Below are 72,089 nucleotides of genomic sequence, written 5' to 3'. Positions count from 1 at the left end.
TAGAATGGAATAGTATGCACAGTGATTTTAGCGCACTCGAGTTGTCTGATTACAATGATAAAACTATAGAAGTAACAAATACATTACATGAATCATACAGAAGGCAACTTGTGCACATAATCCCTCTATGCTTTGTATGGCTAAATGATAGCGAGTAAAAGGCCATAGAGCAGTCTTTTACAGTAGATGTATAGTTGCCTCATGCCTGTCACCACAACATCTGGCTCGATGGCTGTATACTGAACTCATCGAATGGTCAACAAAATGATACATCCCATACAAAATTGGCAAACAACCAAACATACAATCAAATATTGGGACAGCCTAATCATGGAACAGAAGTGCGGGGAAATATTTACTTATGCATTGATGCTATTTACAAATGCTCTTAGTCTCAGGTTTATTTGCAGCCAAACTCCAAACCATTCATCAGATTGGATACTGAAAATTTATCAAGTGAACTTGGCCATGAGTTGAAAGGTAAGATATACATAAATGTAGTAAATCGTGTATATATGTAATAAAGGTAAATACTAAATACTAAAAAAGTTTTAGTAATCTATACATCATCTGAAGTGGGTTACAGCAACCGGCGACAAACCAACATGTTCAGTACTGTATTAACTAGCAGTTTAAACATATATTGGCTATTGTCTTGCGCTACACCAAACAAAGCCCTCCTTGAACCTATTTGTCCATAGACTCTATACACCATAGCATTGGTTGCTAGATCAACAAGCAAAGAGCAATAACCTAACATACTTTATACTGAACCAGCAAATGAGCATGCCATTATTGGCTTCTGCCTACATGTCTGAACCAGCAAGTCAGCACACCATTTATTGACCATGCAACATTGGTTCAGTTCAAAGTATGTTAGGTTATTGCTCTTTGATTGCAGCAGTATATAAGGTCAGGTCATGGCTCAAAAGTGTTAATGTTATAATTAAACCATAAGTTCTTAATGAAGTACATGCATTTCACAATCAGACAATCTATTCACACATAAAGAGGGAAAAGTCAAAGACCAGATGTCATCTTATAGCTATAGGGATTAAAGCCCTTGGTTTGTGTGGCTACTCTAGCAGACTATCTAATACCCATCTCTAGTATAGAAAAATAGAAATCCAGGAGCAACATTTTAATTAGTTCTCCACTCAGCTACTGCCCTGCTGTGTCCTTATGGTGAATGATTGATGGTGTATGTTTTCCTGATAGTTCTCTGTATGCCAACGTCTGGATTTTATCATTTTGCATTTCTCCAAACCTTTCATCCTCACTGCGATCCCTGAGACGCACTGTCCATAGACAATGTACTTTCTAATAAAACATGACGGTGAACTTGAAAAGAGTAATTTACCTAGCTACAACAACCTATTGTTTATGTTCCTTGCTTTTGCAAATAGTAGTTTATGGTTGACACTTTAGTCTATATCTGTCATGCACCCATCTGGACTATAAATACAGCAATAGACACCATGGATCTACTACTGCGCCTCTCCCTTGACTATGCTCTAGCTATCACAGTGGTTTACAAATTCCAGATTCGTATTCAAACAAATGAACTATATAATGAGTCATGATAGGTGGGTGAGCCTTGCTACTGTTCGGTTGTAATGAGTCATGAACAGTGAAACAAAGAATTCTTGTCGCATAAACATCTAAATAGAACACACCAAACCATTTTTTTAAAGATGGATCAGCTTCATGCACAAAGTATTCACAGTGCAGCATCAACTGAACTAAAATCTTTTACCCATCTATTTTTTAAAGGAGGAAAAAACTCATCGCTATGTAACATCTTCCATGATAGCAGAACTGGAAAAAGATTTGAGAGATAAGAGCGGAGTTGGGGATGGATGTAGTTCATGGGTGGGGTCAGGAGGCAATGCAAGGAATCTGTATACCTTTGGATAGGAGAAAGACGGCAAGGTCGCCGACGCCGACAGCCTCTTCTGGCTCCATGAGCCCCGCAGCTGTAAGCATCGATGATCTACTCCTTCAATAGAATGTTGATCAGGTCATTAGTTTTCTATTTACCGCTAGAGATGCTTATTAAACAAATAGTGTAGTAAAACAGATGGCCAAGCCCGAAACGGTATGCCAACATATTAGCGCATATTTAGACCTTGGTAAAACAGAAAAGCGGTTGTCAGGTAATAGAAGTTATGGATTGCAATGGTTAGCATGGATAGGAAGACAAAATTCAGCAAACAAAGCTTCTAAATATTGCCTTGGCTAGCTTACTTCTCACAGCGTTCGCGCTTCTTAGAAACTTCTTTTACCGGCCTTTAAGGTACTGTGCTGTCATCAATCGCCTGAACATTTTAATTGGCTGTGTATCAAAGCGCCTGTAGAAAATGGCACATAATCAAGTGCACAATAGGGGCTCAATATTGGTTCTACAACTGGATCTGCTCGAGATAGAGAGGAAGAATTTTCGTAGATATTGTGATTCTTTGGTCGCTTGGAACTGTCATTAGATGTGATTGTAAAACAGTGCGGAACACCATTTGCGTACAGAGTGTCCCTTTTATCTGCTAAGTCTGAATACCTAGACAGCTTCCCAATGGTCTGGAAAAGAAGAAATAACTTTTCTTTCTTCACTGGTCATGTGGATGACTGGTCTAATTTTAGTGTCAAGCAAGTATTTGATTTATACCAACGAGAATAGGCTCGGCTGGTTGCCTGCCAAATGGAGGAAGGGACTCAGTGGTAAATGGATAGTGCCACATGGCACAAATCCTTGTGTGCAGCTGTACACTCATGAACACCTCTTTAAAAGGCTGATTGCTGAAGGCATGTGCCTGCATGTTTTACCTTTGATTTTTCCTACCTTATTTCTGAAACTTGTGGGTCTTCTTTATTAGAAGCTCAGAACCTTGTATGTGCGGCTCTTCTTGTGGATGGCTACGGCCGACTGGATGACGAACAGCGAATGCGACGGATGCGCTCAGATCCCGAACCAACTGCAATACAGCAAGTTCGGTCCAGTCTCAGCTATAGCAAGTTCAAAACGCAGTACATAATATAAAAAAAACATCATATATTAGTATATGGAATGAACATGAACAATTATGGAATCCTATCTTAAAGGCCCTATATGAAAATGAAAATAATACTTCTTGAAAGGAAAGCAGGAGGAAGCAAAACACATATAATAGTAATGGCTCAGTACAAAACCAGCCCCATAAGAGCACATAATCACACCAAATGGCAAGGTAAGTATTCCCTGGCAAGTACTGCACCGGAAAACTCTGACTGGAGCTGCATGATATTAGAGCTACTCTGACCGAAAATTCACTTAGTAGCAGTACATCACGTGGGTCCATCATAACATCAAAGATCATTCTGCCTGGGATTCACAGTCTACTGTGTGATGCAATTACATGATTTTCTGGTTTACCTGAACAGCTAAACACTGTTTTTTGTTGCTAGATGGCACATGTCCCGATGAGCAATGGTCAAGGATCTCGGCCGTGTCCATGGAGGCTGAGAAATTAAGATGTTTCTTGATCTAGCAAAAGGGAACCGGGTTATTCAAAAGAAGGAAGCATTTATATATTCAAATATTCTTCAGCATACCTGCCATCAAATTAAGATGTTTCTTGACTAAGTAAGGAAACACACAATTGAGAAACAGGGGATGGACATGCATCCATTGGAAAAAGGCAGAGATAAATTGCAATACCGTCGATTCATCTTTAGAAAAGATTCAGAGTTTCAAGTCAAAGATAAATTCGTATTGGTAATGTAACTACTACTGTACTTGTCGGCCTTTAATGTACTTTGCTGCTTCTTGTACCTGATCCTTCGTTAGAAGAGTAGGACAAGACTTCATACTGATGCACACTCTTCTCTAAGTACCTTCTGGCCATGTACATATATGATTATAATCGGCACACCAATCAGCAGGAACAAAAGGGCCCATAAATCAAACCTCAGAAGTGCACACTTCAGCCTTGACATGCTCAGAACAGCCTTTGAACCATGTTGCAAATGAATAGAGAAACCATGTGAGAAATCACTCAGGCAATAGAAGTCACAAGAAGCAAGAAATTGAGCTAAAAATAATAATACGCAAGTACACCCATCTTCTTCACACAACTATTTGAACAACAAAAGAATGTACAAACTGCATGGGGTATACAACAACACTGATTTACCTAACTTAGGGAACCAGTTCTACTGCAAATCAAATAGTAAAGGTTATGGTGTATTGCATAACTGATTTTTTGGCTAAAAAGAGTTACTAATTTGTTCAACGTAAACTGGATGGCTGTCGATGAAAACAGGGAAAACTTTAAAACTCACTCAACATGGGAAGCCCAAAATAATGTTATGTTACTACTCATGGAAGCTCTCCATGTTATGTCATTACTTATGAAGATCAACCATGGCAACAACAAGTAGTCAGGTCGATATGTGTTTATTTTGTTATACAAAGAAAAACAGTGACACCCTAATTTAGATCGACCGATTAGAGCAAGCTGCATACTATCTCCTTATGGATTCCTCTGTAGTCTATTTTCGTAGCATGAATCCTCAGCTTGCACAAGAATCAACGTGCAGCTTTTTTACTAAAAGGTCGATGTTTTCATTGCCGCACCTCAACCAGGAAAGAAAAAATTCAAGGATTAAGCGGAACCTAAATCCGTCTAGCTCATGAGATTCCACCAGAACAAGAAGCATCAAAACTTTGAATCCTCCTAATACCCCCATGTGTAGGACCAGAACAGAGCAGAGACTCTTCTTCTAAAGCAACTAAGCAAGCATCTTGGACCCGGACTCGGCAAATCTCATTGATACTTAATCCAAAACCAAAACTATCCTCAAAAACCCATCTCACTCATATTAAAAGTGCAGAAATCATGCTGCACTGTCCTCAAAAAACCATTTTGGTCATATGCAGAATACTATTGGAAATTATAGCTTAGCATACTGGAGAGGGAAATTTCGGTAATAATCGGAGTACTGACCACAGCATGAGCGAGAGGGAGAGAGAAGGGGGGAGGGGCAGTAGTATCGGGAGTGGGCTACTGCTGGGTGTCATCGGGGATGAAGGCGCTGCCGTGGAGAAGGGGGTCGGCGTCATCAATTTTCGGACGCTGCTTCTCCCGCTGAGCAGCAGCAGCGTCAACGCCTCATGCTTCTCCCGCTGGGCACCGAGGAAGAGAGGGAGACGAGTGATGTCTACTATGCAACCTTCTTCTTGTAGACGTTGTTGGGCCTCCAAGTGCAGAGGTTTGTAGGACAGTAGCAAATTTCCCTCAAATGGATGACCTAAGGTTTATCAATCCGTGGGAGGCGTAGGATGAAGATGGTCTCACTCAAACAACCCTGCAACCAAATAACAAAGAGTCTCTTGTGTCCCCAACACACCCAATACAATGGTAAATTGTATAGGTGCACTAGTTCGGCGAAGAGATGGTGATACAAGTGCAATATGGATGGTAGATATAAGTTTTTGTAATCTGAAAATATAAAAACAGCAAGGTAACTAATGATAAAAGTGAGCACAAACGGTATTGCAATGCTAGGAAACAAGGCCTCGGGTTCATACTTTCACTAGTGCAAGTTCTCTCAACAATAATAACATAATTGGATCATATAACTATCCCTCGACATGCAACAAAGAGTCACTCCAAAGTCACTAATAGCGGAGAACAAACGAAGAGATTATGGTAGGGTACGAAACCACCTCAAAGTTATTCTTTCGGATCGATCTATTCAAGAGTTCGTACTAGAATAAAACCTTAAGATACAAATCAACCAAAACCCTAATGTCACCTAGATACTCCAATGTCACCTCAAGTATCCGTGGGTATGATTATACGATATGCATCACACAATCTCAGATTCATCTATTCAACCAACACATAGAACCTCAAAGAGTGCCCCAAAGTTTTTACCGGAGAGTCAAGACGAAAACGTGTGCCAACCCCTATGCATAGGTTCATGGGCGGAACCCGCAAGTTGATCACCAAAACATACATCAAGTGAATCAATAGAATAACCCATTGTCACCACGGTTATCCCACGCAAGACATATATCAAGTGTTCTCAAATCATTAAAGACTCAATCCGATAAGATAAGTTCAAAGGGAAAACTCAATCCATTACAAGAGAGTAGAGGGGGAGAAACATCATAAGATCCAACTATAATAGCAAAGCTCGCGATACATCAAGATCGTGCCAAATCAAGAACACGAGAGAGAGAGAGAGAGAGAGATCAAACACATAGCTACTGGTACATACCCTCAGCCTCAAGGGTGAACTACTCCCTCCTCGTCATGGAGAGCGCCGGGATGATGAAGATGGCCACCGGTGAGGGATCCCCCCCTCCGGTAGGGTGCCGGAACAGGGTCCCGATTGGTTTTTGGTGGCTACGGAGGCTTGCGGCGGCGGAACTCCCGATCTCTTCTGTTCCCCGATGGTTTTAGGGTATATTGGTATATATAGGAGGAAGAAATACGTCAGGGGAGCCACGAGGGGCCCACCAGGGTGGAGGGCGCGCCCAGGGGGTGGGTGCGCCCCCCTGCCTCGTGCCTTCCTCGTTGCTTCCCTTACGTATACTCCAAGTCTTCTGGATTGCTCCCGTTCCAAAAATAACTTTCCCGAAGGTTTCATTCCGTTTGGACTCCGTTTGATATTCCTTTTCTGCGAAACAATGAAACAAGGGAAAAAACAGGAACTGGCACTGGGCTCTGGGTTAATAGGTTAGTACCAAAAATAATATAAAAGTGTTTAATAAAGCCCATAAACATCCAAAACAGATAATATAATAGCATGGAACAATCAAAAATTATAGATACGTTGGAGACGTATCAGCATCCCCAAGCTTAATTCCTGCTCGTCCTCGAGTAGGTAAATGATAAAAATAGAATTTTTGATGTGGAATGCTACCTAACATATTTATCCATGTAATTCTCTTTATTGTGGCAAGAATATTCAGATCCATAAGATTCAAGACAAAAGTTTAATATTGACATGAAAACAATAATACTTCAAGCATACTAATAAAGCAATCATGTCTTCTCAAAATAACATGGCCAAAGAAAGTTATCCCTACAAAATCATATAGTCTGGCTATGCTCTATCTTCATCACACAAAATATTTAAATCATGCACAACCCCGATGACAAGCCAAGCAATTGTTTTATACTTTTGGTGTTCTCAAACTTTTTCAATCTTCACGCAATACATGAGCGTGAGCCATGGACATAGCACTATAGGTGGAATAGAATGGTGGTTGTGGAGAAGAAAAAAAAAGGAGAAGATAGTCTCACATCAACTAGGCGTATCAACGGGCTATGGAGATGCCCACTAATTGATATCAATGTGAGTGAGTAGGGATTGCCATGCAACGGATGCACTAAGAGCTATAAGTATATGAAAGCTCAACAAAAGGAACTAAGTGGGTATGCATCCAACTCGCTTGCTCACGAAGACCTAGGGCATTTTAAGGAAGCCTATCATTGGAATATACAAGCCAAGTTCTATAATGAAAAATTTCCCACTAGTATATGAAAGTGATATCATAGGAGACTTTCTATCATGAAGATCATGGTGCTATTTTGAAGCACAAGTGTGGTAAAAGGATAGTAGCATTGTCCCTTCTCTCTTTTTCTCTCTTTTTTTTATTTTTTTTATTTGGGCCTTTTCTCCTTTTTTATGGCCTCTTTTTTTTTATTTGGGCTTCTTTGGCCTCTTTTATTTATTTATTTCGTCCGGAGTCTCATCCCGATTTGTGGGGGAATCATAGTCTCCATCATCCTTTCCTCATTGGGACAATGCTCTAATAATGATGATCATCACACTTTTATTTACTTACAACTCAAGAATTACAACTCGATTCTTAGAACAAAATATGACTCTATATGAATCCCTCTGGCGGTGTACCGGGATGTGCAATGACTCATGAGTGACATGTATGAAAGAATTATGAATGGTGGCTTTGCCACAAATACGATGTCAACTACATGATCATGCAAAGCAATATGACAATGATGGAGCGTGTCATAATAAACGGAACGGTGGGAAGTTGCATGGCAATATATCTCGGAATGGCTATGGAAATGCCATAATAGGTAGGTATGGTGGCTGTTTTGAGGAAGGTATATGGTGGGTTTATGATACCGGGGAAAGGTGCGCGGTATTAGAGAGGCTAGCAATGGTGGAAGGGTGAGAGTGCGTATAATCCATGGACTCAACATTAGTCATAAATAACTCACATACTTATTGCAAAAATCTATTAGTTATCGAAATGAAGTACTACGCGCATGCTCCTAGGGGGATAGATTGGTAGGAAAAGCCATCGCTCGCCCCCGACAGCCACTCATAAGGAGGACAATCAATAAATAAATCATGCTCCGACTTCATCACATAACGGTTCACCATACGCGCATACTACGGGAATCACAAACTTTAACACAAGTATCTCTCAAATTCACAACTACTCAACTAGCATGACTCTAATATCACCATCTTCATATCTCAAAACAATCATAAGGAATCAAACTTCTCATAGTATTCGATGCACTTTATATGAAAGTTTTTATTATATCCCTCTTGGATGCCTATCATATTAGGACTAATTTCATAACCAAAGCAAATTACCATGCTGTTCAAAAGACTCTCAAAATAATATAAGTTAAGCATGAGAGTTCATATATTTCTTCAAAATAAATCCACCGCCGTGCTCTAAAAGATATAAGTGAAGCACTAGAGCAAACAACAAACTACTCCGAAAGATATAAGTGAAGATCAATGAGTAGTCGAATAATTATGCAACTATGTGAAGACTCTCTAACATTTAAGAATTTCAGATCTTGGTATTTTATTCAAACAGCAAGCAAAACAAAAGAAAATAAAATGACGCTCCAAGCAAAACACATATCATGTGGTGAATAAAAATATAGCTCCAAGTAAAGTTACCGATGAACGCAGACAAAAGAGGGGATGCCATCCGGGGCATCCCCAAGCTTAGGCTCTTGGTTGTCCTTGAATATTACCTTGGGGTTGCTTGGGCATCCCCAAGCTTAGGCTCTTGTCACTCCTTATTCCATAGTCCATCGAATCTTTACCCAAAACTTGAAAACTTCACAACACAAAACTCAACAGAAAACTCGTGAGCTCCGTTAGCGAAAGAAAAGAAAACACCACTTCAAGCTACTGTAATGAACTCATTATTTATTTATATTGGTGTTAAACCTACTGTATTCCAACTTCTCTATGGTTTATAAACTATTTTACTGGCCATAGAGTCATCAAAATAAGCAAACAACACACGAAAAACAGAATCTGTCAAAAACAGAACAGTCTGTAGTAATCTGTAACTAACGCAAACTTCTGGAACTCAAAAAATTCTGAAATAAAATTTTGGACCTGAGGAATTTGTCTAGTGATCATCTGCAAAAAGAATCAACTAAATATCACTCTCCAGTAAAATGTTTTAGCTAATCTCGTGAGCGCTAAAGTTTCTGTTTTTTTACAGCATGATCATAAAGACTTCACCCAAGTCTTCCCAAAGGTTCTACTTGGCACAAACACTAATTAAAACATAAAACCACATCTAACCAGAGGCTAGATGAAATATTTATTAATAAACAGAACCAAAAAGCAAGAAACTAAAATAAAATTGCGTTGCCTCCCAACAAGCGCTAACGTTTAACTCCCCTAGCTAGGCATGATGATTTCAATGATGCTCACATAAAAGATAAGTATTGAAACATAAAGAGAGCATCATAAAGAATATGACTAGCACATTTAAGTCTAACCCACTTCCTATGCATACGGATTTTGTAAGCAAACAATTTATGGGAACAAGAATCAATTTGCATAGGAAGGTAAAACAAGCATAACTTCAAAACGTTAAGCACATAGAGAGGAAACTTGATATTATTGCAATTCCTACAAGCATATATTCCTCCCTCATAATTATTTTCAGTAGCATCATGAATGAATTCAACAATATAACTATCACATAAAGCATTCTTTTCATGATCCACAAGCATAGAAATTTTATTACTCTCCACATAAGCAAATTTATTCTCATCAATAGTAGTGGGAGCAAACTCAACAAAATAACTATCATGTGAAGCATAATCCAATTGAAAATTAAAATCATGATGACAAGTTTCATGGTTATCTTTATTCTTTATAGCATACGTGTCATCACAATAATCATCATAAATAGGAGGCATGCTTTCATCATAATAAATTGCTCATCAAAACTTGGGGGACTAAACATATCATCTTCATCAAACATAGCATCCCCAAGCTTGTGGCTTTGCATATCATTAGCATCATGGGTATTCAAAGAATTCATACTAACAACATTGCGATCATGCTCATCATTCACATAACTTATGCCAAGCATTCTATGTAATTCTTCTTCTAGTACTTGGGCACAATTTTCCTTCCCATCATTTTCACGAAAGACATTAAAAAGATGAAGCATATGAGGCACCCTTAATTCCATTTTTTGTAGTTTTCTTTTATAACTAAACTAGTGCTAAAACAAGAAACAAAAAGATTTGATTGCAAGATCTAAAGATATACCTTCAAGCACTCACGTCCCCGGCAATGGCGCCAGAAACTGCTTGATGTCTACTACGCAACCTTCTTCTTGTAGACGTTGTTGGGCCTCCAAGTGCAGAGGTTTGTAGGACAGTAGCAAATTTCCCTCAAGTGGATGACCTAAGGTTTATCAATCCGTGGGAGGCGTAGGATGAAGATGGTCTCACTCAAACAACCCTGCAACCAAATAACAAAGAGTTTCTTGTGTCCCCAACACACCCAATACAATGATAAATTGTATAGGTGCACTAGTTCGGCGAAGAGATGGTGATACAAGTGCAATATGGATGGTAGATATAAGTTTTTGTAATCTGAAAATATAAAAACAGCAAGGTAACTAATGATAAAAGTGAGCACAAACGGTATTGCAATGCTAGGAAACAAGGCCTAGGGTTCATACTTTCACTAGTGCAAGTTCTCTCAACAATAATAACATAATTGGATCATATAACTATCCCTCAACATGCAACAAAGAGTCACTCCAAAGTCAGTAATAGCGGAGAACAAACGAAGAGATTATGGTAGGGTACGAAACCACCTCAAAGTTATTCTTTTGGATCGATCTATTCAAGAGTTCATACTAGAATAACACCTTAAGATACAAATCAACCAAAACCCTAATGTCACCTCAAGTATCCGTGGGCATGATTATACGATATGCATCACATAATCTCAGATTCATCTATTCAACCAACACATAAAACCTCAAAGAGTGCCCCAAAGTTTCTACCGGAGAGTCAAGACAAAAACGTGTGCCAACCCCTATGCATAGGTTCATGGGCGGAACCCGCAAGTTGATCACCAAAACATACATCAAGTGAATCAATAGAATAACCCATTGTCACCATGGTTATCCCACGCAAGACATATATCAAGTGTTCTCAAATCATTAAAGACTCAATCCGATAAGATAAGTTCAAAGGGAAAACTCAATCCATTACAAGAGAGTAGAGGGGGAGAAACATCATAAGATCCAACTATAATAGCAAAGCTCGCGATACATCAAGATCGTGCCAAATCAAGAACACGAGAGAGAGAGAGAGAGAGAGATCAAACACATAGCTACTGGTACATACCCTCAGCCTCAAGGGTGAACTACTCCCTCCTCGTCATGGAGAGCGCCGGGATGATGAAGATGGCCACCGGTGAGGGATCCCCCCCTCCGGTAGGGTGCCGGAACAGGGTCCCGATTGGTTTTTGGTGGCTACGGAGGCTTGCGGCGGCGGAACTCCCGATCTCTTCTGTTCCCCGATGGTTTTAGGGTATATTGGTATATATAGAAGGAAGAAATACGTAGGGGGAGCCACGAGGGGCCCACGAGGATGGAGGGCGCACCCCCTGCCTCGTGCCTTCCTCGTTGCTTCCCTTACGTATACTCCAAGTCTTCTGGATTGCTCCCGTTTCAAAAATAACTTTCCCGAAGGTTTCATTCCGTTTGGACTCCGTTTGATATTCCTTTTCTGCGAAACACTGAAACAAGGGGGAAAACAGGAACTGGCACTGGGCTCTGGGTTAATAGGTTAGTCCCAAAAATAATACAAAAGTGTTTAATAAAGCCCATAAACATCCAAAACAGATAATATAATAGCATGGAACAATCAAAAATTATAGATACGTTGGAGACGTATCAACGAGCGCGCCGAGGGCGACGCAGGTGAGGACGACGAGCAGGACCTGGTAGGACGCCGGGGCCGAGGGCGACCGGGGGTCCTCGAGCGGAGGAGGACAGGGCGGGGAGGAGCACCTCTGGTGGAGTGGAGGGGGCGGGCGCAGCGCGCCGTCCTTTCTGTCGTCGCCGCGTGGGGACGAGAGGAAGGAAGAGGACGCGGCGGTGTGGGGCTGGCCCTGGACGGCAGCGGGGCAGGGAGGCGCGGGCGGGAGGAAGAGGAGAGGGGGCAACGGCGGCGACGCGAGTGTGGGATGGGTGCCTGGGCGAGCGACGGCGGCGGCGGCGGCCGGCGGCGGGGCAGAGAGGCGGGTTAGGGTTAGGATGTGGAGGGAGAGAGAGAGGCAGGAGGGAGGAAGAGCGAGTGCGGGAGGAGGTCGTGCAACAGGGGCGGGCCCGTTTTATACCATAGGACCCAAAATGACGAAAATGCCCTCAGCGGGGCGCTGGAATTACGCGCGGTGGCAGGAACGAGAGGTAACTATTCATTGCAATAGTGTCATCGGTTCGATCCAGCGGCTGAGATCAATCCGGGGCAAGATCGGACGGTCCAAATCGCATCAAGCACTTCGATCCAACGGCCAGGAAGCCCAAATCGCTGAGGAGCTGTGAGGATGCCCGTCATCCTTATTTCTCGATATGGAAAAGGCAATTGGTCCCTTCGCACACACTTCCAAAAAGGAATCATCCTGTCCCCTGCCACAACCTCCCCTTGTCCATCTGATCCTGCCTAGATTTTGTCCCCATGTTCATTTATTTGGGGTTTCAAAAATTCTTAAAAGCCATAACTTTTTATTCAAGCGTCGAAATCCAGTTTCGTTTTCACCATTGGGTTTCTCACGATGAGTTCTTCAAAACTAGATCTCATATGAGTATGTTTTGTCGAAAAAAATTTGAGGGCAACTTTGGATGCGACAGAGGCAACTATAGTGCTAAAGGGAAGCAACTTCTACTATTTATCCTAGTAGGACTGCCTATGAGGTTGGTTTGCGTAAAACAAGAAAAATCATACAAAACATATAACCCTTTGGTGTTACATACAAAGCAACTTCGCTGCACTATGTGTACCTATGAATTTTGCTAACATTATTCTAACTTGCCTATCATGGTTGCTCACTAGCTTATTATTTCATGGTTAGTTATCTACTCTTGATGTTCAGTTGCCTATAAATACTATAAATCGTCTACCACTGATGGTCAGTTGCTTGCTATTGGTAATTAGTTGCCTATCATTGCTGCTTAATTGCCTAACTTTGCAAGAATAGTTGCCTACAATATTGTGAAGTGGTTTATCATTGTTTATCAAAGTTGCCTACAAACACTTTGAAGTTGCCTATATTAACCACCAAGTTGCCTACCATAATTAGCACTAGCAGGCACAATAATATCAACGGTAGGCGATTTCTTAGTATTATAGGCAATTTATAAACAACGACATACGAGTATGAATAAAAGGCAACTTGAAGTACATGTGAGAAAGTTAGGAGAATGTTAGACACAATAAATCAGGACACAAAATGTAGTGAAGTTGTCTATTTTTAGCACTAAAGTTGCCTCTAGTAGAAAGAAAGTTGCTTATGAAGGTGATGTGATGTTTTTTTGCGAGAAAACTTCCAATCTATTTATCAACTGTCAAAGTAGTACAAAGAATACCAAAAGTAAAAGTTATATCCAGGTTCTTGGACCATCTAACGACGACTACAAGTACTAGAACGAGCCGAAAGCGCGCCGTCATCATCGCCCTCCATGATTAGAGCCAGGAACACCTTATAGTAGATAGTCGGAAATTCGTCGTGCTAAGGCCCCAGAGGACCAGCGTACCAAAACAGCAATCACAACCGATGAAGAGAAGCATAGATCGAAAGGAGCCAACCTGTAAGCACACGAACGTAGACGAACGAAGACCAGACCCAAGCACATCCACTGAAGATAAACACCGACCTAATCCCACGAGATTCACCGGAGACAAGTATCCACCATCTTTAGGTGATGTGATGTTATCTACCTCTATTTCAAAGTTGTTCTCTATTATTAATTAGTTGCTTATTGTTGGTAATTAATTATTTTAAATTAAGTGAAGTTGCTTCTGTTTAGCACTAAAGTTGCCTCATCTAGCATCGAAGTTGCTTTTTGAAAGAAAGAAACAATGAAACATATCCATGTGGCGTTTAGTTTTGAAGAGGTTGTCGCTACCTGGCTAGCCAACACCCACGAGAGCAGTAGCTTTGGCAGGCAATAGAAAATTGAAATCATGATAGACGACTTAGATCACACAAAAACTTTTCGACATTGTAGGCAACTTTGTTCCCTTAATGGACAACTTCCATAGTATTGTAGGCAATTGAGGATCACTCGTAGGCAACTTCGTATCGACGTAGGCAACTTGGTTTCTAGGGTAGACAACTTAGAAGTCATGTTAGACAAGTTTTCACTCTATGGTAAGCAAGTTTTACACATGTTAGGCAACTAAATAATTTAGAACCTAGTTTTTTATGTATGCAACTTATAAACCATGGTAACTACCTATTACGCTGCTGCGCACAACTAATTAGAAGACTATTAGATGAATTCACTTATACAAACGATGCAATTCATCAAGCAACGAAGTTGCTCATGTTTAGCACTAAAGTTGCCTCATCTAGCATCAAAGTTGCTTTTGAAAAAAAGTCTCCAAAACATATCCATATGGGATCTAGTTTTGAAGAGCTCGTCACGAGGAACCCAACGATGAAAACGGTCCTTCGTTCTAACACTCGGTTTAAAAGTTGTAGCTTTTTAAAAAAATGAAATTGAATAAATAGGTGACGTCAACACATGCATGCGCACATGCGATGGCTATCCACATGCACGTGGCGCGGTCCCAGACACAGCCACCATATGTTGTGTTAAATACTCATATGCATCAGCACATGCACGCATCGAACGGCTCAGGTACGTGCGCTCGCCTTCACCAAATCGTGCAACTGCACGATGTAGAATTTTGGAATAAATAAATTTGATGAACTTTTTTATGAAAACTGGTGAACTTTTTGGACAGGTCTATGCAGCGGCTGGCTGCTCCCTGGCTGTTCGGAGCGGCCGGCCTAAAAAGAAAAAATTTGGTCCTCTAATCTAATTTGATCCCCTAATTAATACTCCTATATAGCAAAATTTTCATTTCATATTAAAAAAGAACCACGTAAACAGGAAAAAGGAAAGTGAATTATAAAACCATCCGTGTGAACGCATTAATTCAAATTTCTAAATTTATGAAAAGCCATAACTTTTAAATCGCGTCGGAATTAAAATCTGTTTTCACTGTTGGAACTCTCGCGGCGTGCTCTTCGAAACTAGATCCCACATGAGTATGTTTTGATGAATTTTTTTTGTGCAATTTTGATCTCGTTTTGTGCAACTGACTAGCCATTGATGTGCAACTACCTGACAGGGATGTGCAACTTTTTCTCGTACACCGTACACGTGCAGTTTTCCTTTATGATACCTCCACCCCAAACTGCCTCCTTCCAGTGAGATGTGCAACTTCATTTGTTGCCTAGGCCATGCAGTTTTCACTAGTGACACCACCCCAACTACTCTCTAACAGTGAAATATGCAATTTCGTCTGCTGCCCCGGTGCCCTGGCCAACTGCATGCCTGGTAGTCGTCGCGCATATGCACCCCCCACAACCGCGTTTGAGTGTTTTCACTGTTTGCTGCATCAACCAACTATCTACCAGTGGATGTGCAACTTAGGATACTGTCACGGCCAATTGTCTAACGGTGATGTGCAACTTTTTCTTGTATCCCACGGATGTGTAGTTTTCCTGCTAGCACCTAGGCCAAACCACCCCTGCTAGTGAGATGTACAACTTTAGCGTCCTGTCTATATGCAACTTTTCACTATCCTCATGAATGTGGAGATTTCACCATCAAACTATCCTGCCTGTGAGATGTGCAACTTCGTATGTTGGCCCGGCCAACTGCGTGGCGGACTTGTGCAACTCCGTATATTGCCTCCGCCAACTGAAACTACATATCCACAACAAGGGAGGGGAAGGAGTTGCACATCGACTAATAAACTGTTGGCGTGAACAACAGACTAAGTTGCACATAGCACTGGTAGGGGGTGGGCAGGGTGTGCAAAGCATGAAAAACTACACATCCAGGAGTAAGGATGAGGGTTGCAATCGACTACTAGGTTGTTGGTCGGGACAGTAGACTAGTTGCACATTATGTTCTCATAGTTAGGTTGCAACCTCATAGAAAATTGGATCATGCAGCTACAAAAGCTAAGTTTGTAAAAAAGTTGCACCATTCAGTACTAAAGTTGCATAATGCAGTACTAAAGTTGCACCATATAGCACCAAAGTTGGCATCAAATTTTTTTCGTCAAAACATACTCATGGGGGATCTAGTTTAAAGATCTCGCCGCGAGGAATCCAAGGGTGAAGACGGATCTGAATTTGGATGCACGGTTTGAAAGATATGACTTTTCAAAAATTTAAAAACCCAAAATAAGCGCACATGCACACCCATCAGACAAGGTATCTCTTGCTCACGTGAATATGTCATTACTATCTGTCACGTCATGCATAAAGACCAAAATTTAGACCACAACACTGCATGCGTGCATGTGTGAGAGCCCGGCCGCTCAGTTTCGCCAATTAGTGCGTATGCACTTTTTAGAATTCAGGGAACTTTTTTCAACTCCATCAACTTTTTTTCAAAATCGGATGAACTTTCTTTATATCTGTGAACTTTTTTTCAAAATTTGGTTAACTTTTTTTCAAAACCTAGTGAACTTTTTCCAAACCCGTGTTTTTTTAGAAAATTTGGTGAACTTTTTCCATATTCGTGAACTTTTTCCAAAATTGATGAACTTTTTTCGATTTTTCTAAAAAACATTAACAACCGATGAATTTTTAAAAATTCTGAAAATGTTTTCTAGAATAATTCTTCTTTTTACCAAGAATTTATAATAGGAGTAATACAAGGGTCAAATAGCGTGTTTTCGGTTATCACCCAGCAAAGTGATCGTGTTGCAGTGGTAAGGCGCTAATTATGTTGACGATAGCATGTCAGTTCGAATCCCAGTACCCGCAGACAAAATTGTCGCCCCACGACCACCTGGTCATTCTGTAAACATTTTGTCTGATTAACAAAGCCCGGCCGAATTTCCACAAAAACAAAACCTGGGTTCTCTAAATTTTCTAAAAAATCTGGGTATTTTAATAAAAACGCATCCTGGATTAGTTACCATTTGGAGCGTCAGGCCCTCTTTGATTTTGCAGGATTTTCAAAACATGGGAATAGGAAAAATGCAGGATTTGAGTGGCATGTCCACTTGAATCCTATAGAATTAGCATAGAGTGTTTGATGCTACAGGAAAACCAAAGGAATTAAAAAAAAGGTTGAAGGGATGCTAGATTTCCAATTAAATGTGGTACACTTGATTCCATAAGAAAAAATCCTATAGGATTCAATCCTGTGAGTCAAACGACAAATGTAGGAAAAAATTCTAAGGATTCTAACCCTCTAAAAGTCTCATGGAATTCCTTTGAATCAAAGGAGTCAGTTTTTCTAAAGAGAACAAAATATGTAGCTCGTGTCTCTCCAAAACATTACCTCCAGTAGCATCTTTTACGAAATCATATTGTTTTTTCTTATAAGGAATTCTCTGATAACTTCTACGAAAAAAAATACACCCATTTTTGGTACAAATACAATGAACATGACATGTGAGCGACTACCAGAGTGTCGACTAAACATCTTCTTCTTCTCCACCTGGATTTCTTTTCTGGCGACAAAACAGCTGATTTCTGCCGCCACAAGAACACCGGACCACGATCCGTTGGGGAGCATACATACATACAATACAAAAACATACAGAATCACTGAAGAAAGACAAGATCCTGGACAAGATTCAGAGCAAGATAGAGCTGCCTAAGACCCGACGACCAAAGGCTGCTTCGTTCTTTGACGGCTGCCTTTACCCCGTCCTCACAGCTGACCCTCGTGTCTGTCTCCATCTGGAGTTGAATCCGTCTCCTCATGCTGGACGTTACCAACAACAAAAACTGAAACCCATGCTCGCCTAACACTAACAGTTCGAACAAGAACGGGACACCTTGTCCGGCCAAGTCCTATCTCATCTTGTCCTTTACCAGTTTTGAGTTTAGCAAACTCTATTCTCCCAGGTCATTGCGTAACAAGAGCCCAAGCAGCCAACCAAAAGGCAACACCTATGGCTGCGAACAGCAAAACTGGACAATCCAAGGAAATTAAACCATCCGCCGCGATACCCGCACGTCAACGTGCTACGCTTTAAATCGACAAGGCCCGACGGACGGGTCTCGCTCTGCTTTGTGCCAAACGCATGGCATTATTCTTCTGTCTAGTGCCAATGAGGAGGCACGGACACCTCACCGGAGACACGGCGACAGGGTCGCAATATATAATAAGAAAAACAAAACAAATACACTTGTCGAAACTCTGTACTCCTTGTCCGCTCTCGTCACTAGCAACGGAATCTTCAAGGTATCACGGTATCACCGGCAAGCTAGCAGAATGTTTTGATTCACCCAACGATTTTAGCAATCACCGTTTTGATTCTGTCGCGTGTGGTATATTTGTGTCATCTTAAGTACTAACGCCATGTCATTATAGGTCAATACTACGAAGCCGTGACATGATCCAGTACGTGGCCTGACCGGTGCAGCCAAAGTCACATTTCCGTCGGTGGTGGGGAGAAAATATTGATGCGGAACTCGTCAATCCGCAAAAGCCTGTTCTTCAGGGATGTCAGCCAGAAAAGCCTAGTTTGTCTTTGCACGTTGTCTTGTTCGGCGATGAACAATACCCTTCCTACAGTAGACTTGCGACAACAAATTGTTTTTCACAAAAGTCCTGCAAAATTCAATTGATCTGACCTCCCACTAAACTATATGCACGACTGGTATATCTATGCATTTGACCTTTCGGTACGCCATACAGGCAATCTTCGGTCAAAGCATGTTTGATTCGACCATACTCTACGGATTGGGACGTATTCAACCATTTCCATCATTTCACTTCGTTCCTTTAATCCAAACAAAAAAGTCACCGTTAAAAGCCTCCGCCGGAAGATCGTGCCATATCCCGGAAATCTCAGACTAATTTGCTCTGGCCCATCATAATAATTAAAGTGTTGCTCCCTTTGTTTCATAATATAAGAGTGTCGAAAATGCTTTTATATTTTGGGACGGAGAAAGTACAATTTAGTAACAAACCAGTTTGGTCATGCAAATTCCGACGTTAGGCGGCGAGACCCTACTCACTAGGAAGTCACCACAAGTCCAGAGCTAAAACTAAGGATGTGTCTAGGTCTCAGTCGGGTGACATCATCGTATGTAGATTAGGCCTGTTAACTAGCTCTCCTTTTGTTGGGTTGTACCGGCTTGGCACCTGGGCTTGTTTTTTTTTTCTTCTGTTTGTTTGTTTATTTGTTACTTTGGGCTGGGCTGCTCATTTTGTTTGTTGTGATTTGGCTGGACCATGAATTTGTTTGTTTGTTTTAACACACATCCAAAAAAAATCTATACAACAAAAAAGATAAGTTGCAGGCCAGACCCAGCCGACATAAAAAAGACCACAAACGGTTTGCTGCTCTGCTTTTTTATCTCTATTTTTTTACTATAGCCCAGGCAGAACCCCCATGCCCCAACCCATACTACGGTTGTAATCATAAAAATGTATATGATACATAGTGTTGCAGGTAACTTGTGTCTTTCAGAACATACTCTAGGCCAAAGAGAAACAACAAAATACTAGACATATATGTTACAGGTAACTTCTATGTTTGCTCGTATTTACAGAAAGCCAACAGAAGACATGTGGACATGAGCACACAAATGACTAAGCATACAGGGTGATGCATTTAGCACACCACACTGTTAATGCAATCTGTTGTTTCAGCTTTTGCCTTCTCTCTAGGATCCTGTGTGAAAATAAGAATTGATGGTGAGATTCATAACAACTGAAAAAAGGGTTAATCAAACACAGAAAAAGAGACCGAGTGCATACAGTTTTAGGTTGTTCACCTAACTCTTCTTTCGAGAAGGCCTCGGTTTCAATTTCCATCTCGCGTTCAATCTGCTTGTGGGCATCCATGAGAGCCTGCTCATAAGATGCACTAACCTATATCAACATATATCACAAATGGATTAAACACAGAACAAAAAAGATATGCCCTACTTTAAAAATGTTAACATGTAACGAAAAGAAGTTGGCTCAACCACCACAAAAACTGAAACAAAATGAGTAACTGCTTCTATAAACGAACACCTACAATCAGGAACCCTGCCATATTTCTTCAGTAAAACGCTCTTCAAATTATAGAAAAAAGTGCAACATGTAGTAGCACAAACATGGAGAACGCGAATGTTCCAATTGAAAAAAGGATGATTAAAATGACAAGGCATATTGCATAACAAAATACCGAGGGTGTGTTCGGGTTGGGAATATAGTGGATAAAAAATACTGCAGCTTAATGGTAAAATTCGAACACAAGATAAGAGCAGTTCTATAAATTACATTTACTCACATTCAGATCAGAAGATGAAAACGAACACCTCTAATGTTCCATTCTAGACATTATTACACCAGGAGATCTCCCAACTAAAAATCCATTTAAAACCTATCATCTAAATTCTTCGCCTTTCACTACCACTCAAGTTTAAACAAATGTTCTAAAAAAATCAGCTTAGTTCCTTTTGGTTCTTATTACCATCTAAAATAAGATCATGTGCAGAGTCACTTCAAGTAATCAAGTATGATTTCGTATTCCACACAATCATGATAAAAAATGTACTATCAACTTTCAGTTTGAGAAGATACGTGCACTAGCAGTGCACCTACATGAATACTAGTACGCCGTACAACCAAAAATGAGCAAGAATAACAATTTCAAGACAATTATAGAGGCACTGAAAAATGGAGTTGCCAGTTAACCTGCCCCAACACCTGTAAAAACATATTTCCTCCAGATAACTTAACACGGAAGCCACATCTAAACAATTGACGCCGCTCCCTAGAATTCTCCCTCTCATCCCAGCCAGCTTGTTCCATTCAACTTCGTCTACTCAAAACTCGTTTTCTCCATTTCGCACTAGGAAAAGTACAAAGGGCACGCCAAAAACACTAATTAGACCCATGAAAATAAGGATTCACACAAAGAAAAAAGAGGCACCAAAATTCCTTCCTCACTCATTCTCTCTCTGTCTCAGCTCGTCTCTGAATTCAAACAGTACCATTGGGTGACCTCAAGAAGATGATGAGCCTGGGTCCACATTCCAGAGACTTGAAGAAAAAGAAAGATACAAAAGCAATTGATTTTTACTTCGGATTCCTTGGAAAAACAAATCTTTTAAATGCAAAAAGGAAAAATAAAATAATAATAATAATTTTGTACTTTGTACATTATTTTAAAAATAACAAAAGGAAAAAATATCTTGAAAATTGCCCCCTCCCCCTGCTGCGCTCCAACCAAAAACACAAATTAAGTTAGTTGCGAGATCGGGTGCTTGATATCTGTTTGTAGACACGACAAAATAGGATTGTTATGGTGCTCGTGTGATGCACAATGGGGATAGAGGCACGCAGAGGCGAGGGGGAGGTATCTTACCCGCTCTGCAAAAACTGGCCCCCTCTCACTGCTGCCCCTTCCAACAACAAAAAGCCTAGTTGCAACCATGTTGAGAAAGACATGCATTTGTAGTCTGGGGACATGCAACTGGCCCCCTCTCTTTCCTCGCCGGTCCCTCCAACAAAACAAAACCCCAATTGCAACCAAGTTGGAAGATATGTAGTTGCATGACTACAACTGGACATGCAAAAAATGGCCCCCTCTCTCTTCCCGTTGCCCACTCTGACAAAGCAGAAGCCCCATTTGCAACCTTGTTGGAAGACATGCAATTGCGATCAGGGGCGACACTTGCAGTTGCAGGACTAGAGTGGGACATGCAACTTACCCCTTCTGCTCGCCGGTCCCTCCGACAAAACAAAGCGTCCAGTTCCAACCATATTGGAAGGCATGCAGTTGCATGACTAGTGTGGGACATGCAACTGGCCCCCCTCTCTCCCCGTTGCCCCCACCGACAAAACAAAACCCTAGTTGCGCCTATGTTGGAAGACATGCAGTTGCAGTCAGGGGAGGACACTTCCAGTTGCGTGACTGGTGTGGGGCAAGAAACTGACCCCTTCTCTCCATCCCCTCCAACAAAACAAATCCCCAATTGTGGTCGAGGGACGACAGCTGCAGTTGCATCACTAGTGCGGGACATGTGATTGGCCCCCTCTCTCTATCACCGCCACCCCCTCAGACAAAGCAAAAAGCCCTAGTTGCAACCATGTTGGAAGACATGTAGTTGTAGTCGGGGGCGAAGCTTGCGGTTGCATTACTAGTGTGGGACATGCAACTAACCCCCCTTCTTGCCGATGCCCCCTCCGATGAAACAAAGCTCAGTTGCCACCAAGTTAGAAGACATGCAGTTGCATGACTATAGTTTGACATGCAACTGGACCCCTCTCTCTTCCCGCCGCCCCACCGACAAAACAAAGTCCGAGTTGCAAACCATGGTGGAAGGCATGCAGTTGCATGACTAAAGTTGGGCATGCAACTGGCCCTCTCTCTTCCCGCCGCCCCTCCGACAGAACAAAGGCCCAGTTGCAACCATGTTGGAAGACATGCAATTGCAGTTGAGAGGGACACTTGCAGTTGCATGACTAGAGTGGGACATGCAACTGACCGCCCTCTCCCTCCTCGCCGCCCCCTCTGACAAAACGAAGCCCCAGTTGCAACCACGTTGGAAGACATGTAGTTGCAATCGGAGGGCGTCGCTTGCAGTTGCGTGAATATAGTTGGACATGCAACTGGCCCGCCCTTTCTCTCCCCGTCGCCCCCTACAACGAAACAAAGCTCAGTTGCAACCATGTTCGAAGACATGCAGTTTCATGACTACAAATTGGACATGCAAGTAGTCCTCTCTCTCTCCCATCGCCCCCTCCAACAAAACTAAAGCCCAATAGCAACCGTGTTGGAAGACATGCAGTTGGACATGCAAACTAGCCCCCTCCCTCTCCTTGTCGGACCCTCCAACAAAACAAAGCCCAAGTTGCACCCATGTTGGAAGAGAGTGTAGTTGCAGCCCGGGGACAAACGCTTGTAGTTGCATGACTAGTGTGGGCATACAACTGACCCCCGCCACTCTCGTTGCTGCCCCTCCGACAAAACAAAGACCCAGTTGCACCCATGTTGAAAGACATGCAGCTGCGGACGGGGGTGGCTGTTGGGGAACGTAGCAGAAATTCCAAATTTTCCTACGTGTCACCAAGATCAATCTAGGAGATGCTAGCAACGAGAGGGGAGGAGTGCATCTACACACCCTTGTAGATCGCGAGCGGAAGCGTTCAAGAGAACGGGGTTGATGGAGTCGTACTCGTCGTGATCCAAATCACCGACGATCCTAGCGCCGAACGGACGGCACCTCCGCGTTCAACACACGTACGGAGCAGCGACGTCTCCTCCTTCTTGATCCAGCAAGGGGGGAGGAGAGGTTGATGGAGATCCAGCAGCACGACGGCGTGGTGGTGGAAGTAGCGGGATCCCGGCAGGGCTTCGCCAAGCGCAAGCGGGGAGGAAGAGGTGTCACGGGAGGGAGGGAGGCGCCAGGGCTTGGGGTGCTCCTCCCATGCGCCTCCCCACTATATATAGGGGTGGAGGGGGCTGGTTTCTTGCCCTCCAAGTCCATTGGGGCGTTGGAAAAGGTGGGGGAAAGAAATCCCATCATTTCCCTTCCCCACCGATTGTTATCCCCATTTTTTAGGGATCTTGATCTTATCCCTTCGGGATATGATCTTATTCCTTCTAAGGTGGGATCTTGGTGCGCCTTGACCAGGGGTGTGGGGCCTTGCCCCCACTACCCACGTTCATGTGGGTCCCCCCATGCAGGTGGGCCCCACTTTGGAACCTTCTAGAACCTTCCCGGTACAATACCGAAAAATCCCGAACATTTTCCGGTGGCCAAATTAGGACTTCCCATATATAAATCTTTACCTCCGGACCATTCCGGAACTCCTCGTGACGTCCGAGATCTCATCCGGGACTCCGAACAACTTTCGGTTAACCGCATACTAATATCTCTACAACTCTAGCATCACCGAACCTTAAGTGTGTAGACCGTACGGGTTCGGGAGACATGCAGACATGACCGAGATGACTCTCCGGTCAATAACCAACAGCGGGATCTGGATACCCATGTTGGCTCCCACATGTTCCACGGTGATCTCATCGGATGAACCACGATGTCGAGGATTCAATCAATCCCGTATACAATTCCCTTTGTCAATTGGTACGTTACTTGCCCGAGATTCGATCGTCGGTCCCAATACCTTGTTCAATCTCGTTACCGGCAAGTCACTTTACTCGTACCGTAACGCATGATCCCGTGGCTAACTCCTTAGTCACATTGAGCTCATTATGATGATGCATTACCGAGTGGGCCCAGAGATACCTCTCCGTCATACGGAGTGACAAATCCCAGTCTCGATTCGTGCCAACCCAACAGACACTTTCGGAGATACCTGTAGTGCACCTTTATAGCCACCCAGTTACGTTGTGACGTTTGGTACACCCAAAGCATTCCTACGGTATCCGGGAGTTGCACAATCTCATGGTCTAAGGAAATGATACTTGACATTAGAAAAGCTCTAGCAAACAAACTACACGATCTTGTGTTATGCTTAGGATTGGGTCTTATCCATCACATCATTCTCCTAATGATGTGATCCCGTTATCAATGACATCCAATGTCCATGGTCAGGAAACCATAACCATCTATTGATCAATGAGCTAGTCAACTAGAGGCTTACTAGGGGCATGTTGTGGTCTATGTATTCACACATGTATTACGGTTTCCAGTTAATACAATTATAGCATGAACAACAGACAATTATCATGAACAAGGAAATACAATAATAACCATTTTATTATTGCCTCTAGGGCATATTTCCAACAGTCTCCCACTTGCACTAGAGTCAATAATCTAGTTCACATCACCATGTGATTAACACTCAAAGTTCACATCGCCATGTGACTAATACCCAAGAGTTTACTAGAGTCAATAATCTAGTTCACATCACCATGTGATTAACACTCAATGAGTTCTAGGGTTTGATCATGTTATGCTTACGAGAGAGGTTTTAGTCAACGGGTCTGCAACATTCAGATCCGTGTGTGCTTTACAAATCTCTATGTCATCTTGTAGATGCAGCTACCACGCGCTACTTGGAGCTATTCCAAATAACTGCTCTACTATATGAATCCGGTTCACTACTCAGAGTCATCCGGATTAGTGTCAAAGTTTGCATTGACGTAACCCTTTACGACGAACCCCCTTTCCACCTCCATAATCGAGAAAAATCCTTAGTCCACTAGATACTAAGGATAAGTTCGACCGCTGTCATGTGATCCCTTCCTGGATCACTATTGTACCCCTTGACTAACTCATGGCAAGGCACACTTCAGGTGCGGTACACAGCATAGCATATTGTAGAGCCTACGTCTAAAGCATAGGGGACGACCTTCGTCCTTTCTCTTTCTTCTGCCGTGGTCAGGTCTTGAGTCTTACTCAATACTCACACCTTGTAACACGGCCAAGAACTCCTTCTTTGCTGATCTATTTTGAACTCCTTCAAAATCTTGTCACGGTATGTATTCATTTGAAAGTACTATTAAGCGTTTTTGATCTATCCTTATAGATCTTGATGCTCAATGTTCAAGTAGCTTAATCCAGGTTTTCCATTAAAAACACTTTTCAAATAACCCTGGATGCTTTCCATAAATTCTACATCATTTCTGATCAACAATATGTTAACAACATATACTCATCAAAAATTCTATAGTGCTCCCACTCACTTCTTTGGAAATACAAGTTTCTCATGAACTTTGTATAAACCCAAAATCTTTGATCATCTCATCAAAGCGTTCATTCCAACTCCGAGATGCTTACTCCAATCCTTAGAAGGATTGCTGGAGCTTTGCATACTTGTTAGCATCTTTCAGGATTGACAAAATCTTCTGGTTGTATCACATACAACCTTTCCTCAAGAAAATCGTCGAGGAAACAATGTTTTGACATCCTATCTGCAAGATTTCATAAATAATGCAGTAACTGCTAATATAATTCTAACAGACTCTTAGCATCGCTACGAGTGAGAAAGTCTCATCGCAGTCAACTCCTTGAACTTGCCGGAAAACATCTTAACGACAAGTCGAGCTTTCTTAATGGTGACACTTACCATCATTGTCTGTCTTCCCTTTAAAATCCATCTGTACCCAACAGCCTTACGACCATCAAGTAGTTCTTTCAAAGTCTATACTTTGTTTTCATACATGGATCCTCTCGGATTTTATGGCCTCGAGCCATTCGTCGGAATCCGGGCCCACCATCGCTTCTCCATAGCTTGTAGGTTCATTGTTGTCTAGCAACATGACTTCCAAGACATGATTACGTACCACTCTGAAGTAGTACGCATCCTTGTCGTCCTATGAGGTTTGGTAGTGACTTGATCTAAAGTTTCATGATCACTATCATAAGCTTCCACTTCAATTGGTGTAGGTGCCACAGGAACAACTTCCTGTGCCCTGCTACACATTAGTTGAAGTGACGGTTCAATGACCTCATCAAGTCTCCACCATCCTCCCACTCAATTCTTTCGAGAGAAACTTTTCCTCGAGAAAGGACCCGTTTCTAGAAACAATCACTTTTGCTTCCAGATCTGAAATAGGAGGTATACCCAACTGTTTTGGGTATTCTATGAAGATGCATTTATCCGCTTTGGGTTCGAGCTTATCAGCCTGAAACTTTTTCACATAAGCGTCGCAGCCCCAAACTTTTAAGAAACGACAGCTTAGGTTTCTCTAAACCATAGTTCATACGGTGTCGTCTCAACGGAATTGTGTGGTGCCCTATTTAAAGTGAATGCGGTTGTTTCTAATGCCTAACCCATAAACGATAGTTGTAATTCGATAAGAGACATCATGGTATGCACCATATCCAATAGGGTGCAGTTATGATGTTCGGACATACCATCACAATATGGTGTTCCAGGCGGTATTAGTCGTGAAACAATTTCCACAATTTCTTAATTGTGTGCCAAACTCGTAACTCAGATATTCATCTCTATGATCATATCACAGACATTTTATCCTCTTGTCACGACGATCTTCAACTTCACTCTGAAATTACTTGAACCTTTCAATAATTCAGACTTGTGTTTCATCAAGTAAATATTCTCAGCATCTACTCAAATCATCTGTGAAGTAAGAGCATAACGATATCCACTGCGTGTGTCAGCACTCATTGGACTGCACACATCAAATGTATTACTTCCAACAAGTTGCTCTCTTGTTCCATCTTACTGAAAACGAGGCCTTTCAGTCATCTTGCCCCTGTGGTATGATTTGCATGTCAAGTGATTCAAAATCAAGTGAGTCCAAATGATCCATCTGTATGGACTTTCTTCATGCATATATACTAATAGACATGGTTCGCATGTCTCAATCTTTTCAAAAACGAGTGAGTCCAAAGATCCATCAACATGGAGCTTCTTCATGCGTTTTATACCAATATGACTCAAGTGGCAGTGCCACAAGTATGTGGTACTATCATTACTATCTTATATCTTTTGGCATGAACATGTGTATCACTACGATCGAGATTCAATAAACCATTCATTTTAGGTGCAAGACCATTGAAGGTATTATTCAAATAGACAGAGTAACCATTATTCTCCTTTAATGAATAACCGTATTGCGATAAACATAATCCAATCATGTCTATGCTCAACGCAAACACCAAATAATAATTATTCAGGTTTAACCCCAATCTCGATGGTAGAGGGGGCATGCGATGCTTGATCACATCAACCTTGCAAACACTTCCAACACATATCGTCATCTCACCTTTAGCTAGTCTCCGTTTATTCCGCAGCTTTTATTTCGAGTTACTAACACTTAGCAACCGAACCGGTATCTAATACCCTGGTGCTACTAGGAGTACTAGTAAAGTACACATTAATATAATGTATATCCAATATACTTTTGTCGACCTTGCCAGCCTTCTCATCTACGAAGTATCTAGGGTAGTTCTGCTTCAGTGACCGTTCCCCTCATTTCAGAAGCACTTAGTCTCGGGTTTGGGTTCAACCTTGGGTTTCTTCACTAGAGCAGCAACTGATTTGCCGTTTCATGAGGTATCCCTTCTTGCCCTTGCCCTTCTAGAAACTAGTGGTTTTACTAACCATCAACAATTGATGCTCCTTCTTGATTTCTACTTTCGCGGTGTCAAACATCGCGAGTTGCTCAAGGATCATCATGTCTATCCCTGATATGTTATAGTTCATCACGAAGCTCTAATAGCTTGGTGGCAGTGACTATGGAGAACCATCACTATCCCATCTGGAAGATTAACTCCCACTCGATTCAAGTGATTGTAGTACTCAGACAATCTGAGCACATGCTCAACGATTGAGCTTTTCTCCCTTAGTTTGCAGGCTTAAGAAACTTGTCAGAGGTCTCATACCTCTTGACGTGGGCATTAGTCTGAAATCCCAATTTCAGTCTTTGAAACATCTCATATGTTCTGCGACGTTTCAAAACCGTCTTTGGTGCCACAATTTTAAACCGTTAGCATCACACACTGAACTATCACGTAGTCATCAAAACGTGTATGTCAGATGTTTCGTAACATCTACAGACGACGCTCGAGGTTCAACACCCCGAGCGGTGCATTAAGGACATAAGCCTTCTGTGCAGCAATGAGGACAATCCTCAGTTTACGGACCCAGTCCGCATAATTGCTACTATGAACTTTCAACTAAATTTTCTCTAGGAACATATCTTAGTAGAACTAAAGCGTAAGCTACGACATTATTTGCAAAGACCTTTTGACTATGTTCATGATAATTAAGTTCATCTGATTATTTAATAAACTCCCACTTAGATAGACATCCCTCTAGTCATCTAAGTGATACATGATCCGAATCGACTAGGCCGTGTCCGATCATCACGTGAGACGGACTAGTCATCATCGGTGAACATCTCCATGTTGATCGTATCTACTATACGACTCATGTTCGACCTTTCGGTCTCTTGTGTTCCGAGGCCATGTCTGTACATGCTAGGCTCGTCAAGTCAACCTAAGTGTTTTGCTTGTGTTCCGAGGCCATGTCTGTACGTGCTAGGCTCGTCAACACCCGTTGTATGCGAACGTTAGAATCTATCACACCCGATCATCACGTGGTGCTTCGAAAAAACGAACCTTCGCAACGGTGCACAGTTAGGGGGAACACATCTCTTGAAATTTTAGTGAGGGATCATCTTATTTATGCTACTGTCGTTCTAAGCAAATAAGATGTAAACATGACAAACATCACATGCAAATCATAAAGTGACATGATATGGCCAATATCATCTTGCGCCTTTTGATCTCCATCTTCGAGGCGCGGCATGATCACCTTCGTCACCGGCATGACACCATGATCTCCATCATCGTGTCTTCATGAAGTTGTCTCGCCAACTATTACTTCTACTACTATGGCTAATGGTTAGCAATAAAGTAAAGTAATTACATGGCATTTTTCATTGACACGCAGGTCATACAATAAATTAAGACAACTCCTATGGCTCCTGCCGGTTGTAATACTCATCGACATGCAAGTCGTGATTCCTATTACAAGAACACGATCAATCTCATACATCACATATATCATTCATCACATCCTTTTGGCCATATCACATCACATAGCATACCCTGCAAAAACAAGTTAGACGTCCTCTAATTGTTGTTGCATGTTTTACGTGGCTGCTATGGGTTTCTAGCAAGAACGTTTCTTACCTACGCAAAAGGCACAACGGTGATATGCCAATTGCTATTTACCCTTCATAAGGACCCTTTTCATCGAATCCGATCCGACTAAAGTGGGAGAGACAGACACCCGCTAGCCACCTTATGCATCAAGTGCATGTCAGTCGGTGAAACCTGTCTCACGTAAGAGTACGTGTAAGGTCGGTTCGGGCCGCTTCATCCCACAATGCCGCCGAATCAAGATAAGACTAGTAACGGTAAGCAAATTAAACAAATCGTCGCCCACAACTACTTTGTGTTCTACTCGTGCATAGAATCTACGCATAAACCTGGCTCATGATGCCACTGTTGGGGAACGTAGCAGAAATTCCAAATTTTCCTATGTGTCACCAAGATCAATCTAGGAGATGCTAGCAATGAGAGGGGACATGCAGTTTCATGACTACAAATTGGACATGCAACTAGTCCTCTCTCTCTCCCATCGCCCCCTCCAACAAAACTAAAGCCCAATAGCAACCGTGTTGGAAGACATGCAGTTGGACATGCAAACTAGCCCCCTCCCTCTCCTTGTCGGCCCCTCCAACAAAACAAAGCCCAAGTTGCACCCATGTTGGAAGAGAGTGTAGTTGCAGCCCGGGGACAAACGCTTGTAGTTGCATGACTAGTGTGGGCATACAACTGACCCCCGCCACTCTCGTTGCCGCCCCTCCGACAAAACAAAGACCCAGTTGCACCCATGTTGAAAGACATGCAGCTGCGGACGGGGGTGGCTGTTGGGGAACGTAGCAGAAATTCCAAATTTTCCTATGTGTCAGCAAGATCAATCTAGGAGATGCTAGCAACGAGAGGGGAGGAGTGCATCTACATACCCTTGTAGATCGCGAGCGGAAGCGTTCAAGAGAACGGGGTTGATGGAGTCGTACTCGTCGTGATCCAAATCATCGATGATCCTAGCGCCGAACGGACGGCACCTCCGCGTTCAACACACGTATGGAGCAGCGATGTCTCCTCCTTCTTGATCCAGCAAGGGGGGAGGAGAGGTTGATGGAGATCCAGCAGCACGACGGCGTGGTGGTGGAAGTAGCGGGATCCCGGCAGGGCTTCGCCAAGCGCAAGCGGGGAGGAAGAGGTGTCACGGGAGGGAGGGAGGCGCCAGGGCTTGGGGTGCTCCTCCCATGCGCCTCCCCACTATATATAGGGGTGGAGCGGGCTGGTTTCTTGCTCTCCAAGTCCATTGGGGCGTTGGAAAAGGTGGGGGAAAGAAATCCCATCATTTCCCTTCCCCACCGATTGTTATCCCCCTTTTTTAGGGATCTTGATCTTATCCCTTCGGGATATGATCTTATTCCTTCTAAGGTGGGATCTTGGTGCGCCTTGACCAGGGGTGTGGGGCCTTGCCCCCACTACCCACGTTCATGTGGGTCCCCCCATGCAGGTGGGCCCCACTTCGGAACCTTCTAGAACCTTCCCGGTACAATACCGAAAAATCCCGAACATTTTCCGGTGGCCAAATTAGGACTTCCCATATATAAATCTTTACCTCCGGACCATTCCGGAACTCCTCGTGACGTCCGAGATCTCATCCGGGACTCCGAACAACTTTCGGTTAACCGCATACTAATATCTCTACAACTCTAGCATCACCGAACCTTAAGTGTGTAGACCGTACGGGTTCGGGAGACATGCAGACATGACCGAGACGACTCTCCGGTCAATAACCAACAGCGGGATCTGGATACCCATGTTGGCTCCCACATGTTCCACGATGATCTCATCGGATGAACCACAATGTCGAGGATTCAATCAATCCCATATACAATTCCCTTTGTCAATCGGTACGTTACTTGCCCGAGATTCGATCGTCGGTATCCCAATACCTTGTTCAATCTCGTTACCGGCAAGTCACTTTACTCGTACCGTAACGCATGATCCCGTGGCTAACTCCTTAGTCACATTGAGCTCATTATGATGATGCATTACCGAGTGGGCCCAGAGATACCTCTCCGTCATACGGAGTGACAAATCCCAATCTCGATTCGTGCCAACCCAACAGACACTTTCGGAGATACCTGTAGTGCACCTTTATAGCCACCCAGTTACGTTGTGACGTTTGGTACACCCAAAGCATTCCTACGGTATCCGGGAGTTGCACAATCTCATGGTCTAAGGAAATGATACTTGACATTAGAAAAGCTCTAGCAAACAAACTACACGATCTTGTGCTATGCTTAGGATTGGGTCTTGTCCATCACATCATTCTCCTAATGATGTGATCCCGTTATCAATGACATCCAATGTCCATGGTCAGGAAACCATAACCATCTATTGATCAACGAGCTAGTCAACTAGAGGCTTACTAGGGACATGTGTGGTCTATGTATTCACACATGTATTACGGTTTCCAGTTAATACAATTATAGCATGAACAACAGACAATTATCATGAATAAGGAAATACAATAATAACCATTTTATTATTGCCTCTAGGGCATATTTCCAACAGTGGCGTCACTTGGAGTTGCACGACTAGTGCGGGGCATGCAACTGACCCCCTCCCCTCTCCTCGCCGCCCCCTCTGACAAAACAAAGATCAAGTTGCACCCATGTTGGAAGATATGCAACTGCGGTCGGGAGGGGGGAGGGCGACGCTTGGAGTTGCATGACTACAGTTGGACATGCAAACTAACCCCTCCTTCTCCCCGCCACCTCCTGTGAGAAAACAAATCTCAGTTGCAATCATGTTGGAAGACATGCAGTTGCATGACAACGGTTGGACATGCAACTTCCCACCTTCTAACCGATGCCCTCTCCGACAAAACAAAGGCCCAGTTGCAACCATGTTGGAAAGACATGCAGTTGCAGTCGGGGGTTGACGCATGCAAGTGCATGACTAGAGTGGAACATGCAACTAACCCCCTTCTCCCCGCCATCTCCTCCGACAAAACAAATCCCAAGTTGCAACCAAGTTAGAAGACATGCAGTTGCATGACTACAGTTGACATGCAACTGGCCCCCTCTCTCCCTTCCTGCGTGTCCCTCCGACAACACAAAGCACTAGTTGCAACCATGTTGGAAGACATGCAATTGCAGTCGGTGGGTGACGCTTGCAATTGCATGACTAGTGTGGTACATGCAACTGGCCCCCATTCTTGTCGATGCCCCTTTGACAAAACAAAGCCCCAGTTGCCACCATGTTAGAACACATGCGGATGCATGACTACAGTTGGACATGCAACTAATCCTCTCTCTCCCCCGCGGCCCCTCTGAAAAAACAAAGCCCTAGTTGCAACCATGGTGGAAGGCATGAAGTTGCAACTGGGGGGCGACGCTTGCAGTTGCATGTCTAGTGTGGGACATGCAACTCACCCCCTTCTTGTTGATGCCCCTCTGACAAAACAAAGGCTAGTTACAACCAAGTTATAAGACATGCAGTTGCATGACTACAGTTGGACATGCAACTGACCCCCCTCTCTCTCCCCGCCGCCCCCACCTACACAAAAAAGCCCTAGTTGCAACCATGGTGGAAGGCATGCAGTTGTAGCCAGGGGCGACGCTTGCAGTCGGATGAATGGTGTGAGACATGCAACTGACCCCCTTCTTGCCGATGCCCCCTCTGATAAAACAAAGCCCTAGTTGCAACCAAGTTAGAATATATGCAGTTGCATGACTACAGTTGACATGCAACTGGCCCCTTCTCTCTCCACGCCGCCCGTCCTACAAAACAAAGCCCTGGTTGCGACCATGTTGGAAGACATGCAGTTGCATTCGAAGCAACACTTGTAGTTCCATGACTAGTGTGGAACATGCAACTGACCCCCCTTCTTGTTGATGCGCCCTCTGACAAAACAAAGCCTAATTGCAACCAAATTAGAAGACATGCAGATGCATGACTACAGTTGGACATGCAACAGGCCCCCTCTCTCTCCCTGCCGCCCCTCTGACATAACAAAGCCCTAGTTGCAACCATGGTGTAAGACATGCAGTTGCACCCGCAAGGGGGGGCAACGCTTGCAGTTGCATGACTAGTGTGGGACATGCAACTGACCCCCCTTCTTGTCGGTGCCTCCTTTCACAAAACAAAGGCCCAGTTGCAACCAAGTTAGAAGACATGCAGTTTCATGACTACAGTTGGACATGCAATTGGACCCCTCTCTTTCCCCGCCGCCCCCTCCAACAACTGCCCTGGGCATCCGTCCAGTCATATAGAAAAGGACGAACTCCCCATGGCGCAGCGTGAAGTCTGCAATGAACTTGTTCCAGTCATCACTACCAAGGCGAGTAGTTTTGTGCCCCATGTACACATCCACAACGTACCTACGGATATGTGCTTTGAAATTCATATAGCCGCTTGACAACTGAGCAAACCTGTTCCTTCCAGAGCACAGGACGATATGAAAAAACAGAAAAATAATAAACGTAAAAAATGAAAAAAGAACAAACAAAAAAAAGAGGGAAAATTGTGGACATGAGTATACCGGAAAAATTTCGTTGGCATCACGGACATAGATGCCAAAGCTCCGACCATTGTCATTTCTGGCAGTACGCGTGGCAAATTGGGCACAACATTCCTGTTGGTGGAGTAAGACAAGAAAAGTTGTGAGGGATCATACTGCCAAAAACAAAAAAATCTAGAAAGAGAAGAAATGCATGCATTTCTTGACATAAAATTGAGCTCTAATATTGACTTAAGATTGCAACATATGCAAAACAAAAAAAAGCTCACAAGGGAATGACATAACAAACTAGAAGAAGATGCTTTTCACATAAGGATTAGCTCGGAAAAAGCATTATGTGGTTAAAAAAAGCCCCTACAAGACAATGACATTTAAAAAGTATACTAGGACTACATCTACTAATAATTAACACCTTATCCCAAGAAAAAAAGGCAAAAGAGATCAACAACATCTACTCACCCCCAAAAAAAAGTACTAGTGCCTGACTGCATTTTTTTTCCATCAATGGAAATGGATATAATTAAAACCAATGAGTCGGACCCAGTAGTCTAATCTCCTTGTTGAAGGAAATTTTTTGACAAAATGGAAACTATGCTTTGCTAAAAAAACAGCAGCTACAAAAAACATTTAAAAAACGGAATGTGAATGGAGAAATTGGGATCTGCTGCTAAGCGAGAAGAAGATAATCAAGTATAAAGTTAGTGTTTCAGAAAACTACCTGATTCTCCCCAAACATCTTCCGTGCCGTTTCCAAACTGCACCACGCAAACAACCGCCCTTAGTGAAGGCTGGTCCAAGTAGAACAAAACCATCTGACCCTTCCCCAGCTTGTTGTCTGCAACAAACTTCCTCCACCCTATGCCATACAATGCACTCTGTTTGCGCCCCTTGTGATACTTCACAGTGTACGTACGTTTTGTTTGCCTTGAATGTCAGCTTATCTCCCGTCAGGTTCTTGAAACGAACCCTTTCCTTGCATGGCACAACCTATAAATATCTAGCCATATCAGTGCAAAAAAGAGATACACTGAGCTCTTAAACATGAACCGGCCATATCAGTGCAAAAAACACAGTTACAAAAAACAAAAATATCTAGCAAAAGTAACCCGTGAATTCTACCACACATGGTTTTTGGAAGTAAGCCAAGCTACACACACTAACAGAAAGACTGCTGCTAGTAAAACACTAATAGAAACACAAAAAGAAGTTGATGCTGCTAGTTAAATCATGGCCATGGTTTCTGGAAGTAAGCCAAGCTACAAAACACTAATAAAATGATCCCCTATTTTTTTGACTTATAAAATCTCTATTACGACAGCAAGTGCCTTTCTCCTCTCTACCACACAGAAAGAGCTTAACACAGGATAAAAAAATTCAATGATTTCAACGTAAACAACTAGATAGCTAGGGGCTCCCCTTTGCCTCAAAACTCAGGGAGAAAAAAAAGAAAGGGTCAACCTTCAACAGTATATTCTATGATGATGAGTACAAACTAAAAAAGAAACAATGATCAGAAAACGAAAAAATACAAATAAAAAAGAAACAGAGGTGGCGGAGTTACCCCTCCATTTTGAACTCCTTCCAGACATACATGCTGATGCTGCTTCCCCTGCTGTCGCGGTTGCAAGGGCTCCGACAAACTCTGCAAACCATCTCCTATGCACATAAAAAAGGCACCAAAAATTTTGTGCTAGTGAGAGGCATACATATTCAACTGATGATTTTAGTGAGAAACTTGCATGCTTCCAAAAAAAAGGATTTGGAGATAATGATGATTTATCATTGGCGTCGACGGCGGATGACCAAAAAATATATTTGCAGAGATAAAAAGACTATCAGAAGACCGTATTAACACAAAACACATGGAAAAAATTGACATACCACTACCAGTGATGCATTCAGTAATCATTATCTTGATCCCATACAAAAAATTGAACATGGTACTGATTCATAGGGTTTCAGCAAGAAAACTGAAAAAACATGCTACTGCTAGAAACTTAGTTTCAGTAATCATTCTCTTTGATTCCCGAAAGAGAGATTTGAACATGCTACTGACTAATAGAGTTTCAGCAAAAAATATGACAAAACAAATAACATGCCCACTCCTAGTGATAGATTGAGTAATAATCTCTCTTGTTTACAGAGAAAAGATTTCAAAAACATGCTACTCCTTAAATAGGGTTTCAGCAAAATCTAAAATAAAACAAAACAAGGGACTGAGCCACTCCTAGTGATAGGCTCTGTAATAGATATGAGGGCATTTGGGTTCAGTATTAATTGTCAAACACGCTACTTATTTCACAAAAAGTGGATTCGACAAAAGTCTGAAGGAAAAATCATACAAAAAAGAGGACATACTACATACCACCGTTTGAATAAAAAGGGGAGCGATTATATGCTTCAAGTTACTAATCTGGACTTTATCCAAACAAAAAATGGAACCCCAAATCCCCTCAGATCTACTGCATCTCGCAGACTAAACAAACAAATAAGAAAAAGATGGATGGCACTTACTCCATCAGCAGCTTCGCCCATCCTCTCACTGGCCGTGGAGGAGCACAACGATTCCTTTGTTCCGCTGCAGAGATCTTCAGATTTGACAGAGAAGAATAGAGAGAGAAGGAAGAAATGGACTTCATAACTCGCTGTCCACCTCTTAATTACCACGGGTCCCGCTTCCTCTTCATACCCTTTATTTACTACGGCCTCCTGAGCACTTGCCCCAGCCCACAAAAAAAGCGAACAAAAACGTTCGCGTGAATCTAGGCCGGCCCCAAGCATTAGACGACGCTTAAAAACAAGTAGATGGGCTGGTCCGCGCCTTATACAGGCCGAAACAAAAGGACAAAACGCCCCAGCGTGAATCTGCAAGCAAACAACGATCGAACGGCTGGCCAGTCGACTGAGACTTCGCCAAGTCTCAGTCAACTGATTTTTATCAGCTCCGTAAAACTAAACATACACACGAGGCCTCTTTTTCCTTCCTGGGCCAGCTCCACCACCATGATTCCATGAAGAAGGAGAGCCTTTCCCCCGACAAGCAAGGCCATGCATATGAACGTAGTACACGTTACCTTTTTTGCGCGCGGGAACGAAGGGTACTTCCACACGGCAGATTACCATAACGTAGCGAGGATCACACTGAAAGGCATCGCACTACCGCCCCGCACTGTTGACAATAATATCATCCGAGTCGGAGACACCGACCCAAGTCGCAGTTTCGGCACGTTCTACACTTATTTTCAGCGGGGCGTCACTTTCTTTCCGGACTGAATCCTCGGCGCAGATCGTGGCGCAGCTGATCGTAGCACAATCTGAATCATCTCCATGACGTGAATTCGCCTAGCTACGTATTACTACCCTTTTGCCTAGGCCACTTGCTGCGTCTCACTGCATGTGGCATGTTCCATTCGCTACTTGCTGAGTGCAAGCAAAACAAGGTCGCAGTCTCCCGGTGGAGGTCGCGCATTAGCGGTGAAGGAGCAGATGGCATCGCTTTACAACTCAAAAAGGCGGGCCTGGATCGGCACGCCTCATCGGTCTCCATTGCTGCCGCCGGCCTGCACCAACCGGGCAAGACTAAGGTGCGAGTGCGAGATGATTGGGACTTTGGGAGGGAGGCCGGTCGGGGGCGGGGGTTGGTTGCGCTTGCGCGCACCGGCACCACGAAGGACAGTGCGGCGAAATCGGGGGCCTCCTCTTTTCCGACGTCTCTCCGGCAACTGATGTGGACTGCCTCCAATCCGATCCATTCCCTTCCCTTCCATGGCCGTCTTCTCTCTCTGTGTATGCGCCGTTAGGTCTACGAGGTGCATGCCTGCCAACTTGCTCTTGTAATGCAAGCTCGCGATCGATCGATGCGTGGTAACATGCCAAATTGGAATCGCCGTCGCCGACCAGATCCAGCTAGTGTGACCTTGGAAAGGGCTTCGACACTCGATTGTTCTTGACTGCTTCCGTAGACTCGAACTCAATCCGGCCCCCTTTTGTTTATCACAGAAAGTTTATTGCTGGAATTGGACTTCTTTTCCCGCTTCTCATTTCCTTTTCTCATTGACCTTTTACAGCTTCTACATGCCATGGATCTAGCAGCAGCCTCTGCGACCGGCCTAACTCCAGCTAGTCCTTCGTTGTAAAACAACTCCTCTTGACTTTCATCCCTCCGAATGAGAAATAAAAATCCCCGAGTCATATCAGTACTTGAGCATCTTCGGTTATATATTACCATCATTGATATGTTTGAACCAAACGGTCCAATTTTATTTTATTTTTCGAAATGGAGGAAACGGTCCAATTGTCGGTAACGTGCGAAGAGGCCAAAATTTCCAAGGCCAGACGTGATCGCCCGAACCACCACCACACTATCTAGTCTAGTGTGGGCACGGCATGGCGAGCAGTAGTAAGAACCTTAATAGTACGTGGTTATTACTGGCGATGAAACCAAACCAGGGCCGTCAGCGTCTGACAAGTGTAGCGGTGTCGGGCCCTGGCGCCAAATTAGCACACACCACACAGTGCCCTAATTGATTACAACTTGAGTTATAGGCTGCTCACCGGATTCAGAAAGCAGTGTCAGGTTGTTGGGGGTATCCCGTCGGACAGATAGTATCCCCGTCCCTATAGCAGCAGCAACCGATGCCACCAGCAAATCACCAGTCGTGAAAGTGGCCGCCGGCGGCATCACAAACGCCGGCACGTCATTAGCTAGGCAGCAAACGTGGCCCGGCACTCACTCCGATCCGCTGCGTGCGTGCGTACTTAAGATCCAACAATTACTTTCGGTAATCATATGCTTATGAGTGAAGTCTAAAATAAACCCTAAGATTGTAGAGATTGGCGTAAACAAACCCTCACATTTAAATCCCTGAAATTTGTACCCCGTATTTACAGATCCCGGTCAATCCAGACCCTGTATGAGTAAAATCCTGTTTGATGTAATAGGAAAGGCTTGATCCCAGCCGGGATTGATTTCTACTGTCACTTCCTACATGGCCCATCTGTCATATGCTTTCCCCAATCTCTTCTTCAGTGCCAAGTGTGGCGAGGCGCAACTGGCGTAGGTGTTCGATCTGCTCCCGGATACGGACCTACTCTCCTGGGCAGACGGCCCCTGCTACGGCAACCTCCACGAAATGCTGCGGTTGGTGTTTCTCCCCACCATAAGCAGCCGCTGCCCTCGCTGATCGCCGCCGCATACTGCTACTGTTTGTGCTCTCGTCGCCGCAGCGCGCATAGAAATAGGCAAAGAACAGCTTCCTACACGCACATGCTACAAGCTAAACTCACACATGATGACTCTCGTCCTTGTTGTGCTCTGTGCTAATGCATAACAACACAATAGTGAGCAAAATAATCAGAAGGCCCTCCATTTCCAACCGCGCCCGGAGCTCATGCACTAGCTTGGCCTCAAACAAGAAGAACGTCGCTATATATTGGCTGCCAGACTCTGGGTCTATTGTCGTCGTACGTTGGCTGCCATCTTGTGCTATTCTCCTCTGCTCAAGCTCGGCGCGCTGCTACGAATGGCCTCTGCCGGGGTGCAAGTGCGGGGCCAATGCAGCAGAGACCGGGAAGGACACGGCCACGACGTCGGCGAGCACCACGACGTCGCCAGCAGTGCGCGCGTAGGTACGCGATCCTCATGTGCGTGTGCAAGTACGCGTACACATACGCCAGTGAGAGAAGCGAGATCCTGGCCAGGTTTGTGCTTTTCTCGGTGTGCCAAACGTATTTAGGGTTCGGATAGATCGGAATCAGAAAGGTCAGGGTACAGACTTCAGGAATTTGGAGGTGAGGGTTTATTTGTGTCCGGCTCTATCATCTCGGGTTTATTTCAAACTTCACTCTATGCTTATCGGCCTGCCTTGCACATCCCTTATCCGCTACACCACGTAGTAGAGTAGATGCGCGATCATCTAGATCGTGCTGATCATTGGTTTCCCTGACAATGATTGTGATGATCCCACGATCCGATTAGAAAACGTATATACGAGGCGTGCAAGCGGATCAAATCGAATCACACGTTCCGTAAACGATGAGAAAATGCTGATTGATCCGTGGATCTTCCCCTGTCGAGCCGGAGCCGGAGCCCGAGGCTGGCACTCAGCCTCGGCCGCGCGCGCGCGCAATGATAGGGACAGAGAGAGAGAGGTGCTGGCCATGGCCGTTGGCGGCAACAGCAACCTGGTTGGCACGTCGGGAGGAGGAGGAAGAGACAAGATCTCCAGCCCACACGAACGCCAATACAATACAATACCCATACCCCCGATAGAGATACTACTACCAGTATAGTACTGGCAGGCAGCACGCATGGACGGCGCAAGCGTACAGCCCACAGCGCAACAAAAACGGGTTGGAATCGAGCCGGGATCCGATCCACCCTGCCTCGCGCCCCGTCATCACCCGCGCCGCGAATGGCTCGCGCGGCCGGCCGCCCCAGCCCAACCACCGGGATGCGATGGCCCCTTTTCCTTTTCCCGGTGGAAACTGCGTCCCGTCGCCCGTCCTTGCGATCTCGGGCCACGCGCGGCACAATCAAGCGACGATCATTGCGGCGACCTACCGACCGGGTCCCAGAGACGATTGGGGCGCGAGCGTCAACAGAGTCCTAATCCCGGTCGTGCTGCTACTACCGCTATCTAGCTCCTCCAAGCCCTTTTCCAAGCCGGTACTGGTCACGTACGCACGTAGGCAGGCATGGCATGGCATGGCTACCAGTTACGGAAAGGGACTCGGGCGCTCCCCGGGGACAGCCAGCCTGATTGCGTGGTCGTACGTCGCGGTGGGTGAGTGAAACCGGGAAGGAACATCCATCATCTTCTTGTGTGCAGTTCAGAGGTCTAGACCGAGAAACCCAGCGTGCTGCTGCTAGCACAGTGCGCGCGATGGCGAACGGCCGGGGTCGGCCAGAAGAAACCGTTAGGGATTGCTTGCTCGCTTGCTTGCTTGTGTCATCCTGAATCTTGGGCGTTGAACGATGTGATGGTAGCTCCTCCGATACGGGAGGAGCTCGCTGTTCATCGGCCTTGACTCACAAGAGCAATACGCAAGTTTCCATGTCGAATTGCTTGCCAAGGATGGATACACACTTCCTCGGTGACAGTTCCAAGTTCAGTCTGTTTCTGAACCAGTGTCATGCTCTTGATGACCTTACACATGCAGGAATGTTTTCCTTTCCGCTGTAGTTGGCGAGTAAAACATGAGACTAGTAGGTCGTATTAGGCCAAATTTGGTTTCACAAGAACCGGTTCAAACCGGAAAGTCCACGGAAAATCACATGCACTCCACTAAAGGAAGCGTGTGCGTGGGAACGCCATAGCCCAGCAGAAAAGGAGGAGGTTGAAACTCCACAAGGGAAATGTATAATTTTGTTGACGCGCTGACGCGCCGAGAAAATCTAGAAAAAGAAAATGTTAAACAAGACAGGGCAGAGCGTGCGGCCACGACCAGACTCCGGGAAAGATAACGAAAGGAAAGGGCAAATCTCCGGGCCCAGCTGCCAGCCGCCCGCACGGCCCATGAAAAACCGGTACAAGACCACCGAGACCAGGACGAGAGCGGAGGCGCAATAACCCCAACAAAAAGGAGGGCGAGCTCTCTCCAACACTTGGCCATACAGAGCAGAGCTGCGCAGCGCAACGCATCGCATCGCATCCACGGAGCCAGCAGCGTCCAGGGCCAAGCAGAGGAGGAGGAGATTGAGCTGTGGGAGAGCGCCCCTCTGTCGCCCGCGCGCCCCATGAGGAAATTGTGCCCCAACCTGGAGCGCGACGACGCGCTGGACACGGTGCTGGAGGTGCCCATCCCCGAGGAGATGTTCTCCGGCGGCGGCGGGGGCTCCCGCGGCTCCAGGTTCGGCTGCACCGGCGTCAAGGCGTGGATGCGCTCGCACGCCGCCGACCGCTCCGGCGCCGGCGAGCCGTGCTCCATGAGCCGCGGCGAGCTCCAGCTCATGCTCGGCGTCATCGGCGCGCCGCTCATCCCGCTCCCCGTCAGCCACGCCAAGCAGTCGCCCTCCTCGGTGCTCTGCGAGCAGCTCAAGGGCGACCCCATTGTACGTCCAGCTCTGACGACGCAAGATTGGTTTTCTTGCTTCTGACACAAGAAGAAGATTGGTTCTGACGATAATCGTTCGTGTGATGTGACTGAATTGGCATGGCAGGAATCGTCGTCGGCCAAGTACATAGTGCAGCAGTACATCGCGGCGTCGGGCGGGGAGTGGGCGCTGAACAGAGTGACGAGCATGTACGCGATGGGCAAGGTGCGGATGACGGCCGCGGAGCTCAACAGCAGCGACGCGGACGGCGGCGGCAGCAATAATGGCGGCGCCCACCGCGGCGGGAAGAAAGGCGGCGGCGGCGGCAAGGGCGGCGCCGGCGGCGAGATCGGCGGGTTCGTGCTGTGGCAGAAGAAGCCGGAGCTGTGGTGCCTGGAGCTGGTGGTGTCCGGCTGCAAGATCAGCGCCGGCAGCGACGGCAAGGTGGCCTGGCGGCAGACGCCATGGCACCAGTCCCACGCCTCCCGTGGCCCGCCGCGCCCGCTCCGCAGATCGCTCCAGGTGCGTATCGTACCACCACACGTACACGTTACCGTTATCGTGGACGTGTTTTTTGCTACTCCCCGCACGCGTACCGTATCCAAGGACTCTTACTAGCCACTATGCGTGGTCGCGTGGCATGCTACTGAACGCAATGAACTCTCACGTAGCTTAGCTAGGGCAGTGATTAGGCTTCACGCAACAACCAGACGAGCTTAAGATTTTGATTGATGAAAGAACAAAAATCATTGCCAAGTAGACAGCTTACGCCTGGACTGCTGGTGATACGAGTCTGACGTTGCTAGTTGGTCGGACGTAGGGGGCGAGCCCATTGTTGTCATCGATCAATGGCTCTTAATTAGTGGTTGCCTTGTTGGTATTGCCGTATATGCTAACATGGACATGAACTTCTGTGGAAAAAAAGCATGGACATGAACTTAGACGCTGACGCTTCGTACGCATATTCGGTGCCCGTATTCTTACGAGCAGGCAGGGTAATAGTACCTGGGGCAGACCGTACGCCGGGTCGACTGTACCGCGTGCATGCGTAGAGGGACGTTGATCATCACTACAGTATGTACGTACATGCATCGCCCCTGCACGCTGTCGGCGGGGCAGAGCAGAGCAGAGGAGAAGGGATGTTAATTTCCCGAGCGAGCGCACGGGCCGGGGACATAATTACCTTTTGATCATTGGTCGTCAAGGTCCAGAGCAATGTCGGGGATAAGATCGGATGGCGCTGGAGATCCAGGTATCTCGCCGGTACGTTACGTGGATTTGGGACGGAGGACTCATCATCATTGCATGCCGCGGAAGGTAATTAGTGCGGCAATGACGACGGAGGGGGCTCGACATACCTATGGTTAGCGCGGAGGGCGCGGCGTGATTAGGGGGAGGGGGCCAACGTGCGGGCATGTGCGGCCGGCCGGACACACCACATGGACATGGGCCTCACCCCCTCCGTCATCAAAATCGGTTGGTGATCGTCCACCCGACCCGACTCTTCCCGGTAATCGCGCCGCACCAACCTGATCGCACAAAAAAATACTCGTCTAGTCTCGCCGCGTGCTCCAATCCATCCACCCGTTGTTAATTTGACCATGGAGTCAACCCTCTACTTTTCGCACCTTCACGGCTGATGATTTGGGTTGGACACATGAGTAGTGACGTGGAGCTGACGTGTGTGTTCTCTACGAATGGACGTGCAGGGGCTTGACCCGATGCTGACGGCGAGCCTGTTCGCGGAGGACTCGGTGTGCATCGGCGAGAGGAGCATCGACGGCGAGGACTGCTTCGTGCTCAAGGTGGAGGCGGAGGCGTCCAGCCTGCGGGCCCGCAACAGCAGCAGCGTGGAGATCATCCGCCACACCGTGTGGGGCTACTTCAGCCAGCGCACGGGCCTGCTGGTGCAGCTGGAGGACTCGCACCTGCTGCAGATCAAGTCCGGCGCCGGCGGCGGCTCCGTCTTCTGGGAGACCACCATGGAGTCGCGCCTCCGCGACTACCGCGCCGTCGACGGCGTCAACATCGCCCACTCGGGCCGCACCGCCGTCTCGCTCGTCCGCTTCGGGGACACCCACGACGGCGGCAACACCCGGACGCGCATGGAGGAGCACTGGGACATCGAGGAGGTCGACTTCAACATCTGGGGCCTCTCCATGGACTGCTTCCTGCCGCCCAGCGACCTCAGGGACGCCAAGGAATCGCAGCAGCAGCAGCAGGAGCTCGCCGTCGTCAAGGCCGCGCGGCCGCCGCCGCTGAGGATACCGGCCGTGGCCGTCGTCCGCGTAGGGCCGTCGCAGGTGGCCGCCGTCAACCTGGACGAAACGGAATCGCTGCTTGCCAGATGATGATGATGGCATACCAACACCACACACAACACGTAGTAGTAGTAAAATAGAGCTGTATGTGTGTACGTGACACTCGTCGCAAATATGAAATATCTACAACATCTGTAAATACGTTTCAGGTGAGGCCTTTCTTTTCTTTTTTAAGGTGTGGATAAAGCCTAAGCTAGAATTGGGAGTGAGCTACGTACTGTAGTAGTGAGTAATTCGGGCTAGGTGTATACTCTAATTATAGAAGATGTATTGTAATGAGCTCAACGAAGCTCCGTCGATGTAAATTTGAAAGAATCTCCCAGCTCTGCTTTGGTCACATAATAGACATTAACTTGTCTTGCAAAGCTTGCCTTTTTCCCAAGAAAATGTATGACGCCACAGTGACGGCTTCCTGGGAGCAGAACGTAGTAGGAAGTGTGGGCAATCGAGCGGACCGAGATAAGATGAAACTGCAGCGAACAACACTTCTCTGAATAAGAATGTACTACCTCTCTAACTAAATACTCCCTCCGTTCCTAAATATTTGTCTTTCTAGAAGTTTCAAATGATGACTACATACGAAACAAAATGAGTGAATCTACATTCTAAAATATGTCTATATACATCCGTATGTGGTGACCATTCGAAATCTCTAGAAAGACAAATATTTAGGAACGGAGGGAGTAGTACAAATCTTAAATTTAGTTACAAAGGGAGTAATATAAGACCTTTTAGATCACTAGTAGTACTAGTAAATAAGCGTACCGTTACTGCATGGGATTGACTGTCAGTCACATAAGAAGAGAGCACATGAAAGGGGTAAATAAGCACTGAGATGAGCCTTGCAGCAGCATCACATAGTCACATTTACATGTACAGCTAGCTATAGCTTATGCCTAAAGCCAGTTCCATAAGATTCATCACTTGCCATGTGCGAGAATCGCACAAGGACCATTATATATTGGCCCAGCAGCACTGCTCAAATTACAAGAGAAAAATGAAAAGAAACACATCATTTTTAATTATCGCGACAAGCTTGTTAGCTAGGCTCGCCCTACGGGAGATAGAGGTGGCTGACGCGGCACATAGCTGGCCGGAGCTCTACCTTGGCCGGCTGCTGCCATAGCCTTCAGCTTATGATCGGCAAAGACTGCATCGTCTTGCGAGGCTGGCAAATCGGCCTGCGTCCTCACAGGGCTCCTCCCGTGAAGCATCACTATACACATCGCGAAAGCCTGAAGTAGAGCAATGGATGATCTGAATTCGACTGCGTATAACCCTTCTTTAAATGAAACCATACTGAAGGCATGACGATCTTCCCGTGATCGACCCTGCAAATAAATACAGGCAAGGTTACATCAAGCGTCAGTCGATTTGTTATGTCATGGATACTGATATCAAATCATTGATTGAAGCAAGCAAGAGTAGGGACAAAGGCACACCTGAGAGAGCAAGTCGAATCGATGACTGCCATCCTGCGTTTGGTTCACCTGAATAGACTTGCATCCTTGGTTTCCTTGGGTGTTGTCGGTGAGGATACTCAGCGTGCAACCTTCATCCCACCCACCACAGTCACATGATCCTCTGGATCTCCACCTCTCCATCAGAGGTAAAGGCTGTCCAGAAGTTGATGCGCCGTGGAAGCCGTTAGGTAGTATGGCAATAACACTGGCTGGAGCTGAACTAGCATTTGTCATGTTACGGTAGATGTTTCCCAGAGGAGGGCAAGAGCAGCCAATTGGTGCTGAACTACCTCGGCTAGAATTCTGTGAAGATGATTGATGAGGAGTTTCTGCTGTTTGAGGAACTGCGCTGATAAAAGCCCCAATTTCTCTGCTAATGTGTGAATCACCAGGTTCATCAGGTGTTGGTAGCAGTTCAGAACCAACCAGCACAAATTCCCTGTGCACATGAAAATCTCTTGCATGGCAGCATCTCGATTTTCGTCGTGAGATCTTCATTTCCCCAACAATACTGGATACCAGTTGATGTTTCTTGTTCTTATTGCCTGCTGTGATCCAAGCTCCACTCTTTTTCTTGGGCTCTTCAACAGTGAATAAAGTATATGCACTTTCCAGATCATCCTTGTCAGAGATGCCCTTCCTTCTCACAGTGGCCGCCAGGATATCAGAATCACCATAAGAAAGCATGAATAAAGGTAGGCCGTTTTTCCATGCTAGCTGCAGAAGCGCTTGCCTTGTTCTTGTTGAATCCCTTTCTTGGTTGAGGTACCTCTCACTGTTCAACAGCACACGAGGAGGCTGATTTATGTTTGCTTCAGCATGGTTATTTGAATTGACTACTGCATCAACTGACCTACGCTGCACATTTTGTGATCCAGACCCTTCCAAGTTAATCGATTGCTTATTAATACTGCTTGACAGATGACACTTTGGAACAAATGAAGCTTGAATTGGTGCAACAGAAGTGGATGGTTGCCTAGGCTTTAATAGTGGATCTAACATCCTCCTCAATGGGCTGCGTCTACCTCTGCTGTTTGATCGCTTGTCCTCATTAATCTTATCCACAGAGGTGTCAGGCCGTCGGGGAGATGGTGCTTCCTTCAGGCTAGAGCATCTGCCCATTCCATTCAGCCCAGAAACAAGATGACGATCAGGCAGCACATCCATATCAGTGAACTTTGAGCTAATCAGGAGAGGTTTCTTGCAGACACTAACAGGAGATTTGTGTCTGTTACCGTGTTCACCTCTTGTTACAGCTGCCCTAACAAAAGCATCTCTAGTTGCAGAGCTACTGGTGCCAAGCTCTTCAGTGGAATCCATGATGGGGAGTGGACATGAGTATGGAATACGAGGAAATTCAGGGGATTGGCCAATATCCTCCAAGAAACCGACAGGTGACCTACTGCCATTTCTTTCTGTTTCCATCACAGCACTTGGTATTAGACCACTGAAGCCATTGCTCTGCAGAGGGTCGACACACATGGAATCATCGTCATTGGGTGTGAAGAAACTTCTCCCGGTGTTATCATCATCTGTAAAAAGCCTGCGGGAACAGTGATGAACAGCCTCCTCTATCTTCCTTGTAGTATCTTCATCAACCATATCATGCGGCGTGCAGCTCCCAGAGGCAGCAGTCACAGAGTCTGCGGGGGGAGAAAACTCGCTGAGATTTAAGCCATCACTGTTACCACTGTTCTCTGTATGAAGGTGCTTGCCATGCCCCGGCAACAAGCTCAACACTGCGGAATTTGGGCTAGGTGAATTGGCCTTCTCATCGTGTTTGTCCACAGGACTGCTTTGCTGAGACTTCATAAAACAACGCTGGTGGTCATTCAGTGGAGACTGATTGCTATCAAGAGATTTGCTGCTGGGGCTTGCAGAAGAATGAGATGGAGAAGAGAATAGAACAGATCTGCTGGTATCAGATGAAGAGGCTCCATGGCTGCTATAGGGCTCATGTTTTTGTTCATGAGACCACCTTGCAAGAAGGCCCCACTCAAGAACCCCAACATTCAGTGCCTTGTCCTGAAGATGGTCAGCCGTCTCTTTGCGCTGTAAATAAGAAGGAACTTTGGACATATGCTTGACAAGTTCATCAACAGTAGTTGCCTTTCGTGCAGGCCATGGTTTTGAGCTCTTCAAGCCTACATCCCCTTCTGCATTTCGAGGTTCTCGCTGCCTTCGAATCTTGTCATTCTTCACAACTCTGATTCTATCTTCAAATTTTCCATCAATGTTTCCACCGGCTGCTGAGTCCTTCTGCTTTGGAACTTGCACTAATTGTTCTGACTGTGAATTACCCCTCTGACGCCCTTCACGGCTTGATGTGATCTTCACATTTCTTTCTCTAACAAGCTGTCCTTTTGTCGCCATCTTTGTAACGGTTTAACATAACATGCACACCTTTTCAATTTATCTCGTGTATGAGCAACAGGAGAAATTACCACCTGACTGAATCCGATACCCTGAAAGGTTCAACAGAAAAAGATTCAGGACACTACAATCTCCTAAATCCTGGGGCTCATATTTAGTCAAACCAGGAAAAGCTAGCACATATGTAACTTTTGTATTTCTGCCAGCCAGAATACAAATTAACTGGGATTAGTGATCAGCAATAGCATGCAGTACCGCTGTACACATTTAATATTGCGTTGGGTTATCTTAATTTAGAGCCATGAATCTGTCGGTGGATGATCACATCATTTTGTCTCCCGGGGATCCTGGACTTATGATTTGTGATGTGTCCCCATGCCCTCAGCTGGTCGGGACTTGCAGAGAGACAATTTTTGACATGATAATGTTCTAATTTGGATATGTTAACAATCCTAGATACAATAAAAGGAAGAGGGAACAGCAAAGTTGGGAGGTTGGGGTGAAGCTATTCATATATTAGTGCAGACCGTGCGGTAGCCTGTATTAAAAAATAGTAATGCACAAGTACAACGCACGGGGTCTAGCCAGCCTTCAATAATTCAGTCAAGGCACTACTCCAGTATTAAATCAACATCGGACCATCTTTCCCCGTTGCCCTCAAGAAAACGGAACCTATTTGTCCATTTGGGTTGATTTTTGGGGGAGAACAAGAGAAAAAACAAGACATAATCCTGTGAGCCTGTGTGAACGTGGAAGCCTGACTACCAGCCAGAAGCAAAAGAAATGTACAACTGTACTCGTACAAGATAATAAGATAATAACAAAAGAAAGAAAAATTACTAGATGATTGATTGATGGGTCATCCGCCGTGCCGGACTCTGAATAACGAAGAATAGATAGACAAGAAATTGCGACTCGAATTTAGCATGGAGTAGATTAAAATAAAGTTTTCCTTGTTTGCAGACCACCCCACAGATTGCATCACAGGGGGGGGGGGGGGGGGGGGGGGGGGTGTTAATGAAGAATCTACAATGTGGGATACAGCATTAAACCTGAACAGAAACCCAGTGTACTACTCCACTCTTCACTCTCTCTCGCACTAGTTCCATAGAATCGAATAAACACACATTACCCAGAAAGCAAAAGAAAACAAAACACACACAGCTGGAGTAATTGACAAACATACCAGGTAGAGGTAGGCCAGAGAAGTGACAGCAATCACTTGAAGAAGAGCCCCCAAATCATCAAGATCCGAGCTGGGGATCAACAGCAGCAGATCTGCAACGACAGAGAAGAACGCAGATCAGCAGAGCTCAACCCAAGCAACAAAGAGCCGCCGGCCGCCACTGCGCCCCGAGAGAAGCAGAAGGTGCCTCACCTCACCTGGCGAGAAAGGGAGCGACGACGAGTCGAGAGAGAGTGAAGCGCGGGGAGGGAGGGAGCGGAGGAGAGCCGCAGGTGGACACTGGGTAGATAGAGACCTGCAGCACGGCGGTAGTGGTGGTGGTGGTCGCAGTAGTACTACGCTGCTGCTGCTCTCTCCCGTCTCCTATACCCCGCCTGCCTATCTATATCTATCGGTTAGTAGTAGGTGGGTGGCGGGTGGTGCTGGCTGGGTTTCTACTTCTACGGTTCTACTCGCAGCAGCGCCCTGCGGCTCGGTCTGGCCGGTAATGGTAGAAGCTGTGATTTGGGGGAGAAAGCGAGCCACTGAGCTGGCCTCCGTTGTCGTCGTCGTTGGGGGTCACGAGGAGGAGGCGGGGGATCACACTGGAGATGGATCGGATCTTGAGGTGGTAGGAACGGGGGAGAGGTAAAGCGCGGGGCGGGGGCGGACGGCCGGGGGTGGGGTGGGGGGCCGGGCGGTTTTGTCGCGGCAGTGCGGGGGCGCGAGGCGTGTGAGGGTGGGTGAGGTCAGCAAGCGCCTGCTGTAGGCACGGCGCCCGGCGCGGGACGGCGACTTCCATCTACTCCTACCCCTACTACCTGTCTCGCGCCACCCATCCCCCATTATTGCGGCCCTTCACTTCGCCCCTCCTGTGTCTGTGCGCTGTACCGTGTCGTGTGGTTTTCTCTCGTGACCCGTCCGGCGCGTGCAGCTATTGTAATACGGACCTGGTTTTCGCCGGGGCAAGCCAGTTGCGGATTAATTGACGGGCGGCCGGACCAGCCCAATTCTATGTTTTTTTTCCTTTTCAAAAATGATAAGTGACATCCGAGTGGCACGAAGTAATCCGGTCTGAGACCCTGATATTTGGCACACGTGTGTCATATAGTTAAAACTATCACACACCTCCTCCCTTTAATTACATGCATGATTGCATTAGGATGAATCACTATTTTTTCAGATGCATTTTCCCCTCCAATTACATGCATGCACTCGAAAAAACTGATGTCATCCTAAATTCTTCTTATTTTGAAAATTCAAAATGTTTTTGTACCTCAAACATCAGTCAGATGCAAAAACCATTTTCACATAAAAGATTCGCTGCGACGATATCTTCGAAACTAAATCCCATATTGGTAAGCTGCGACGACTTTTTTTTGGGTCAAAAATTACCACGCCTCGGCTACATAAGTTACCACGTCTGTGGTATGCAACTTACCGTGTTATTTTCACATAAATTACCGAGGGCATAAACATGGTTCCCTCACCTTCTTCACATGCACACGCATGTATGTGATGACCTACAAGGGCACAAGGCTATTGCAATTCGCGGTAAGTAGAGTATATCGATCCCACAAGGAGCAGTGATTGCACAGGTAACTATCAACCCCGCAGCTATGTCGTCACTTACATGGCCACGTGATGTCTCTATATTTTACTCATTTTCAAAGCAATTTTTTTGCATGTTCTCTTCATATATTATGTCTAACTGAACCAAATAGTTGTCCACTATACATGTTTACCGGTATTTACACTTTTTCTTGTGAGCATTGCACATTTAGTATTTTATTTAATTTTAATATTTTTCCTTCTTTTCTTGTGTCTACAGGTGTTTTGAAGCAACCTAGGACAAATCACGTTGATAGGATCGAAGATGGGTTTAATACGGAGTCACCCAGGGTCAGACTTAGCTATTCCGGAGGTTGAAAAAGTGATTTTCACAAAGTGCTCCAAATCAAGATCTGAGATCAGGAATAGATCGGCGTCATTCATGCGAATACAACGAGCCCAAGAACATCAAATTCCGAGTTTGTATGAAGAAATGGAGGCCATTTTACCGGAGAAGGTCGGGACAAAAGACGACGTTTCATGCGACCGCGGCCAGTCATTTGGCTGGTCGTATGACCTGCAGACAGCTCCGAAAGTTGCCTCTCCAGGCAGGATTATTCACCGATTTTGTCCCTAATTGTTCCGACGGAATTCTTGGCTCATAAACAAGATATTGGGAGAGGATAAGGCTCATCGGGGCTTATGCAATGACCTCTCCAGCGGTTCCTCCTCCGACGACGACTCTTTCACCAGTCAGGTATGCCTCTCTCCTCTCTCTCGGGTTATGATTTGGAATAAAGGATTTTAACTCGGCGACCGATTTGAGTTATTCCTTCCTCTTGTAGCTCCCTAGGACCATCACTTGCAACGAATGAAGCGGGGTGGCTGAAGATCTGCCTGCTCCTTGTCACCATCAATCTTCATGCGTGAAGTTAGTTGCTTTTGAATCTGTGGACAGTGGGAGGAAGTTTCTGACATGTGCAAAGAAAGTTAGCCCCACTTTCGTTGTTACAAATCATTTGTTAGATGTGATTCAGACACTGTCATTGTGGTATGTTATTCTGGACGTGATTAAAACTCCATCACAGAAAGGGGTTAAAATCTATTTATATAGCAGCTCGTTGTACCAGTGATAAACGACAAAATCGCCAGCCCGGCGCACTTTGAGAGAGACGAGGAGCGAGAAGCGATACAGGCTGGTGGATTACTAGAGCTAGGTGTCGCACGAAGGCCAAGAAATATGGTGATAGCATGAGGTGGGCCATGTATGAAGCAACTACATTGGGTTGCCGTGTTTCGGACTCTTCCAGTCTATATGTGGAGAAGATTGGGTTGATTTTATATCACAGAATATAAAATATTAACAGTGCAGACGCTCCACCGCGACGTTCCTGATTGCTTGTATCTGTGTTGGTAATTCCCTGAAGAGGAGATGATGATGTAGCACAACAACGCCGAGTATTTCCCCCAGTTATGAAACCAGGGTTATCAATCCAGTAGGAGAACCAAGCAACACTATATAAACAACACATGCACACAAACCACAAAAACTTGCAACCCAACGCGTAAGAGGGGTTGTCAATCCCTCCTCGCTATTGAGATATATTAAATTGTATGAGATTGGATAAATATATCTAGCAAAAACATAAAACAAAATAAATAAAGAAAAAAGTGCAGCAAAGTATTTTTGGATTTTTTGATAAATAGCTCTGAAAATAGTATGATAGGAAATAGACCCGGGGGCCGTAGATTTCACTAGAGGCTTCTCTCAAGAAAATAGCATACGGTGGGTAAACAAATTACTGTTGGGCAATTAATAGAAGAGCAAATAATTATGGCGATATCCAAGGCAATGATCATGTATATAGGCATCACGTCCAAGATTAGTAGATTGACTCCTGCCTGCATCTACTACTATTACTCCACACATCGACCGCAATCCAGTATGCATGCATCTAGTGTATTAAGTTCATGGAAAGATAGAGCAATGTAATAAGAACGATGACATGATGTAGACAAGATCTATTCATGTAGGAATAGACCCCATCTTTTTATCCTTAATGGCAACGATACATGAGTGTCATGTCTCCTTCTATCACTGATATTGAGCACCGCAAGATCGAACCCATCACAAAGCACCTCTTCTCATGGCAAGAAAAATCAATCTAGTTGGCCAAACCAAGCCAAAGTTTCCAGGAAGAAATACGAGGCTATAAAGATCATGCACAAGAGAGTTCAACAAAGACTCAAATAGTATTCATAGATAGATCTGATCATAAGCTCGCAATTCATTAGATCCCAACAAACATAGTGCAAACAGTCATTACATCAAATAGATCTCCAAGAACATCGAGAAGAACATTGTATTGAAGATCAAAAAGAGAGAAGAAGCCATCTAGCTACTGCCTACGGACCCGTAGGTCTGTGGTAAACTACTCACGCATCATCGGAGGGGCAAGCGTGATGATGAAGAGCCCCTCCGTGATCGTTGACCCCTTCGGCAGAGTGCCAAAGAAGGCCTCTAGATTGGATCTCGTAGTTCTGTAACTTGCGACGGCTGGAATTGTGTTTCGTCGACTCCCTACGTTTTTTTGGATTTTAGAGTATTTATTATAGAGTTGATGTGACGCCCCCGATTTGACCGTACACTAATCATGCACGCAAACGTGTACGATCAAGATCAGGGACTCACGGGAAGATATCACAACACAACTCTAAAACATAAATAAGTCATACAAGCATCATAATACAAGCCAGGGGCCTCGAGGGCTCGAATACAAGTGCTCGATCATAGACGAGTCAGCGGAAGCAACAATATCTGAGTACAGACATAAGTTAAACAAGTTTGCCTTAAGAAGGCTAGCAAAAACTGGGATACAGATCGAAAGAGGCGCATGCCTCCTGCCTGGGATCCTCCTAACTACTCCTGGTCGTCGTCAGCGGGCTGCACGTAGTAGTAGGCACCTCCGGTGTAGTAGGAGTCGTCGTCGGCGGTGGCGTCTGGCTCCTGGGCTCCAGCATCTGGTTGCGACAACCAGGTAGAAAGGAAAGGGGGAAAAGAGGGAGAAAAGCAACCGTGAGTACTCATCCAAAGTACTCGCAAGCAAGGAGCTACACTACATATGCATGGGTATATGTGTAAAGGGCCATATCGATGGACTGAATTTCAGAATGCCACAATAAGAGGGGGATAGCTAATCCTGTCGAAGACTACGCTTCTAGCCACCTCCATCTTGCAGCATGTAGAAGAGAGTAGATGGTAAGTTCACCAAGTAGCATCGCATAGCATAATCCTACCCGGCGATCCCCTCCTCGTCGCCCTGTTAGAGAGCGATCACCGGGTTATATCTCGCACTTGGAAGGGTGTGTTTTATTAAGTATCCAATTCTAACGCGGTAGGAGGTGGTACCAGCGAAGGCGGGAAACATCCGGGAAAGTATTCCTGGTGTTTCGCCTTTTCGGACAGATGAACCGGAGGGGGAAAGTTGTGTGTTTGCTATGCTAGGGATGTGTGGCGGGCGAACGGGCTGCGTATCCAGATTCGTCTCGTCGTTCTGAGCAACTTTCATGTACAAAGTTTTTCCATCTGAGCTACGGTTTATTTTATATTAATTTTAAAATATTTAAATCATTTTTAGGATTTATTTAATTATTTTAAATCAACATTATCCAGAATAGTGTTTGCTGACGTCATCATGACATCAGCAGTCAACTTTGACCATTGACCGGTCAAACTGACAGGTGGGCCCGTTCGTCATTGTCTTAGACTAACTAAGCAGGTTTAATTAGTTTAATTAAGTCATTATGTTAATTTAATAGATTTATAAGTTAATTAATTATCGAATTAATTAATTAATATTTTCTAATTAATTTTCTAGTTCTTTTTTTATTTAAATGGGGGCGTGGGGCCCATATGTCATAGGCTCTGGGGGAGCCTAGCGGGCACTGAGCGACTGGGCGCTGCGGGCGTCAGCCCGTTTGGGCGCCTGCCCAAGCCAGTGGAGGCGTCGGGCGCCGGCGGCTGCAGCGAGGTGCGTCGGGCAGGAGGCGGCAGTGGGGAACGGCCACGGGTGGAGCGGTTGGGGCGGCGGCCATGGTGGAGCAGGGAGGCAGCGGGACGGTGTAGGGTGGTGGCGGCCGTGAGCGGACGCCGGAGCGCGTGCGGCGAGGGGCGCGGCCGTGCTTGACCGCAAGGCAGAGACGGGGCAGAGGCGAGCGGACTGCACGGGCGCGAGGTGGACGAGCGCGGTGACCGCGGACGAAAGGAAGGGGAGGCGGAGGCCGATGGCCTCACCGGCGTTTGCATGGGCACATGGGTGTCGAGGCTCGGGGGCGACCTGTGGGGAGGAGGACGGGGACGATCGACGGAGACGGGGAGGCGGTCCAGGTCGCCGGCGACGAGTGCGGCAGGGCGACGGGGTCGAGGGCGCGGCGCCGGAACGGCGGCCTCGACTCGGGACGAGGAGGAGGTGAGGCAACGGGGTCGAGGTGGTGACGGCGTAGGGCGACGGGGCACCGGCGAGGGAGGGCACTCCGGGCGGCGGCGGTTGGCGAAGGGGCTCGGGAACGCTCCCTCGATCCAGATCGGATCGAGAGGGGGGAGAGCGACGTGGGGAGTGGGGGGATGTGTGCGGTCGGGAGTTAGGGTTTCGGTCGGCTGGGGCCATATAGGCCAACTAGGTGGGCCGGCCTGGCCATTTGGCCAGATGGGCCAAGGTGCCTAGTAGATTAGGTCCTCTTACCTTTTTTTTATTTACCTTTTCTTTAGTGTTTTCTTTTAGTTAGTTTTTATTTTTGTTTTAGAAAAATACCAAAATGGCACCTAATTTGATGTTACTAAATATGTCACTGCCACATTAACTTGTTACACAAACTAAAATAGTTTGTAATTATTTAATGCTTTATTCGCTTAATAGTATTTAAATATTTTATAAAGGTGTGGTTTCTCCACCACAATTACCTATTGTAACGCCCACGATGCGGCTATATCTCCCACGTGTCGAGGCACGACTTAGAGACATAACCGCATAGTGGTTTTGTCGCAAGAAGGGTCATCTTCACACAATCCCATGTAATGAACAAGACTGGGATAAAGAGTTGGCTTACAATCGCCACTTCACACAATACATAATTATAATTCATATATCATCCGAAATACAAACATATAGACCGACTACGGTCAAAATCCAGATGAAAATAAGACAACCCCAAATGCTAGATCCCCGATCGTCCCAACTGGGCTCCACTACTGATCATCAGGAAAAGACACATAGTAACGACCACGTTCCTCGCCGAACTCCCACTTGAGATCGACCCCATCATCTGCACTGACATCGCCGGCACCTGCAACTGTTTTGGTAGAATCTGTGAGTCACGGGGACTCAGCAATCTCACACCCGCGAGATCAAGACTATTTAAGCTTATAGGAAAGGGTGGTGTAATGAGGTGGAGCTGCAGCGGCAATAAGCATATATGGTGGCTAACATACGCAAAAGAGAGCGAGAAGAGGAGCAACGGAACGGTCGTCATCTAGCAATGACCAAGAGGTGATCCTGAACTCCTACTTACGTCATTCATAACTCAAACCGTGTTCACTTCCCGGACTCCGCCGAGAAGAGACCATCACGGCTACACACGCAGTTGATGTATTTTAATTGGGTCAAGTGACAAGTTTTCTACAACCGGACATTAACAAATTCCCATCTGCCTCATAACCGCGGGCACGGCTTTCGAAAGATAATACCCTGCAGGGGTGTCCCAACTTAGCCCATCATAAGCTCTCACGGTCAACGAAGGATAAACCTTCTCCCGGAAAAAAACCCGATCAGTCTCGGAATCCCGGTTTACAAGACATTTCGAGAATGGTAAAACAAGACCAGCAAAGCCCCCGAATGTGCCGACAAATCCTGATAGGAGCTGCACATATCTCGTTCTCAGGGCACAACAGATGAGCCAGACGTCGGGTTGGCATAGACCCTGGTTGCCCAGGGGGCGCCGGACATTGCTCGGTTTGGGCTAGCACTCGAAGGAGCACTGGTCCGGGGGTTTAAAATAAAGATGACCCTCGGGCTCGCGAAAACCCGGGGGAAAAAGGCTTAGGTCGCAAATGGTAAAACCAAGGTTGGGCCTTGCTGGAGGAGTTTTATTCAAGGCGAACTATCAAGGGGGTCCCATAAATCACCCGACTGCGTAAGGAACGCAAACTCAAGGAACATAATCCCGGTATGACAGAAACTAGGGCGGCAAGAGTGGAACAAAACACCAGGCATGAGGCCGAGCCTTCCACCCTTTACCAAATATATATAGATGCATTAATATAATAAGAGATATTGTGATATCCCAACATATCCATGTTCCAACATGGAACCAACTTCAACTTCACCTGCAACTAGCAACGCTATAAGAAGGGCTGAGCAAAAGCGGTAACTTAGCCAAACAACAGTTTGCTAGGAAAGGATGGTTAGAGGCTGACATGGCAATATGGGAGGCATGATATAACAAGAGATAGGTAGCGCAGCATGGCAATAGAGCGAACAACTAGCAAAGCAAAGATAGAAGTGATTTCGAGGGGTGGTCATCTTGCCTGCAAGGTTCTCAGAGTTGTCAAAGGCTTGATCCTCGTAAGCGTACTCAACAGGTTCCTCGTTCACGAACTCGTCTCCCGGCTCTACCCAATACAAGAGCACAAGCAAACGGAACCACAATCAATCACGGGAAGTGCACAAACAACATGATGCAAAACATGAATGATATGCAAGATATGATATGCGATGCGTATGCGTGCTCCGGAAGGAAAATGATGAACAAGGCAGTAACTTGGCAAACCAAGCATTCCACTGGAAAGATGAGATGATTTCGGTCGAAATCGATATAAAGATCACCGGAAACGGATGTACGGTTTGCAAATGGCAAGCAAAATAAGAATGACACGAATCTATGATTAACAGCATGATAGCACTTAGAATGCAACAAGTAACAATGCTACAGCACTCCAACATAGCAACAAAACATATGACAGTAATCTACAGGAGATGCTTGACAAAAGATGAACACTGAGCTACGGCTAGATCACAACATAACAAGCTCAAAAAAGCATGGCAAAAGTGCAAAAGATAACAGGTTCACAGACTTAGTGAAATTACTGGACATGGCAGAAAACAGCATCAGGTAGCAATGTTCAGAGCACGAAATCAACATGCTACAGGAACTTAACATGGCAAAACAAGGCATGGCAGTATTATACTAAATGCATATGACAAAAGTCCCTTACTGACCATAAGCCAAAAAGGACCAGAAGATATGATGGCAACCTTGTAAACATAGCAAGTTCCGTTATCAGGTTTCAGACTTAGCAGAAAACAGAGCATGGCAGAAACAATAATATGAGGGCATCTTGGTCAGCTTGATGCACTCACCACAAAGCAATGCATGGCAAAACAAGCATATCTACAGTAAGATGGCATGTTTATGAAGCTATACATGGCAAGAGCAAATACATAGCATGTATGGATCAACTACAATAAGCTTGGCAAAATTGAATAACACGTAAACAATCTGCCAGAAATATTTTATAGCAAAAGTAGAGCAAGATTGAGTCATGCTATGGAACTCCATAATTGCAAACAAGGGCAGGAATGGATCAATTACAACAGTAGCTACAAATCATCCTTACTGAACATCTCCAAAATATGCATGGATCTCTCTGTAGCATCAAGTTTACATGGCAACAAAATAACAGCAGACAAAGACAGAGAAACACCGAGTCCCTGAAATCAGAAACATTACGGGGCCTAGTTTGCATGCTTGTTTCAGTCACCACAGAGATCACAAAAATACAAGACATACACTACTGGAAAGATGGCATGGCATACAACAAAACACATGTAGAGCTCATGCCCATAAGATGCACAGATTAAATGATACAAAAATGACAAATCTCCAAGTTCTGCTAAGAACCAGAAGATAACAGCAACTAGCACTTTTGCAACAGAGATTTGGGCATCAAGATGGCCTCTAATGAACATGGTGCAATTGAACAAAATGTAGAGCATCACGAGGCGAACAATTCGATATATTACACGCACGAAACAGAGCTATATGCAGAGAGTTATGCATAGTTGAACAGGGGTATATGCTGTAAAATATCAAAGACAGCAAAATCGGGGGGGGGGGGGGGGGGGTCTCGGGTCAACCTTGTGCGTTGACCCAGATCGGGTCTGGCCGGAGGTTGCTCGGGCTCCCGAGCGGCGGCGCGGGCGGCTCGCCGGAGAGGCCGACCGGCGGGAGAGGAGAAGGGCGAGGGAGGCGGCTCGCCGGAGGAAGGGCGGCGCGGCGTCGGGGCCCCGCGGGCTCGCGCCGGCGACGGGTGGTCGGGGCGGCGACCGGAGTGCGGCGGCGGAGCTTCGCGCGGGCGCCGGGCCGGCGATGGCGGCGGCGGGGAGGCCGCGGCGGCGCGAGGAGTAGGGCGCCGGCTCGGGCTCGCGGGCCGGGAGGGCTCCCCGCGGGCTCGGGCCGGCGGCGACGACGAAGGCGGCGGCGACACGTGGTGGCGGCGGGGAAGACGGACGTGTCCGTCGGTGGACGATTTTGTCCGGCGGCGCGGAGGGACGAGGTTAGGGTTTCATTTGTGGACGTTTTTCGGGAGGGTCACATATAAATAGGTAGAGGGAGCTAGGAGAGTCCAAATGAGGTGCGGTTTTCGCCCACACGATCGTGATTGAACGGCCTAGAGCATGGAAGAGAGTTTGGTGGGTTTTGGGCTGGTTTTTGGAGGGGGTTTGCTGCAACACACAAATGGACTTTGCGGATGCCCGGTTAACCGTTGGAGTACCAAACGACCTCCAAATGGAACGAAACTTGACCGGTCTCCGGGTGGTATACTAAGGCCACTTGACAAGCCTCGGTCCATTCCGAGAATGTTTGACACCCGCACACGAAAGAAAACAAGAGGGGTGCACCGGAGGAGATGGGAGCGCCGGATTGCAAAACGGACAACGGGGAAAATGCTCGGATGCAAGAGACGAACACGTATGCAAATGGAATGCACGTGATGACATGATATGAAATGCATGACATGAACAAAATACAAAACAAAAGACAAAACCCGACCACGGAGGGAATATCATAGCACATAGCCGAAAATGGCAAGAGTCGGAGTTACAAATATGGAAAGTTACATGCGGGGTGTTACACCTATGCATTATTTGGTCCACTTTGAAAAATTTAGATTTAATGTTTGAAACTTTTGTTGTTTAACTTGATTTCAAATTTGAATTTGAATCGTTCTCGAATTAACACAAGATTAGTAACAGTAATCGAAGTGACGTGGCATCATTAGCAAAGGGTTACTGCAGTTTAATTATCCAGGCGTCACAATTCTCCTCCACTACAAGAAATCTCGTCCCGAGATTTAAGAGGTAGTGAAAGGGGGAAGGCTTGGTAACGAATCTAGCGGGTCTTCTCATCCTGGCTTGCTCTTCTCGAAGAGGTCGGTCCAATATATTGATGTCTTCATTTCTCTGCTTTAGGTCATCATGATGAAGTCGGCGTCCTTTCTTCAGGAACTCCATCGTACTTACGAAAGAATAAAGGGTGGGCATTCTGGGAGAACAGACCTCTGCAAGGTCGACTATCTGGTCGATAACATCGGGGAAGGTGGCGGAAAGTAACTCTCGAATTGAACTTAAGAAGATATCGAGAGCCAGTAAGAAGGTACCATGAGAAGTTTAAGCGGGTAGACAATCGTTCGATGCCTGAACAAAGTGTGAAAGGGGTCCAGAGCAACGAGAAATAGTATTGCGCCTGATACCAGAATAGATGACTAGGAAGGTGGCCCATGAATTAAATACGAAGCCAAGCGTGGGGAATAACCATTAGAAACAGGGTTGTATAGGAGAGTCAGGTTTCGATCCTGTGGAACTGTGGGTTATGGGCCCACCATGTGGGTTAAAAGTAGGAAGGGCGGAGACGTCTTGCGTGATCATGCAAGCAAGGCATGTCAGAGGGTAGACTGTCGATTATGTTGGCAACAACGTCGATACCAAGGGCGAGGGACGAAGAGAACCATTTTCCTGCTCGTTGAACGAGGCGGACCAATAGGCAAAGTTCTCGTCCATCGGTGGCTACCGGAATGTCATCAACAGTAGAAACAGGGTCTCACTGACAGAGTTGTACACCAAGGTGTTTACATCCTTCCCAAGGACAAGCAGAGCATGCTATCCGTGGCAGGGTATAATGTAGAAAACCCTTTAGGTAGGGGAGAGAATTTTCATGACATTACCCATACAACGGTGTTTGGATAATTGAGCAGGAAACATTTAGCATCGGACTTCAAATTTTCCTGTTGAAAATCGGAGTACCATAGACATGCATCGAGATAGCCTTGACATGGTTATCAGGTGAAGATCAGACTTTAGAAACACAAAGGATCCATCAGGAACTGCTTGTAGAATAAGTCTTACAATTTCCTCATGGAAGAAAGGATGCTAAAAAGGAAATGGTCACAATAGGTCCTCCGGCCAGGTGTGCTAGGCACGATATCACCTTACCGGGTCATATAAAGACCATTGTTATTACTCTTGGAAATATGTTCCCACCATCATATCTGATTGAGGTTCAGATCTAATTGGTGTCGGGATACCTCAGACTCGGGATGCCTGAGAAGAAAAGGCGCAACACCAATTGACGAGATGACATTGTAAGATTCTCGGGAAACGAACTATGGAAGCAAGTTCTGAGACAAGGGTTCGTCATTAAATCAAGGAGAGGTGAGGAGGTGACTGATTGACTCAGCGACAATCCATTGAGATTTCGAAAAGATGGATTTCCACAACTATGTGAACAAGGAGATAACATTAGCTAGATCGAATGACTTAAGGATGTATGCTCGAGGAAAACATACACAGTTAAACATTGGTTGAAATGTGCACCCGAAATATGGGCTAGGTAGCACGATCAATGTTCGAATGATGATTCAATAAGCCATAGACATAGAATGAAACTATAGACCAATAACTTCAAAGCAATAGGGATGCTAGGAGTTTAGAATTTACACATCACAGACCATTTGTTGGTATTTCGGTTAGAAACAACACGGGGACCAAGAAAGAATGGTGATGGTGAGAAGTATCACTGTACCAAGAATTCTTAAGAGGTAGAGTAATCCTCACGACATTCTTGACATAAAAGATGGTAATACTCCAAGGTAGAACATATCATAAGCTAGATAGCAAGGAAATTAAGATACAACACAAAATATGAACAAGCTTGTGTTGGGGGGAGGCAAGAATGTTGTCGATGATAACACAATTCATCGAGGGGCAAGGATGGTATTTCTCATCCTGAATTTCGACACACAACTTGGAAGAAGTCAAACTGTTGACAATGATCACGACAAATTTGTCGAGAGGTTTTCAAGAAGATGTAATTGATCGACGATGACATCAAGTCAAAGGAATGATGAAAGCGAAAGGTTATTGGAACCACGAGTAGGACACAAACTCGAAATCAAGTTTGCTGTTCAAGGCGAAATGATAAGACGAGGAAGATCGATTGTAAGATTAGCTCACCGTCGAAATTTTTGCTCCGGGAAGAAGGACCCGGTAGCACAGTTAAAATTTAGCACGATAATGATATAGCCAATCAGGCTAGGAATGACGTGATCGAGTACAAACTCGCAAGTAAAGAAGATTACTAAGAGTTGTTTAATCGCGACGCGGACTCGATTCAGTTATCGATGTCCTTGAGTGTTTAATAACTCGAAGCCCGTGAAAAACTGTAATCAGTGAGAATGTAGTACTTGATGAAGAACTCATAAGAAGTTATGCAGTTCCAAGATAATCTCGAGATACCAGGGGGGTAATACTCGACGACGAATCAAGGTAGAGGTTGGACTGGGGTATTGCTCTGCAAAAGACAAGTGCTTAAACTTGCACGAGAAATGGTATTTAAAGGAGAACATGGTTGGAACCACGATTGCAAAAGGCCAGATCCCAGATATAAGATGAACTTATACCAAAGGAATAATTAATTTAAGAGAAGCTGTAATGATAAGAGCTACATCGTGTCCATGGGCATGAACACAAAGTTCAAGGTCGACTCCCACTTCTCCAATGTATAACCTTTCATTCACTTCTCACTTTCGAAAAAGTTGTAGTGTTGAAATTTTATCTGGAAAAATACCAGAAGAGTACGACTCATGAAAACTTTCGAGTTCACACATATTATGAAGGCATAGGTTCAACCCATCGGGGCATCGTGGAAACATATACCACAAGCTTCAATAGTAAATATCACCAGCTGGAAAGCAGAGCATGGTTGGCCAAATCAAGGAATAGGATTTACCAAAGGCATTATGTATCAGGGAAAGAACTTCCAAAGTGATTGAATATGAAGGACTTTGTCGGATAAAATCCAACAAGGTTCTGATGGTCCATAAAGGATCTGATGTGAGTATCGGAGGAAGAATCAATGCAAAGACATTGGATTATAGAAACAACTGAGTAACTTAGAGCTCAATTGCAAAGGAATTATGATTTACAAAGCGAAGGATCAGAAGCAGACGCTCTGATCAAGGATGGATAAGTTCAATAGACTTAGGGGCACAATCGACGACAATTTGATTGGCGAGAACCAGCTCACGTTTAAAATGACGTCTGAGCCGGAAGGATGAGTTCTAGGATCTGACTGAGGATTGCGAGCATTCGCAACAAATTGAATCAACAGACTCAAAATGATAATGACAAGAGATGCCAATAAGATTATAGACTTATGGGATTAACCATAATGCAAGCAAGTAAGAATTTCAAGAGCAATAGGCTACTCAGGATTTTCGGAAGTTCAAATAGTATTTTGAAGACTTTTGTGAAATACATGAATCAACTGGGGATGAGAAAATATCCGGTGAGTGCTAGAAATTATCCATAGTGGTATTCAAGTGGCAAATAACAGCAAGGCAGTAAGCTCAAAGGATTTTCGGAGCAATAGAGAGAATTTCGGGGTATCTTGTAATAACAAGATCAACTGGGAAGCATTGTATGAATGGCGAGTATACGTGGTTATCCACAGGGGTTTATCGATGGAAGGGAATTGCAAAAGCGACGCCATAAAGTCTCAAGAGAACATCGGAGAGTATCTACGGATTCTTCTGGTGCAGCAGACGATCATATGTAATACGGGGCTCTCCGGGAGAAAGTATTATCGAGAACCTAGAGTCAGAGTTAGTAAAATCGTTTAACCCGAATAGAAGAGATGTCAGAGTCCCAGAGTATAGGTTGAGGAATAAAAGATCCTACTACCACCCAATGGCGACGTGTGCCCGTAAGACACACATCCATGTTAGTAAAAGGTTTGCAATGTCTAGACTCGACTTCGGCCAAGGAGTTAGAAAGGGGGATTCCTACAGGCAGTCGGCTCTGATACCAACTTGTGACGCCCCTGATTTGACCGTACACTAATCATGCACGCAAACGTGTACGATCAAGATCAGGGACTCACGGGAAGATATCACAACACAACTCTAAAACATAAATAAGTCATACAAGCATCATAATACAAGCCAGGGGCCTCGAGGGCTCGAATACAAGTGCTCGATCATAGACGAGTCAGCGGAAGCAAAAATATCTGAGTACAGACATAAGTTAAACAAGTTTGCCTTAAGAAGGCTAGCACAAACTGGGATACAGATCGAAAGAGGCGCAGGCCTCCTGCCTAGGATCCTCCTAACTACTCCTGGTCGTTGTCAGCGGGCTGCACGTAGTAGTAGGCACCTTCGGTGTAGTAGGAGTCGTCGTCGGCGGTGGCGTCTGGCTCCTGGGCTCCAGCATCTGGTTGCGACAACCAGGTAGAAAGGAAAGAGGGAGAAAAGCAACCGTGAGTACTCATCCAAAGTACTCGCAAGCAAGGAGCTACACTACATATGCATGGGTATATGTGTAAAGGGCCATATCGGTGGACTGAACTGCAGAATGCCAGAATAAGAGGGGGATAGCTAATCCTATCGAAGACTACGCTTCTGGCCACCTCCATCTTGCAGCATGTAGAAGAGAGTAGATGGTAAGTTCACCAAGTAGCATCGCATAGCATAATCCTACCCGGCGATCCCCTCCTCGTCGCCCTGTTAGAGAGCGATCACCGGGTTATATCTAGCACTTGGAAGGGTGTGTTTTATTAAGTATCCGATTCTAGTTGTCATAAGGTCAAGGTACAACTCCGTGTCGTCCTTTTACCGAGGGACACGACTATTCGAATAGATAAACTTCCCTGCAGGGGTGCACCACATAACCCAACACGCTCGATCCCATTTGGCCGGACACACTTTTCTGGGTCATGCCCGGCCTCGGAAGATCAACACGTCGCAGCCCCACCTAGGCTCAACAGAGAGGTCAGCACGCCGGTCTAAATCCTATGCGCGCAGGGGTCTGGGCCCATCGCCCATTGCACACCTGCACGTTGCGTACGCGGCCGGAAGCAGACCTAGCCTCGCAGGCGTTCCAGTCCAATCCGACGCGCGCCGCTCCGTCGCTGACGTCAAGAAGAGCTTCGGCTGATACCACGACGTCGAGTGCCCATAACTGTTCCCGCATAGTTGGTTAGTGCGTATAGGCCAGTGGCCAGACTCAGATCAAATACCAAGATCTCGTTAAGCGTGTTATTTTTAAGTATCCGCAGACGCCGACCAGGGCCAGGCCCACCTCTCTCCTAGGTGGTCTCAACCTGCCCTGTCGCTCCGCCACAAAGTAACAGTCGGGGGCCGTCAGGAACCCAGGCCCACCTCTACCGGGATGGAGCCACCTGTCCTTTCAGCCCCCTCATCAGAATCACTTGCGGGTACTCAACGAGCTGACTCGACTTTAGTCACCACATGTGTCATGTATATAAAGTATATAGTATATACCCGTGATCACCTCCCTAGTGATCACGGCCCGATATTATAGCATGGCAGACGGACAAGAGTGTAGGGCCACTGATGGAACACTAGCATCCTATACTAAGCAGTAGGATAGCAGGTAAGGGTAACAACTGTAGCAACAATGACAGGCTATGCAACAGAATAGGATTAACCGAAAGCAGTAACATGCTACACTACTCTAATGCAAGCAGTATAGAGAAGAATAGGCGATATCTGGTGATCAAGGGGGGGGGGGCTTGCCTGGAAGCTCAGCCGAGAAGGAGGGACAGTCAACACCGTAGTCGTATTGGGTAGCAGCGGCGTCGGTCTCGGTGTGTAACGAGAGAAGAGGGGGAAGAAACAATAAATATAATGCAAACATAAGCATGACGATGGAAGACATGACAATACGCGGTGCTAGGTGTGCCCTAACGCGGTAGGAGGTGGTACCAGCGAAGGGGGGAAACATCCGGGAAAGTATTCCCGGTGTTTCGTGTTTTCGGACAGATGAACCGGAGGGGGAAAGTTGTGTGTTTGCTATGCTAGGGATGTGTGGCGGGCGAACAGGCTGCGTATCCGGATTTGTCTCGTCGTTCTGAGCAACTTTCATGTACAAAGTTTTTCTATCCGAGCTACGGTTTATTTTATATTAATTTTAAAAGATTTAAATCATTTTTAGGATTTATTTAATTATTTTAAATCAACATTATCCAGAATAGTGTTTGCTGACGTCATCATGACATCAGCAGTCAACTTTGACCATTTGACCGGTCAAACTGACAGGTGGGCCCGTTCGTCATTGTCTTAGACTAACTAAGAAGGTTTAATTAGTTTAATTAAGTCATTATGTTTATTTAACAGATTTAATTAAGTTAATTAATTATAATTAATTAATTAATATTTTCTAATTAATTTTCTAGTTCTTTTTTTATTTAAATGGGGGCGTGGGGCCCATATGTCATAGGCTCTCGGGAGCCTAGCGGGCACTGGGCGACTGGGCGCTGCGGGCGTCAGCCTGTTTGGGTGCCTGCCCAAGCCAGTGGAGGCGTCGGGCGCCGGCGGCTGCAGCGAGGTGCGCCGGGCAGGAGGCGGCAGTGGGGAACGGCCACGGGTGGAGCGGTTGGGGCGGCGGCCATGGTGGAGCAGGGAGGCAGCGGGACGGTGTAGGGTGGCGGCGGCCGTGAGTGGGCGCCGGAGCGCGTGCGGCGAGGGGCGCGGCCGTGCTCGACCGCAAGGCAGAGACGGGGCGGAGGCGAGCAGACTGCACGGGCGCGAGGTGGATGAGCGCGGTGACCGCGGACGAAAGGAAGGGGAGGCGGAGGCCGAGGGCCTCACCGGCGTTTGCAGGGTCACATGGGCGTCGAGGCTCGGGGGCGACCCGTGGGGAGGAGGACGGGGACGATCGACGGAGACGGGGAGGCGGCCCGAGTCGCCGGCGACGAGTGCGGCAGGGTGACGGGGTCGAGGGCGCGGTGCCGGAACAGCGGCCTCGACTCGGGACGAGGAGGAGGTGAGGAGGCGAGGCAACGGGGTCGAGGTGGCGACGGGGTAGGGCGACGGGGCACCGGCGAGGTTGTCCGGCGAGGGAGGGCACTCCGGGCGGCGGCGGTTGGCGAAGGGGCTCGGGAACGCTCCCTCGATCCAGATCGGATCGAGAGGGGGGAGAGCGACGTGGGGAGTGGGGGGATGTGTGCGGTCGGGAGTTAGGGTTTCGGTCGGCTGGGGCCATATAGGCCAACTAGGTGGGCTGGCCTGGCCATTTGGCCAGATGGGCCAAGGTGCCTAGTAGATTAGGTCCTCTTACCTTCTTTTTATTTACCTTTTCTTTAGTGTTTTCTTTTAGTTAGTTTTTAATTTTTTTAGAAAAATACCAAAATGGCACCTAATTTGATGTTACTAAATATGTCACTGCCACATTAACTTGTTACACAAACTAAAATAGTTTGTAATTATTTAATATTTAAAAGCATTAAAGTAATGGTTTTCGCTACTGCTTTATTCACTTAATAGTATTTAAATATTTTATAAAGGTGTGGTTTCTCCACCAAAATTACCTATGCATTATTTGGTCCACTTTGAACATTTTAGATTTAATGTTTGAAACTTTTGTTGTTTAACTTGATTTCGAAATTGAATTTGAATCGTTTTCGAACTAACGCAAGATTAGTAACAGTAATTGAAGTGACGTGGCATCATTAGCAAAGATTTACTGTAGTTTAATTATCCGGGCGTCACAGTTGAACATCGGTGGAAAAGCCTCCCGTGGGCCTCACTACCTACCATGGCGTGCTGGGGCCTCTGGCGTGCCCTGGTGCCTAGTGGGCCTCCTCTGGTTCCATGGGCCTCCTCTGGTGCACCTCCTTGGCCTCCTGGGTGTCTTGTGGGCAGAAAAAATTCTCCAAAAAGATTAGTAGACCGACTCCTGTCTGCATCTACTACTATTACTCCACACATCGACCGCTATCCAGCATGCATGCATCTAGTGTATTAAGTTCATGGAAAGACAGAGTAATGTAATAAGAACGATGACATGATGTAGACAAGATCTATTCATGTAGGAATAGACCCCATCTTCCTATCCTTAATGGCAACGATACATGAGTGTCATGTCTCCTTCTGCCACTGAGATTGAGCACCGCAAGATCGAACCCATCACGAAGCACCTCTTCCCATGGCAAGAAAAAACAATCTAGTTGGCCAAACCAAACCGAAGTTTCAGGGAAGAAATACGAGGCTATGAAGATCATGCCTAAGAGAGTTCAACAAAGACTCAAATAATATTCATAGATAGATCTGATCATAAACTCGCAATTCATCGGATCCCAACAAACGCACCACAAATTTATCTCCAAGAACATCGAGGAGAATATTATATTGAAGATCAAAAATAGAGAACAAGCAATCTAGCTACTGCCTACGGACCCGTAAGTCTGTGATAAACTACTCACGCATCATCGGAGAGGCAAGGATGATGATGAAGAACCCTCTGTGATCGTTGACCCCTCCGGCAGAGTGCCAAAGAAGGCCTCTAGATTGGATCTCGTGGTTCTGGAACTTGCGGCGGCTGGAATTGTGTTGCGTCGACTCCCCTAAACGTTGGTGGAAAAGCCTCCCATGGCCCCACTACCCACCAGGGTGCGCCTGGGGCCTCTTGCGCACCCTGGTGCCTAGTGGGCCCCATGGGCCTCCTCTGGTGCACCTCCTTGGCCTGCAGGGTGTCTTTTGGGCAGAAAAAATCTCCAAAAAGTTTCGTGGCATTTGGACTTTGTTTGGTATTGATTTTCTGTGAAGTAAAAAACAAGCAAAAAACAGCAACTGGCACTGGGCACATGTCAATAGGTTAGTCCCCAAAAATGATATAAAGTTTCTAGTAAATGAGTATAAAACATACAAGAATGATACTTTAATAGCATGGAACATTCAAAAATTATAGATACGTTGGAGACGTATCAGCATCCCTAGGCTTAATTCCTGCTCGTCCTCGAGTAGGTAAATGATAAAAACATATTTTTTGGTGTGGAATGCTACCCATCATATTCATCACATATTCTTTTCTTGTAGCATGAACATTTGGACTTTAGATGATTTAAAGCAATAGTCTATAATTTGACATGAAGATTTCAATACTCAAGCATATCAACAAGCAACCATGTCTTTCAAAATATCGACGCTAAAGAAAGCTATCCCTAGCCCATTATGCTCAATCATTGATCCATTCATGAAACACACTCAAATATTACCTACCAATTTCATAAGAGCATCAACTTTTTCACTCAAAGTACTAATTTCTTCAACAGAATTGATCTTTTTACTAGTAGGAGCTCTTTCAGTATGCCATTGTGAATAATTAGCCATAATATTATCAAGCAATTTAGTGGCTTCACCCAAAGTAATTTCCATAAAAGTACCACCCGCGGCAGAATCTAAAAGATTTCTAGAAACAAAATTCAATCCCGCATAAAAGTTTTGTATGATCATCCATAGATTTAAATCATGAATAGGGCAATTTCTTACCATCAACTTCATCCTTTCCCAAGATTGGGCAACATGTTCATGCTCAAGTTGCTTAAAATTCATGATTTGATTTCTAAGGGAAATAATTTTTGTGGGAGGAAATACTTAGTGATAAAAGCATCTTTGCACTTATCCCAAGAATCAATACTATTTCATGGCAAAGATGAAAAACAAAATTTTGCACGATCATGCAAAGAAAAGGGAAACAATTTTAATTTCACAATATCATTGTCCACATATTTTTTCTTTTCCATATCACACAATTCTACGAAAGTGTTTAGATGGGACGCGGCATCCTCATTAGGATAACCGGAAAATTGCTCTTCCATAACAAGATTTAACAAAGCAACATTAATATCATAAGACTCTGCACTAGCGGCGGGAGGAGCAATCGAAGTACTAATAAAATCATTATTATTAGTATTGGAAAAGTCACACAATTTGGTATTTTCTTGAGACATCGTGACTACGCAGACAAGAACACAAGCAAACAAAAGATCGAACGAGAAAAAGGCAAACGAAAAACATTTTTGTGTTTTTGCAAAAATGTTTTAGAAGTGGGGGAGATGAAAATGAGAGGCAAATGGCAAATAAAGTAATTTCAAGGAGATGAGAGTTTGTGCGTAGGAACCTGATAGATGTTGATGACGTCTCCCCGACAACAGCACCAGAAATACTTCCTGATTGCTTGTATCTGCGTTGGTAATTCCCAGAAGAGGAGAGGATGATGCACACAACAATGGTAAGCATTTCCCTCAGTTATGAAACCAAGGTTATCAATCCAGTAGGAGAACCAAGCAACACTATGTAAACAACACATGCACACACAAACCACAAAAACTTGCAACCCAACGCGTAAGAGGGGTTGTCAATCCCTCCTTGCTATTGAGATAGATTAAATTGTATGAGATTGGATAAATATATCTAGCAAAAACACAAAATAAAATAAATAAATAAAAAGTGTAGCAAAGTATTTTTGGATTTTTGGATAAATACATCTGAAAATAATATGATAGGAAATAGACCTGGGGGCCGTAGATTTCACTAGAGGCATCTCTCAAGAAAATAGCATATGGTGGGTAAACAAATTACTGTTGGGAAATTGATAAAAGAGCAAATAATTATGACGATATCCAAGGCAATGATCATGTATATAGGCATCACGTCCAAGATTAGTAGACAGACTCCTGCCTGCATCTACTACTATTACTCCACACATCGATCGCTATCCACCATGCATGCATCTAGTGTATTAAGTTCATGGAAAGACAGAGTAATGTAATAAGAACGATGACACGATGTAGACAAGATCTATTCATGTAGGAATATACCCTATCTTTTTATCCTTAATGGCAACGATACATGCGTGTCATGTCTCCTTCTGTCACTGAGATTGAGCACCGCAAGATCGAACCCGTCACAAAGCACCTCTTCCCATGGCAAGAAAAATCAATCTAGTTGGCCAAACCAAGCCAAAGTTTCCAAGAAGAAATACGAGGCTATAAAGATCATGCATAAGAGAGTTCAACAAAGACTCAAATAGTATTCATAGATAGATCTGATCATAAGCTCGCAATTCATCGGATCCCAACAAACACAGCGCAAAAAGTCATTACATCAAATAGATCTCCTAGAACATCGAGGAGAACATTGTACTAAAGATCAAAAAGAGAGAAGAATCCATCTAGCTACTGCCTA

General features: G+C 45.4%; 2 protein-coding genes across 3 annotated transcripts; one reads left to right on the top strand and one right to left on the bottom strand.

The window, feature by feature from the left end:
• The first annotated feature begins 42,127 nt into the window (after window positions 1-42,127).
• LOC109782675 (uncharacterized) lies at window positions 42,128-45,264 on the top strand. Its single transcript, XM_020341296.4, has 3 exons — window positions 42,128-42,635; window positions 42,744-43,139; window positions 44,327-45,264. Exons 1-3 carry the CDS (start codon window positions 42,321-42,323, stop codon window positions 44,966-44,968), a joined length of 1,353 nt encoding a protein of 450 aa, XP_020196885.1. The 5' UTR covers window positions 42,128-42,320; the 3' UTR covers window positions 44,969-45,264.
• A 485-nt stretch (window positions 45,265-45,749) lies between these two features.
• On the bottom strand, window positions 45,750-50,849 carry LOC109776357 (uncharacterized). Of its 2 annotated transcripts, none has more exons than XM_020334996.4 (4): window positions 50,153-50,849; window positions 49,961-50,052; window positions 46,381-48,866; window positions 45,750-46,269 (listed from the first exon to the last, which is right to left on the bottom strand). In XM_020334996.4, exons 3-4 carry the CDS (start codon window positions 48,772-48,774, stop codon window positions 45,982-45,984), a joined length of 2,682 nt encoding a protein of 893 aa, XP_020190585.1. In that variant the 5' UTR covers window positions 48,775-48,866; window positions 49,961-50,052; window positions 50,153-50,849; the 3' UTR covers window positions 45,750-45,981. The 2 variants fall into 2 exon arrangements, with proteins under 2 accessions (XP_020190585.1, XP_020190586.1); XM_020334997.4 differs by having other exon boundaries at window positions 50,158-50,724.
• Window positions 50,850-72,089: the final 21,240 nt, after the last annotated feature.

The sequence above is a fragment of the Aegilops tauschii genome, chromosome 4 (genome assembly GCF_002575655.3).
Source record: "Aegilops tauschii subsp. strangulata cultivar AL8/78 chromosome 4, Aet v6.0, whole genome shotgun sequence".
Taxonomy (NCBI): domain Eukaryota; kingdom Viridiplantae; phylum Streptophyta; class Magnoliopsida; order Poales; family Poaceae; genus Aegilops; species Aegilops tauschii.
The sequence above is the reverse complement of the archived record's forward strand: the minus strand, read 5'-3'. Positions and strand labels throughout refer to the sequence as shown.

Coding starts and splice junctions, on each gene's coding strand:
- LOC109782675 (XM_020341296.4), top strand. CDS start 42,321: ATGAGGAAATTGTGCCCCAACCTGGAGCGCGACGACGCGCTGGACACG. Junction 42,636..42,743: donor AGCTCAAGGGCGACCCCATT/GTACGTCCAGCT, acceptor TTGGCATGGCAG/GAATCGTCGTCGGCCAAGTA. Junction 43,140..44,326: donor CGCTCCGCAGATCGCTCCAG/GTGCGTATCGTA, acceptor ATGGACGTGCAG/GGGCTTGACCCGATGCTGAC.
- LOC109776357 (XM_020334996.4), bottom strand. CDS start 48,774: ATGGCGACAAAAGGACAGCTTGTTAGAGAAAGAAATGTGAAGATCACA. Junction 46,270..46,380: donor GATTCGACTTGCTCTCTCAG/GTGTGCCTTTGT, acceptor ATTTATTTGCAG/GGTCGATCACGGGAAGATCG.